The following is a 72,089-nucleotide window of genomic DNA, read 5'->3' on the forward strand; positions in this document are numbered from 1 at the left end:
CAAATTTGAAATACAAATCAGATGCTCTTTGTGAAGCATGTCAGAAGGGCAAGTTCTCCAAACCTGCATTCAAATCTAAGAATGTTGTCTCTTCCTCAAGGCCGTTAGAACTTCTGCACATTGATCTGTTTGGACCAGTCAAAATAGCATCTGTCAGAGGGAAGAAATATGGATTAGTCATCGTAGATGATTATAGCCGCTGGACATGGGTAAAGTTCTTAAAACACAAGGATGAGTCTCATTCAGTGTTCTTTGAATTCTGCACTCAGATTCAATCTGAGAAGGAGTGCAAAATCATAAAGGTCAGAAGTGATCATGGTGGTGAATTTGAGAACAGATTATTTGAGGAGTTCTTCAAAGAAAATGGTATTGCCCATGATTTCTCTTGCCCTAGAACTCCACAGCAAAATGGAGTTATAGAGCAAAAGAATAGGACGCTACAAGAAATGGTCAGAACCATGATCAATGAGACCAATATGGCTAAGCACTTCTGGGCAGAAGCAATAAACACTGCATGTTATATTCAGAATAGAATCTCTATAAGACCTATTCTAAATAAGACTCCTTATGAATTGTGGAAGAACAGAATGCCCAACATTTCATATTTTCATCCTTTTGGATGTGTTTGCTTTATTCTGAATACTAAAGATCATCTTGGTAAGTTTGATTCTAAGGCACAAAAATGTTTCCTTCTTGGATATTCTGAACGCTCTAAAGGCTACAGAGTATACAATACTGAAACATTGGTTGTAGAAGAATCAATCAATATCAGATTTGATGATAAGCTTGGTCTTGAAAAGCCAAAGCAGTTTGAGAATTTTGCAGATATAGATATTGATATATCAGAAGCTGTAGAATCAAGAAGCAAAGTTTCAGAAGCTGAAAATCTCGAAGCAAAGAATCAGAAGATCAAGTTGCTGCATCTTTAGAGAATCTCAGAATTTCTGAAGAGCCAACCGTCAGAAGATCTTCTAGACTCACCTCAGCTCATTCAGAAGATGTGATCCTTGGAAAGAAAGATGATCCTATCAGAACCAGAGCATTCCTTAAGAACAATGCAGAATGTCAATTAGGTCTTGTTTCTTTGATCGAGCCAACTTCTGTTGATCAAGCTCTAGAAGATCCAGACTGGATAATTGCCATGCAAGAAGAACTAAATCAGTTTACAAGGAATGATGTATGGGATTTGGTTCCTAGACCAAAAGGATTCAACATCATTGGTACAAAGTGGGTTTTCAGAAACAAGCTTAGTGAGAAGGGAGAAGTGGTAAGGAACAAAGCCAGACTGGTGGCTCAGGGATATAGTCAGCAAGAAGGTATTGACTATACAGAAACCTTTGCACCAGTGGCCAGGTTAGAATCTATTCGCTTATTAATTTCCTTTGCCACTCAGCATAAAATCACTCTGTATCAGATGGATGTTAAGAGTGCCTTCTTAAATGGTTATATAGATGAGGAAGTCTATGTCTACCAATCTCCTGGTTTTGAAGACTCTAAGTCTCCAGAACATGTTTTCAAACTTAAGAAATCATTGTATGGATTGAAGCAAGCTCCTAGAGCTTGGTATGAAAGATTAAGTTCTTTCCTTCTAGACAATGGTTTCACTAGAGGACAAGTGGATATGACTCTCTTCTGTAAAACATCTAAGAAGGACATTTTAATTTGTCAAATTTATGTTGATGATATTATTTTTGGAAAATCTAATGCTTCACTTGGAAAGGAGTTTGCTAAGTCTATGCAGGCTGAATTTGAAATGAGTATGATGGGTGAACTCAAGTATTTTCTTGGGATTCAAATCAATCAAACTTCTGATGGAACTTATGTTCATCAAACGAAGTATGTGAAAGAACTTCTGAAGAAGTTTAATCTTTCTGAAAGCAAAGAAGCCAAAACTCATATGCATCCAACGTGTGTTCTAGGTAAGGATGAGGTAAGTAAGAAGATAGATCAGAAGTTGTACAGAGGTATGGTTGGATCTCTTCTATATTTAACTGCTTCTAGACCTGACATTCTATTCAGTGTTTGTTTGTGCGCGAGATTCCAATCAGATCCTAGAGAATCTCACTTAACTGCTATTAAGAGAATTCTGAGGTATCTGAAAGGTACTACTAATGTTGGTTTAGTCTACAGAAAATCCAAAGAATACAACTTAGTAGGATTTTGTGATGCTGACTATGCTGGAGATAGAATTGAAAGGAAAAGTACTTTTGGAAGTTGCCAATTTCTAGGAAGTCATCTGATCTCCTGGTACAGCAAGAAGCAAGCTACCATTGCCCTCTCAACAACAGAAGCAGAATATGTTGCTGCTGCTGGTTGTAACACACAAATGCTCTGGATGAAGAGTTAGTTAGAAGACTATCAAATATATGAGAGTAACATTCCTATCTTCTGTGATAATACTTCTGCCATATGTTTATCTAAGAATCCTATCTTACATTTCAAAGCTAAATATATTGAGATTAAACATCATTTCATTAGGGATTATGTTCAGAAGGGTGTTCTCTCTTTAAACTTTGTGGATACAGACCATCAATGGGCTGATATCTTTACAAAACCCCTTGCTGAAGATAGGTTTAAGTTCATTCTGAAGAATATCAGTATGGATTTATGCCCAGAATGAGAAGATGAGAAGATCTTATGTATGGTTAAGTTCTGAAATGTGTTGGGATTTGGTGTATATAAGAAGTTCTGTTAATGATCAATTAGAAGTTCTGATTCTGTTATTACTAACGTTTCATTATCTAAGTTGATTCAGAATCTCTTTTAAAGTAAAACAGCTGTCATCAGTTTTCCAAAAAACGAACACGTGTTTACTATTTTTGGACAAGCATGCGTGCAGTTGAGGAGACGCCGCCCTAGGTAACTGTGCAAATCATTTCATTTTGTCACTTTATCTCTCCTAACGTCATATCTCATTAAATGCAAAATTGATGTCATGTTTTTCTGTAATCATTTCACTTAAACCATATTGCATTCATTATTTTCTTTTTTTCATTCTTTTAAATATCTCTCTTCATCTTCATTTCATTCTTTTCACTCTCTTTCTTCATTCGTCTCTCTCTCTCTCTCTCTCTCTCTCTCTCTCTGCATTCATCGCATAAACCCTAGTTGTGTCTGAAACTTAGCATTTCATCATGAATCCTTCAAGTTCCTCAAACCAAGCAGAAGAAATGTCTTCCACTCAACTGGTTTTCAGCAAGCATAGGTATGCTCCATTGAAGACCTGTTCCATTCCTCCATCAGAAATGGAAGTTCTTTGTGAGTCCTCGGTGGATTTTGAGAATCTGAAAGCATATGGTTTCAAACCTGATGCAAAGATTATGGCACAAGGATGGTCAAACTATCTTGATAGATTGGTTGGACCAATTTATCCGGCTCTTGTGAAAGATTTCTGGGCTCATGCAACTGTTACTCCAACTGCTATCATTTCCTTGGTGTTAGGGCATGAAGTTGTGATAACTGAGAAGCTGATCAGGAAACTGTACAACTTGGATGATGAAGAAGGATGCACTGGTCCTCTTCATGGCAGAGTTAGTTAGCTACAGGTTGAAAAACAAATATCGTTTGCTACCGGTATTGAATCTCATAAAACTGGTACATTGAGGGCGTTCTACCAAGTCTGGGCTGAGATTATTCTGGGTTCTCTCCATCACAGAAGAAGATCATTCTCCTCCTCTTACATCAGTCCTGATCACAAATATACTCTCTTCTGCATTGGAAGAAGAATTGAAATGAACATCTCCAACATTCTGTTTCAGAATCTGAAGATGGCTATTGAAGAGTCAAGAGATGAAGAACGTGAGAAGTATCCTCATCTTCAAAGAAATACTATTCCTTTCGCCAGAATGATTTCAGACATTCTGATAGAAAGTGATTTGATGGACTCTCTAAAGACTATTGGGACGTCTAAATTCTTTGGAGTCACTCAGGGTCATATCTTCAATGGTTTTGATCTGCTAAGAATGGAACTTATCAAGGAGATAACTTCTGTTCCTTTTGTCTTCTCAGATATTCTGACCAGAAGAATTCCAGTTGAAGGCTTTGCTACCTTGTTCCAAGCAGAACTTCACAAGGCTGTTAAGCATTATTTGGAAGCTTCTATAAGAACTCAATCTTCTGTTGATCCTGCGTGGATCCGTGGAAGAGTGCTTCCTTCTCAAGCTGACCTTCAGAAGAAGGATCAGAAGAAGCAAGAAGCAAGGCTGAAGAGAAAGACTGCAGAAGAATCTGCCAAGGAAGCTAAGAGGCAGAAGGTTACTTATGACCCTCTTAAAGTAGATTCTTTCCAAGCAATGAGAACGGGTAATTTCTCCAGGCAAGTATATCAACCACCTCCTTCTGAACCTCAATCTTCTATCCAACCTCCTCCTTCTGAAACTCACAACACCTTCACCATTCCAAATCCTCCTCCACCATCTCTTTCTATACCTATCTTGAACCCCACTCCTCTAAATGTCTATCCTCCCACACCCACTGATATACCATCCTCATCAACCATCTCCACAGATATTCCATCCTCTTCAACCACAGCACCTCCACCTTCTATATCCCATCCCTTTCCTACCAGAAAATCCAACCCATACTGCCTTCTCTACCCTGACTACAAATTCACCTTCAATCCTCCTGAACCTGAACCTCATATTTACCTGGAGTTGTTCAGAAATGAAGTTATCAGTAGGCTGGATCTCTTGAAGGATGCCTTCTTCAATAATCTTGATGATGTTTCAACTAGAAACCTTTGGAGAAGCTTTCGCCAAGATTTTCAGGTGGGAGCTATGGCTGTTCAGAAGAGACTTGTGGCTGCTGCTCCTAGTTATGCTGGATATCTTCTTGAAGTTGATAATGGTGTATATTATCATCCTATCAGAAACAGGAGAGTTCTTGAGGAGAAGATGTTTGTTGATGAGTTGCTGGACAATCCTTGCAGGGATATTGTGGTCTGGAGACCTAAGTATCCAGTTCTGACTGGAGACTTCAAGTCCTTGTTCGACTTTCTGAGGGAAAATCCTTCTGAGAAAGACCCCAATTTGGTCATTCCAGAAGTTGTTGACCCACCAGAAGTTGAAGGTCCTTCTGCACCAAGGAATCTTGCTGCCATTCTTCAGGCTCTTGAGAATGGAGATTCTGATCTTCCTGCTGCAGAATATGATGGAGATGCTTCTATGGAAGAAGCTGATGCTGAAGATCATCCTGCTGGGACTATTCCTGTTGAGGAAAATCAAGATGATAATCTTACAATGGAAGCTGCAGTTCATAATGCTGTCCCTCTGAACAGAAGTTGTGAAGCTTCTTCTGGTGAACCCTCTCTTCTGGCGAAGACTCTAGAGGCCATTCAGAAGAACCAAGCTGAGCTAGCTTCTCGTATGGACAAGCAAGAAGACACCAATGCTGAGTTCCGCACTTTCATGGAGAGGCAGACTGAGAGCAATGCTGGGATTCATGACATGCTGGCCAAGATTCTGTCTAAGCTAGGGTCGTCTTAGTCTTTGTGTCTTAGTTGTTTTTCTTTGTTTCTTACATCTGTCTTCTATGCATCTTCCTTGTACTTCTGACAATTTCTCCTTTTGCAATCAATGAAAGTTATCTTCTTTTCTCTCATTTTGTTTTGTTTTTCATCTGAATCTTTTGTGTTTTTGATGTTATGACAAAAAGGGGGAGAAAATGTGATAAATGATACGATTTATATTATCAGTTTCTGGGAGAAAGTCTCCACATTTCTAACAAGAAATTGCAAGTTCTGTGTCTTTGAGTGTTTTGCAGGAAGTGAAGATCTACTTAAAAGCTCAACATGAGAAGCAAAGACATGGGGAAAAGCAATTCTGTATGGAATCAAGCTCATGGAAATTGAAGCAAGCTGAGTGCTGTGAAGCTTCAAGATCAGAAGCAAGAAGGAAGAATGTTATGATATTCTGATGATAGAATATGCTCTAACACATTCTTATTCCTTATATGTTCTGATGCATGTTTTAGTTCTAAATATGTCTGAAACATTATTGTTTTTGCTCTGATACATATTTTTTGTTCTAATTCATTCATGCTCTGACTTTTGTCGTTTAGTTTGTTCTGTAACATTTTAGGATGTAGAGATGCTCTGATGATGCTCTGGTACATTCAACAATGTTCTGATACAATCTAGCATGCAATGATTCAAGAAGAAATTCAAGTTCTGAAGCTGTCCTATGGAAGCAAGAATCAGAAGCTATGAATGTTCTGAAGATCTAAGCATATGTGATCGTCTCAACTGAAATGGAAAATACTCAGGGAAGTCCTTTATTTATAAATTTCTTCCAGTATTTATTTCAGGGGGAGATTATTTATCTCAGGGGGAGATTGTTAATATCAGGGGGAGACATATTCACACACTATGTTTATATGCTTATGCTATAGCTGTGTAATTGTCTTTAGTCGTCTGATATTCTGATCGCAAATTCATATCATTTATATATGTTTTTGTCATCATCAAAAAGGGGGAGATTGTTAGAACAAGATTTGTTGTGATCAATATTCTTAGTTTTGATGATAACAATGTATATGAATTTTGTATGAGATAATGTGGTACTCTAATACTATGCAATTTCCATTTCAGGAATTATATAAAGAGTATGCACAAAATCAGCGCAAGAAGCACTGACTCAGAAGGTTCAGCATGCAACATCAGAACATGGTCTGGCAAGACATCAGAAGATGGTCAAGAAGAATCAGAACATGGTCTATGAAAGCATCAGAAGGACTTGAGATCAGAAGCAGAAGCACTGAAGTTCTCATGGTATCACGCTCAGAAGCACTTCAAGGTCAGAAGACAAGAAGATGCTCTGCACCAAGCTGTTTGACTCTGATGATATTCAAACGTTGTTTACACAAACATCAGATCAGAAGCAAGGACTGTAACGCCCGGAAAATAAGTACATGCTTGATTTGGACGTTTGTGACGTTAATGGAATTTTACCGTTTTTGGAGTCGTTTCAGTCGGTATTAGTTCGGGATGGCGGGCTAATATTTAATTGAAGGTTTTCATATTTTTGGTACTAGAAATATCATTAAGGTAATATTCCGCGTTTTGGGGCGTTTGAACGATATTTGAGCATAGGGGCATTTTGGTCTTTTCTGCGGGATAGATATTTTCTTTATAAGAAAGAAATATTGTGAGAAAGGAGAAAGGGATGGAAAGAAAAAGAAGAGAAAGAAGAGAAGAGAGGAAGAAGAAGAGCAAAGAGGAAAAACAAGAGAAAGTGGAGGATTCTCAACCGAATCGATTGCCGATCGTCGCTATAGCAAGGTAAGGGGGTGAATCTAATTTATCTTGGATGTATGATTCTTATAGTTTTGTTCTTGTTCTTGTTCTTCTTGTTCCAATTTCCACAATTTTCTTGTGTGGTCTTTGTTTGATCTAAGTTTGTTTGAGAATGATTGTATGATGATTAAATGATATCCTTGTTGTGTTATGGTGATTGATCATGTTTGTTTTCCTTTTCCATGGCTTGATTGAGTTTGAATAAAAAGTTAGGTTTTGAGATAGATTGATGAATCAACCATGAAAAGTTTGATGTTAGATTGTTTCTATGGTTTGTATGTGTTGTATTGGTGTTATAATGATGTTTGGGAGTGGTTTTGGTGGGTATAAGGGGCTTGGAACAGTTCTGATTCGTTCTGTTTTTTTCTAGGTTTACGCAGGTCCGCTGAGCGGAGGTGGGTCCGCTGAGCGGAGGTTATGTTGCAGAAAATTCTCTGCGAAGGTCCGCTGAGCGGAGCTGAAGCGGACAACAGCTTTTTCTGTTTTTCCAAAACTTTGAAACTTCGTAACTCCTGAACCGTAACTCCGATTTTGTCGCCGTTTGAAGCGTTGGAAAGCTAACGCAATGAACTATATTATTATCTAATTAAATGATTCATAGGATGTAGTATCCCATTATTTTTATTAGGATCAAGTGATGAGTTGTGTAGTATGTTCAATTTTCCAAACTTTGAAACCTTGTAACTTTTGATCCGTAGCTCCGTTTCGTACGCCGTTCGAAGTGTTAGGAAGCTAGTTGGATGTTCTATATGATAGTATAGGCTTGGTTAGCTTGTTATTAATTGGTTATGAGGTGTTGTTGATGAAAACACCTAATTGTTTATATGCGCGGCATGATTGGTAAATATCATAGTGCTTGGTTGTAATTGTTAATGATGTAGGATGTAGTAGTGGTTGGTTGATTTTCATAAATGGTTTTGTGAACTAGTGCATGATAAATCATGATGATGTGTTGTGTGAATGTTATCGTATTGGTACGAGGTATGTGATTAGTTGTCGATAACATGAGATCATGTTCATATGTGTTATGTATTAATGAATGTTCATTCTTGATATGTGACAATGTTTGGTTGTTTGTTATTAACATGATGTGTGGCCTTATGGCAAGTCATTGTTGTTATGAGAATGATGTATTATCATTGTTGAATTGTTGTTATTACAACTTGTTGATGATGTATTGATGGAGTTGTGGGCCAATGGCCAATATTAATTTGATGTGATGCAATTATGCGATCATTTATGCCGATGTGGCTAGTATGTTTTGACGGTGAATGTGTGTTGTGTGCTTATTAATGCCTGTGTGGTAATTATGGTGTGATGTAATTGATAACGATGTTATTAATTGGTGATGTATCCTTTTAGATAGAATATAAACGGTGTAATGTGGGTATGTGACCGTGTTATATTGTTGATGATGTTGTTGTCGTGTAATAGAGTCATATATTTGCACAGCATAACATTTCATTACGTTAATGGCGGAATGCTATTAGCAGGTGGCCTGAATTGGCAATTATTACCAGTGGGGGCTTAATGCTCGGTAAAAAGGTGTATTTGCCCGAGTGGCAAGAGGTCATCAGTGGGGGCTAAATGCTCGATGACATTTAGTCGTAGCTTACTGCTCGACAAAGGTGTATTTTCCTGAGGGAAAGAAGTCCCAGCATAATGCTCGGCAAAGGTGTATTTGTCATAATGACAAGGAGGAGTTTTACTCCGGATTTGGTACCACATGCATATGCATAGTTGAGTCTCATTCATCATTGTCTGTCTTTATAATTATGTTATCATTCATGTGTCACATTACTTATATATTGATTGTGGTTGAATGAGTGGATTACCTTGTTGTATGATTCTTGATGATACTTGTTGGCATTACTATAATTGTCATGCTTTTCATTACGAATTATATTCTCACCCTTCTGCTGATTTGATGCTTGAGTGGCATCCTGCAGATTAGCCGCTTTGGGAGTCTTTTGGAAGAGGTAGTTCTCCAGTTGGTCTTGTCGGTCGCTCTGATACGTAACACCGGGGAGTCGGGAGTCTGTTGTTATTTATTTGTATATGACTCTTTGAACATGTATACGTAATGATGTGCTGATGTGTATAGTAAACGCTTTATTTTGGAAAACTCCTCTTTGAGAGTGAGAGCTATATATATATATATATATATATATATATATATATATATATATATGTTCATACCTTCTGTGTGTTATGTATCATGTTATTGGCAGGTGTGTATGCTTTTGGCATCGGTGATGTCCGTTTGTTTTCAAGGTGTTTGTTTGGTTACTTAGTGTAACATCCTAATTGTGTTGTATGAAATTTTAATACTCTGATATTTTCTTGCCTAAATGCTTTGGGTAGAATTGGGGTGTTACAAGGACTAGCTGGCAGGCTACGCTGACTGACAAAAGGAACGTTGAAAGCTATTAAAGGCAACGTCAGTAGACACAGCGAAAGCAAGGCTCGAGGTAGTTGACAAAAGAGTGAAACATTAAATGCAATGCTGTACGGAATACGCAAAGCATTAAATGCTCCCAACGGTCATCTTCTCAAACGCCTATATATATGAAGTTCTGATGAGAAGCTATGTTACGAATTACGAACTCTGAACCAACTTGCACAAACGATGTTCAAATCAAAAGCTCTCTAACTTCATTATCAAACTCACTACATTGCTGTTGTAATATCTTAGTGAGATTAAGCTTAAACTTAAGAGAAAATCACAGTTGTGATAATAGCTTTATTAGAAGCATTATAACTCTTAAAAGAATTTGTTTACATTAAGTTGTAAGAACTAGAGTGATCAGGTTGTTGATCAGAATACTCTAGAAAGTCTTAGAGGGTATTTAAGCAGATTGTTCCTAGAGTGATCAGGTTGTGATCAGTATACTCTAGAAGACTTAGAAGTTGTCTAAGTGGAAAACCATTGTAATCTCGTGTGATTAGTGGATTAAATCCTCAGGTGAGGTAAATCACTCCAAGGGGGTGGACTGGAGTAGTTTAGTTAACAACGGACCAGGATAAAAATCATTGTGCAAATTGTTTTTATCTTACAAGTTTTAAAGCTACACTTATTCAAACCCCCCCTTTCTAAGTGTTTTTCTATCCTTCAGGTACATCTATAGAGTTTCCTAGACTTTTGAAGAGATGTACCTCCAAATCAATGATAATTTTTGGCCTTCCAAATTTGCAATGGTTTCCCATAGATAATTTGCCTATCAGTTTATAGGAAATGTCGGTTGGCAATGTTGGAGGGATTTTGTGGAATAGAACTTGGGAACATCTCACCTCACTTTCAAATCTATATATTTCGAGTGATGGCATTGTGAAACCGCTGATGGAAATGAAAGTTTCGTTTCTTCCTACTAATCTGGTTAGCTTACTGATCTTTAAGCTTAAAGATATAGAATGTTTGGATGGGAAGTGGCTTCAATATCTCACCTCCCTCTATACACTAACAATTGTTGACTCACCCAAGCTCAAGTCGTGGCCAGAAGAGATGGAGTTTCCTTCCTCTCTTAAATAATTGTCTATCATAAGTGTTCTTTATTGGAAGCAAAATTGTGTAAGAAGCATGGGAAAGAATGGCGTAATATTTCTCGCATTCTCTTCATATTTATAAACAGAAAAATCATTGAGTGATTACTACATCAAGGTGAGTCACCAAAATACTTCTTTCTTGGTATAATGGTGGTTGTGATAAAAACATATGTATGATGTTTGGATATGTAGCTTCATGAAATCAAGTTAAGCATCCATTAGAATGCGAGAACTCAAGTCTAATCTCAAAACCACACAGGAACTAAGTCTAAGTGAAATATTATTCTTTCAAGACATTTATAATTACAATGCATTTCAGGTATGACCCTCATAGGCCACTAGTTAAGTATGTGTATAAGAGGAAGGGTAAGAAAGGTAAGTAGGTGAGCAGGAGGCAAGAATAACAGAATGTACAGATGGCAAGTCAGGATTGGAGGATCATGATTGGTATGCAAAGGAGAATCCAATAAATAAGGGGCAAGAGAAGAAAGTGGCAGGCAATACATAAGTAGAGATTAAGGACTCAATGTGAGTTGTTTTCACATCAATAGGGTGCTCTCTAGTGGGAGTCACATTTTATCCGTTCAATACTGTTTTCCATTTCCTTGAAAAGATTATTCCTCATCCATTGTATTGCTTATATGCTATAATCAATATACTACTATTTTCTCCATATTCATCTTGTTTTCTGTTTGAGTGATTAAGCACATCAGACCCATTATCATATGTAGAAAAGATGAAGCTATCTACCATAAAATTATATAGCTTTTGACCTCAATTCTAATCATGTGAACTATGTAGTTCATAGATTTAAGATGCTGAAAACCAAAAAGAACCAATGATTGTTTGTTCTCTATAAATTGATTAATTAGTAAGTATCATGTTTTACAGAATGTAGGTTCTAAGATTATGGAGATTCTAAGAGAGCAAATTGCAAATCTAGAGACAAACTAATTGTATATGTTTTTTCAATCTGTTTTGCATTATCTCTTTCTTTTTCTGTTGTCTACCATTTACAAATAATCTCCTGTTATGAACTTGGACTAATATGACCTCACAAACAAACAGGATTGCAAGAAAGTGTTTGTATCCCCTATGAGGCATTTAACTAAATGAAGTACTCTGCAAGGCTACATAGCAGTGAATATTTTTAAGAAGATATACCTTGGTTTTCTACATACCATGTGTCTTTTAAATTCATGTGCATTGATTTATTAGTTAAAATCTGTTAGATTAATGTTGTTAATGCCAAGATCTTTTTCTGGTTAATTTTATGAATGCAAAAACAGTGTGTAGTTTCTTAGTATAAAAGACATGTTTTCAGTCGAATTTCTGAATGCCAAGATCTTTTTCTGGTTAGTTGTTGAATAGGTTGCTTGAGTTCTCGGACGATCTGTTAAATTGTAACTTGTAAAACATAAGTTTGATTAATACAACGGAGCTGCAGCTGCTCTGCAGTCGAAGACGTTGGCAAAATCTGTCAAACTTCATTATCAAACATCGTGCGTTCTCTGTATGTTTTTTTCGTATATGCTTTGTTTTGACTTGGAATTGTTATTCTAACAACTTTAAATTCATTAAATTTTGAACCCCTTTCTTGACCAGGAAAGATTCACTGGTTTAGAAAAAGTATGTCATAACTAAGTGATTATTATGTGGCTGAAAATATGGATGAAGAAATGGCAAAGGTGTGTTTATCACTGCATTTCTCTTGTGAATACCGATAAGATTAATCCGTCCATGGTCATATGGTATGCCTTCCAAGAACTTATAAATTCTCAGAAAAAGGGACCTTTTTCATAATATAAGGTTAATTGGTAAAAAAAATTAGAAATTGGAAACCTTTCTTCTTAAGGTGAAATGGAAACTTTGTCTACTTAGTGCTTACTACATTCCTTTTATAAAGCCTTAAATTTTTTTTGTGAAACAAGTTTGGGTTTTTAAATGTAAAATTAGTTAAATAAGAGTTTTTTTTACTCAAAATAAAAGATATTCACTCATCTAAATTGATAGAGTACATCGTTACAATACAAATTCAAAATCTTGTCAAAAATAAAAAGGATAAATTTGCGAACAAACTCACAGCATTCATGTTAATAGTATTAAACGACAAATTGCATAAGTCTACGAATATGATATGTATTGAAATGTCTGAAATATTCATGTCTCCGGATCTGTAGCGTTAATGTCGCTAAAGTCATAGATTGTATCTACACTAGATTGAAACCAATCTTTAAACGTGAAACAAATGGGTACCAAACAAAGATGGAAAAAAAATACACTGCATAAACATGAGAAATCAAAATACACCGCACAAAGACAAAAAAATCAAAATAAACAACGACTCACTAAAATAACGAAATCACAAAAAAAAAAACACTAAATATATGTAAAAAGTATTTATTTAACTAATAGAGAAAAAAAAACTATTTGGAGGGATGATTTTAAATCAAAATCGATCCTAAATCACCTCTCTCTAAGAAATAAAGAAGAAGGAGAAAAGTGAAAATGACTTGTAAATAAGAGACTTGTATTTAATATTCTCTCCATTTTAAAATGAGTGTCGTTTTAGACTAGTACAATGGTTTAGTTATTTAACATCCTACTTTTTCACTTTTTATGTTCCACATCATCTTCTCTCTCTTCCACCTCATCATTCAACACACATTCAAATTTTACTCACTACAATCGTTTTGTTTAATAAAATTCAACACCCTACCCCACTACTTTTATTTCTTATTCTTATTTTCTTTTATATATTTGTTTTTATGATTATATATTTCTACATCTCAATTATCAATTGAAACTAAATTAAAATAATTAAGATTTAAATATTTTATTTTAATTTTTTTCTAATTTAGTAATTAATTTATTTTTTTTTTCCAATTTTATATTTTTAATTTTTTTCTTGCAAGTAATAAATAAGAGATGTAGAATAATTAGTAGAATTTTGAGTGTTAAAACGATTATTGTTGGGATTCATTTCACTACAAAGATGTCTAGAGCTACAAACAAGAATTTTTTGAAGGCTAAATAAAAAAATTGAGAGAAAAAAATAAATTTTTTTTATGTGTCCAAATCAAATGAAATAAGTCTCTATTTATAGACAAAAAAAATGATGAATTTTGGTGAAAATAAAAATAAATAAAAAATTAATTTACTAAAAAATAATTTACATTAAATAATTATTATGAAATAAAAATCTAAACATACACAACAACCAATAATATTTTGTCACATACTTTAGGTGGCCCCCACTCTTTTCTTATTCAACATGTTGAAAGTATTCAACACCAATTAATCCACATCACATTAAACACATGATTCAACACACCATTGTAGCTATTCAACTATTGAATAAATTATTCAACACCCCATTATAAATGGTATTAGAGGAAAAATTTTGTTTCAAAATGATTGTTATTTTCACTTTTCAATGTAAAAGTGATTGTTAATTTTACAATTGTGTGCTTTAATTATTACTATGTACACAACTTCCAATACACTAATAAGGTTAATTTGGTAAAAGTATAATATTTTATGCCAATATCTTTACATTTCTTAATTTATATGCAAAAATTTTAAACGACACTCATTTTGAAACGGATGAAATATTATAGACAAATGAACAAAATGACTTGACACATCAAGTAGGAAAACTTTTAAGTGGATACAGACATAAAAAATTGTTTTAGACACAACTAATCACAAAATTTTAATTAATTAAAACATAAATTAAAATTTTTTTTCTCCTTCATAATCTCAACTACTCCATCAATCCAATTAAAAGCAAAATTAAAATTAAAATAAATTAAAAAATTACTCTTTTCATATTAGTTATTTTTAGGATCGTTTCACGTATTTTACACACGGAATCTTTTAAAACAACTCCAAAGTAGTTGACGAGCACACGTTGTTAAGAGCCCCCTCCCGATCCAAAGTAGTTGACGAGCACACGTTGTTAAGAGCCCCCTCCCGATCGCAGTTGCGGGGGATCGAACCGTAGTTCTCCCTACCAAGTCCAGCGCCAATCACCACTGGACCAACTAACGATTGGTGCCTCTTCTTCCAAACTTTGAAATACACAAAACGAGCGTTCTATTCTATGAAGCAAAGCAACTAACAACCAATAAACAATATAAATATTGAATTCATGTCAACCATTTTGAATCACATAATCAATATAAATCACCAATATCAAACAAAAAAAACCATTCTCTCGTGACCAAAAATGTCTCTACTAGATCTGGAAAAGCACTTTGCCTTCTACGGTGCTTATCACAGCAACCCAATTAACATTGCAATCCACATCCTCTTTGTTTGGCCTCTCCTCTTCACTGCACTTATTTTACTTTACTTCACCCCTCCTATTTTCTCTCCTTCCCAAACAATACCTAATGCTATCCACCCTGTCTTTGTTTTCAACCTTGGTTTTTTCTTCACTGTTTTCTATGCTCTCTTCTACGTTGCTTAGGATGTTAAAGCTGGTTCATTCGTAGCTGTCATCACTTTGCTTTGTTGGGTTTCTTCTAGTTTCGTTGCTAATTCCCTCGGCTTCGAACTCGCTTGGAAGGTAGTACTTTATTAATATATTTCAATTTAAATCATATAGTTAGGAGAAAAAACATGAGTATTATCAGATTGCTTTCTGATAGAAAGAATAACAATATTAAGACAGAATAGTTTACTTGTAGATAAAATTAGTTTATACGTTTTAATTTTTTCTGTTTGTTTTCATTTCTATAATACCGATACTATATAATAGTTGTATTAGTTTTAGAGAAAAGAGGTTATGCACTGACAGTGTAAAATATTTTTACACTGTCAACCAATCACCATCATGCATCCAATTAAAAAATTATTTTATTTAAAAAAAACTTTAATGACATGGCACATTCATGACTCCCTATTGGATGACAGTATAAAATAGTTTTACACTGTCAGTGCACTACCTTTTAACTCAATCACCCAAAGAAAAGCCTTCTAACCACACACATCTCATAAGAAAGAATAAGATAAAGGGAGATAAATACAACCACTGAAAACATAAAAAGAATAGTTTGTCGAGAAATACTCGCATGAAAGAATACCTAAATTTATAATTTTAGAAATAAAACTAATAAGAAGAGAGAAAATTATAAATTTATTTAAAATTTTGAAATCATGAAGTAGTTATGATAATGGAGAAGAGAGGAAATTTTATTTTTATTTTTTAATTAATAAAAAAATTATAATTGATTGTGTATAAGAGTACGTGTTATGTTTGTGTCTATTAAAGAATTTTTCGTAGTTTGTCACCGAATTCAATCCTAAATGCGAGGGCACTAGAGCGGATCTTGTTCCTAGTAAAACAAAGAAAAGTAAAAAAAGGAGAGCATGACCATCAATCCACTTTCATGTGAAACTAATAATTGAATTCGTTATTGATTAAAAATCTATAATAAAAATTAGGTTAAACTACAGTTTTAGCCTCCCAATTTTGTCGAATTTACAAAATTAGTCCGCCTATTTTAAATTCAAATAATTTTGCTCTTCTTATTTTAAATTCAAACAGTTTTAGTTTCTTACGTTTTTTCATAAAAAATCAGTGAGATTTTTTATTGTTTTACTTATTTTTTATCTACAAAGTTAATAATAAATTTATGTACGATGATTTGCAATGTTTTACAAGCGATTTAAAAATTAAAAACAACACTAATTTAAAGTGCAAAAGTATGATAGAGAATAAAAATTGTTAAAATTCAAAATATGAAATCAAATGTGTTTAATTTAAAATATGAGGACTAATTTCGTTAATCAAGCAAAATAGGACCAAAATGTAACTTAGGCTAAAAATTTATTTAATTTTTAAATTAATTATTAAATTTAATTAGTTAAATTAATTCACTACAAATCTTTACTACATGTTTTTATCCATTCCACTTCTTTGATTTAAAAAAATATATTCTACCTCCATATGCATTGTTGAGTAAAAGAAACACTATATATATTGTTTAAAAAAATTCATTCTTCTGCAGAGAACTGTCAATCCTAACAAGTCAATTATTTTGTAATAGAAATATACCTATATCACTTGATGAAAAAATCAAAGACATAAATGAAAGAAAAGAAAAGAATAAGGCTTTCTATCCACTATCTTTGCAGATTTGGAAAGAACAAAAAAGGTGTGGGATCCATGCTATTAAAATCTCTTTATGCTATTTCAATTATGTTCCAAAAAGCATAGGTTAGTTAGTTACTCTCTGCTCTTTCTCTCTCAAAAGAAACAGATTCTATATGAATTTGGTTTCTCATTATAGAGTGTAGGTCCTCTCTCCCTAATGGTGGATGGTGAAATGTAGCCGTATAACTGCAACATTGAACTTAAGGGTGACAATTCAATAAATGTATACCATACACATGGAAGAATAAATAAATAAATGAATAGACAACATTAATGAAAAATGGGAAGTGAGAACTAAAAGCTGTCTAACCACTTAATCAATTGGAATGAGCAATCAATGTGACACACGTGTGCTTAATATTTTGTTCTATTTGTTTTTCTAATAATAAAGTATCATCTACCCGCGTGATTGCATATATAAGTCTCTCGAGTTAAGAAACGATGTGATTGAAAAAAGGGTCATGCTAACATGTGCCCTTAGGGCACATGTTAAGGATACTATAATTAGAAAATGTTAAATGTAATTAAATGTAATAAAGTCATATTTAATATTTCGATACATTGAATGCACGCGTTTCAAGAAAATATTACTATAAATAATTCATTAACTTGTGCCCTTGGGGCATATGTTAGCTTTTCCCTTGAAAAAAAATGTTTTGAGTTTGTGTCTGACACTGACACATATCTATGAAAAAAGATGTGTTTGTGTCTGTGTCTGACACTGACACATATACTAACATTTGTGATAAAATTTAATTTATTATTTTTTGAGTAATTATTAATATCATTGTGTCATTGTCAGAGTCGTATTCAGAATGCCCGTGTTTTATAACTTTTTATAAAAAAACTTAACATTTATGCGTTACTGATATTGAGTTCGAATTTAAAACTTTTGATATAGGAAGAGAAAAAGGAGGAGGTGATGTATTTTTTTCTATTTTATAAAGAATTGTTGTGCTTTATTTATGAGTATAGTTTTCACTTTTCAGGTTGTGTTGGTTGTTCAGTTGATTGGGTGGATAGGACAGTTTTTGGGTCATGGTTTGTTTGAGGTAAACCATTATTTCATAACCCAAAAGCATGATTCATAAATTTCAGTTTCACAGTTTATTTAAGATTTATCATTTTTCTGTCAGAAACGTGCACCAGCTTTATTGGATAACCTTGCTCAAGCTCTTATTATGGGTCCTTTCTTCGTCATTCTTGAGGTAATTGTTTGTTATTAGTGTTCTGAACTTGTTTATTTGAAAATGAAAACAAAGTTGACTATGTTAATTGGTTTTGTAGATTCTCCAAACAACAATTGGATATGAACCATATCCTGGATTTGAGAAAAAGGTGAAGGCAAGGATAGAAGCTAATATCAAAGAATGGAAGGACAAGCAGCAAAAGAAACTTTCTTAGCTTCAAAATATTGTTTGCAAATGTTGTCATTTATAGACCTCAGCTTTGAAAACAGGAAATTAAAATTTTCTAAAGATAATGAATATGTTGTGTTGTCATTTACCACTGAAAACTTATACCTCACTGTTTTTTATCTTTTTGGAAATTGGACATAAATAAATGTGTTGGACATAAAATAAAAAGAATATATACGACTTTAACAAACGCGAACATTATGCAAGATCCATACATATTAATCTCACTTTATTAATCTTACATATTAAAGGAAGAATCACCCAAGTCAATGGATGATTGAGGTGCGGAAGTATTTAGAGTTGGCCAAAGTATTTTTTGTCCAATGGCAACGAACAAGAGGATCATCGCCAGAAAGTCACACTCTAATTCAAGTTTTTGGACTGTCATTCACTGTTAGATCCGATCAGACGGTCTTCCGCAGCCCACGACAAATCAAGCAAGAATAGTTTTAACTATTCACCATATACAAAACGTGTCATGCGCCATAACAAAGATATTCATTATTCTTTTTACTCTGACAGGTTACATCTATCTAACCTTATTAGATTGGACGTTAGAGTGCTAATGTTGCAGAATCATTCTGTTCCACCATATCGGAGGCTCATATCACAATGCAGAATGAGATCTTCATTACAACATAATTGATCTCTCGTTCCGTAATAGAGCAATTGTGTTGTTTATGAGAATCGAATTCTAGTTCTGACAAACTTCTACACCAAATATGCTTTTGTTATTGTGGAAAATTGCACAATACCAGGAACCATGATTGTCGGCGGCAGCTCATGCAATGTGATGTACGCCAACCTTTTCATTGAGTTGGGATTATGCAAAGAGAACTTATCATCCTATGAATGTATGGATCACCCAAAGTTCAATGATTCCTTAACCCATCATCGTGGTACTATGGAGTTACCAATTTCTTTTAGAGAAATTAGGGACGACAAAAGGACGGTAAATGTGTGCTTCATGTTGATCTCTTGCAAAAGCATTTACAGTTGCATCCTAGGAAGAATTTTCTTCGTGACACTTGACATGATAACTTCAATTGTCCACTTGAAGATGAAATACCAAATGTCATCAGCGAATTGGTTACCATCTTAGTCAAACTACTTGGAGCCTTATTGATACAAAAGACACTGCTAAAAGACCTGAGGATAACCACCCATCTTATTAGAAAAGAGAGTGAGGAAGACCTCCATCCCCCACATCAAAATCGATGATTTTGATACATATACGGATGAGACCATACCAAATGATGAACTCGGTTTCCCATATGAGGCAAAGATAAAGACCTTAAGACCAATTCCAATTAGAGAATTTGAAGTTGTACAACTCAAAGAAAATCTAACCAGAACAATTAATATTGGTGCAGCCTTTCAAAACCAGTAAAAAGAGATTTCATCGGATACATGAAATTCAATTATGACCTCTTTAGGATTTCACCAAACGAGATGTTTGGTATTAACCCTTGTGTGGCGTCTCATCAATTGAATATCGATCCATCCATAAAATTCATATTCTAAAGAAGGAGATGATAATCCTTTGAAAAAGCATAAACCATAAGGAGTACACTTCATTGTTTACTATGTGCCAATTTTATCTCTAAGTTTAATACATTTAAAGGATATCTAGGACTATCTTCATTAAAAAGGCATCAAGTTAATGGATTAGGTGAGTTTATTACACTAACCATAATCGAGCTCGCCCCAATGATTTGTACCCCTTCCTAATATCGATATTTGGTAGATAATTTAGTTGAGTACTCAGAATACGATCAAATTCCTATGCATGGGGCATATAGGGACAAAATTGCTTTCATGATGGAGCACACTAATTATCGATACAATGTTATGCCCAATTGTTTGAAGAATGTCAGTGCTACATATCAAATATGATGAAGATGGTTTTTGAAGAAGAAATTGGAAAGATATTAGAAATGTACATGGACGATATGATTGAAATCCAACAAAGAAGAATTGCGAGAAAAGCATATCATAAACGTGTTCAATCGAGTTTGGCAAAATAATATACAACTTAATTAAGAGAAATGCACCTTGAGGATCATGGTTGGCACATTATTAGGGGTATTCTTAACATAAATAGGGTTATATAAGTAACCCCGGTAAATGCAAAGACTCACTACAAGAAAAAGCGTGTTTAGTCAGGGGTTAAGCACCTCACTAAGCAAAAAAACCCCTCATTAAGCAGAATTTTAGAGGGGACATGTCCCCTAGCTAAATAGGTCATCGCAAATTGTTTGTGAGTGGCCTGTCACCTCGCTAATTACCTTAGGGCTAACCCATGCAAATTGTAATCCCCTTGCAACCTGCATGCGTAGGCCCAAAATAGTGATGCAGTGTGGCATCGTACTGTGTCAAAAATTAGCTTGGGGTTTATATCCCTTACAGATTGGCATATTAGCTTGGGGTTTGGCCCTTGGTAAATCGCAAGATTAATTTTATTTTGACACATTACCCCTAGCTATTATTTACAATATGATATTAAAAAATATTATAAATATAATAATATAATTATAATAATTTGGCATTAATATAATAAATAAATAAATATTTTAAAAATTTGTAAAAATTAATTAAAATAAAATAATTATAAAATTATAATATATATATATATATATATATATATATATATATATATATATATATATATAATTATAAAATTAAATCAAACATGATTAAAATTGAAATAAACTGCTCCGTTCAAACACTTATAAACATATCTTTTTTTTTTAATTCTAACAAACATATATTTTTCTAAATAAATGTACACTTATAAATATACTATAAACACTTACAAAAAAAAGGTGACGTCTAAGGTGGGGGCTCAATTAAGTCTCACACTAGTGGAGTAGAAAAAATACATCGTCGAATTTATTTAACGGTTTAGATTTATTAGAATAAAATAAAACTACATACATATGTCCATACTTGATTTTGTCCATACTTCTTCTCCATTTGTGCAACGGTCTATTTTTCAATGGTGATTTTTTTTTAAGTTTCTCTTAAATTAAAAACTAATCTTAAAAACAGTAAAGGTCCGTTTGGTTGGGAGTAGATGGAGGGGAGGGGAGGGGAGGGGATATTTTTAAATATTTGTGTTTAGTTCATTTTTTATAACGGGAGGAGAGGAGAGGCAAGGGGAGCAAAATCCCTAGTAAGGATAAAATAGGGAAAATAATAAATTTATGATTAATGAATCTTCCCTCCCCTCAAATCCCCCCAATTTGGAGGGGAGGGAAGATTCATTAATAAAAAATTTATTATTTTCCCTATTTTATCCTCAATTATTTTTTTTTTAAATCAAAAATTGTCCTTATTGAATTATTAAAGACTAAGTTTTTTCTCTGTGTTATTTTACGTTTTATTTTTCTTCTATTGCACGGTTGTTATTTGTGCGTTGTTTCCTTTTTATTTTGTTGAGTTTACCTTTTTGATATGATGTTGTTTTTTTTTATAATAATAATATACTTATATCAGTTCTTATTTATAATATATTATAGTAATAAGGTTTTTTTATTATACTAATAATAATAATATGCAAATACAGTATATTTATGTTATAAATAAAGATTTTAAGTCTACTATAATTTGTCCAATTTTTTTAACATTCTAATATTATTTGATCTATTTTTAATTATAAAAATTATTTTATTGGGTTAGATGAATCATCAAGATCAGATAATAGTTCGATTTAAGTTGAAGATCTATAGTTCAACTAATGTGTGCCGTTGTTTACGGTTATAATATGATTTATGAATGAACAAGTTTTTATTTGGTGAAATTTATTCAATATTATTATTATTATTTAGAATTATTTAGAATAAATAACAATATTTATAAGGATAAAAAGGTAATTTGATTTTAAAATCTCTCTCCTCCCCTTGTGAACCAAATATACATGCTGTTAAAAATCCTTTCCCTCCCCTCCTCTCCCCTTCTTTGAACCAAACATATATTTAGTTAAATTCCCTCCCCTCCCTTCCCCTCTATTAAATTCCCTCCCATCCGTTGAACCAAACGGTTCCTAAACAAATTAAAAAACCATTTTTATTAGTTTGTTGTTTTACAAATGAGAACTCACTCCTATGACTATGACATTTCTATTTATACCAATCGTGTAGAAATTTTAAACTATTTTATTCCAGATATAGAAGACACACAGGCTTGTGTGTGTGAGAGATATTGTATTGTATCAAAACACAATAATCTTGATACGAACTATTACCTACAAAAACATAACTGCACATTTCAATTATGGAACCCCATTTATGTTATTTGTGACTTAATTAAGGATGATAAATATGGGGAACACAATTATCTATTTTCAATTGTTTGGGTAAAGATTCATTAAATTGCCATGCATTGTTAAGAAAATTCAATAGTAAAAGAGTTTTTTTAATCTAAAGTGGATGAACATTATCTCGTAGAAATAAATCAGGATTTTAATACCAAGAATGAAGAATCATCATATGAACAATTGATTATCTTTGACAGTATTTTGTCAAAATACACTATAAACTGTAAGTTATAGGAAATCATAAATCCCTTTGTGAAGAATCATGTAAATTGATTTATGGAGAATCATAAATCCCTTTAAACCAATTCTTCAAGTTATGCTTTACATACTATGAAAAATAAGTTATGGATAATTATTTGTAGAGAAGGAGAGACACAAATTGGTGAGGAAAAAGAGAAAAGTGCAGACGCAGAGAGAGCGAGAGTGAGACCTATGAAGAGAAAGATAAGAGAATAGACTAAGTGTGGTATGGACTATTTAGATTGTGTAGATATTTTTAATCTAATAGTCAAATTAAATGGTACATGAGTGAGGGATATAATTGATACCTCATTCTATAATTTATCATATATATATATATATATATATATATATATATATATATATATATATATATATATATATATATATATATATATATATATATATATATATAAAATTCACACTTATCTTATAAAACAACAACCACAAAAAAAATGTAATACTCCGGCCTAAAAAGAGAATCTTTGCTTATAAATAAGGCCGGAGGGAGTATATTATTATCTCTGCATTATCTAACACAACAACCACAAAAAAAAAACAATAGCAATCATATCAATAATATCAAGAACAACAACCACCAAAATAAAAAATGGAAAAAAAGTATATGATCATTGTCGCAGCGAAACTGGTCGGATTGTCTCCGATTTTGACCCAGCAGCTGCGTGTCGTCCTTTTGCTACATATCCAGAACACCCTTCAATCACTATTTTTTCATGTTCTTCCTTTATTTCTTTTGTTTTCATATTGTTGCGTTTTAGAATGAGAAAGAGTGAGAAACAAAAAGTGAGAGAAAGGGAATATGTGAAAAAGAGAAAGTGAGAAAGAGAAAGTATAACACCCTTCTAAACCCCGCGACAATTTATAAAATAATCAGAGTAAAAACATATAATCAAGGGTGCCACAATTAATTTAAACCAAACATGTGTCAATTGTCATGCTTTATTAGAAACGATTCATCAATTAAACCACATCATGTTTAATACAGCGGAAAGTATACATCACCACATTAAAGTAATGGAATAACACAAATACCACCAAAACAGAGTATACAACTCAAACTCTAACTAAATTGTTCTCCAGTGTTACACTATCAGAGCATGAATGACACGACATCGAACTACTGGATGAGCTCTATAAGCTATCCTCACTGATCAATAGGCCGTTACTCATCAATCTAAAAATATCAACATGTAAGGGTGAGTCTCATTCAAAATTAATGAGTATTATACATTCATCAGTAGTAAAACATCATACAATTAGTATTCACCCAATTATAACATGTATTTCAGATACACAACAGTTAATCAAATAATCATGCCAACCAAACATGTCACTGAATATAATACGCAATACATCTAGTCATACTATATCATTATGCACATGAATGAACTGACTCTATGCATGTGGTACCATACATGGGCTAAACCCATCCAACTGATCTATTCATCATCAAGATATAGTCCACCGGTCACAAATTCCGCACAATGGAAATTATACCCACCATTTGATCCACAAGATCACCGGGATCCATCACCAAAATGCATATGAATAAACGCACACATATGACATACTTATAACATCACCGATTCGATGCTTCGCATCGTCTCATTAAAACTCACCATTTCATCACCAATAAGAATGTACATATATTAGAAATCATTCAGTTATATCAGATATATTCATGTCAAAACACCACCCAGTCACAATGAATTCAAAGTGGTTACATCGCCATAACAATATATTGTTACATTCACACATATATGTACACAATGTTACAATCCATCAATTAAATTAAATCAACATTTCAAATAAAATAGGGCCACTGTCCATTTCATAAATTCATCATATAAAGCTTTAAATCAGCTTTGCAACGCTCAAAACGACGCTCAAAACGAATGTACGGTTTGAAAGTTATGACCTTCGGAAAAATTTGTCAAAATTTGGATGCTGTGAGCCGACGCACAACTTCTTCAGGTCGACGCACAGGGTTCCTGTCCCCCCTCGGGTTTGCTCAGGTCGACCCATGAGTCGACTCATGCTGGTCTTTTGGGAATCTATAGGTCGACGCATGAATTTCATAGGTCGACGCATGTTGCGTTTATGCAGAATTTTTTTGCGATTTTGGCATCCTTCCTCTCTCAATTTCAGTCCAATCGCACCACAATAATTCCCACACCAAAATATCATCAAGTAACATAACATACTACAATTATAACACATTTTAGAGGTCATCTAACACCAAACCATTCATCAATTCATCAATTGCATCAAATCAACATAAACAACATAAATCCCCCAAAACCCCAAAACCTAAACATGCAATCGAATCAAATAACATGTTAGAACAAAATTGAGAATCTATGTTCAGAATATGGTTTTGATGATAACGAACATATATTTTGTGAGTAACAATTTTATTACTAATGGTTTCATTTAGTGTGCAGATGTTATGTCATAAATCTTATACAAGATTCATCAGAAAAAGAGTACAACAAATACATCCAGAAGATTAACAAAGCAAAATACCATTATCAGATGTTCTGATTAACAATAGGTCAAACAAGAAAGGATCACAGATAAGAAGCAAGAGAATCAACAATCAGAGACAAGACTACTCAGAAGAACAAGCAATATCAAAGTCTACATACAACAGTCTCAATCAGAAAGTACATTAGTAGCTGCAAGGAAATAAACAAGAAAGATCAACCGCAAGAAGCTTTGCAAACATCAGAAGATCACACAAGCAAAAAGAAATATCATAAGATCTTAAGTTAGAAGTTCTGAAGCTACAAGTTCTGAAAGCTACGATACAATGACATATAACATACAAACATCAGCAGAAGTCACATGCGAATCAGAAGATCATCTACAGCTCAGCATACAAATTAAATAAAACATAAAGAGCCTAGAATCCTAGGGAAGAACCGTTAGAAACATCATCATAAGCAAAACAGTTGCAACATTAAATGGATCAACTCCCAAGGCCAAAAGAAGAAGAAAGCCACATGCAGCGCATTAGAAAGACAAGTTTAACCAAAGAAGCACGCCATCAACATGCTGAAGATAAGGTTCTAACGGTTAGATTCTAACGGTAACACTCACCAAGCTATAAATAGAACAAATCTTCGAACTTGAAGAGTATGGAGTGACCACAATATATGGAATCCATCCATCTTACTCAGAGCAAATAAATCAGTTTATCTAGAATGAAGAGTAGGTGATCATTCATCTCTTGAATGGATCCGAAAATAAAAAGAAAATATCCAGTGAGGATCGTTCATGGAGATAAGAAGAAAGTGTGCAACCAAAGATATATTCTGCACGAAAGAAGAAGAGAAGAAACTGCAGAATGCATCTGTGCATTTGTAGATGAAGAAGCTGAGCATGAACACTTGATTGATGAAATAAAAATTCATGCATCAGAAGTTACACAAGAGGCAGCTTACACGAAGTGTATGAGGAATCAAATGTTGAAATACTCACCACATGCCTACAAGAGGAATTTCAGAAGATAAAGAAGAAGAAAACCTGCTATTAAGCAGTAGCCTCAAATGAAGAGGAATTTCAGAAGATAAAGAAGAAGAAAACCTGCTATTAAGCAGTAGCCTCAAATGAAGCTAAGAGATATTCAAGAATACTTGATCAAGTGGTAAATTGATCATATTGAAAGACCTAGGAAACTGAAGACACTGAGTTGTTGCTCGTAAGAAGTGTTTCATGTTTACTTATGTTGATCAATTTGCCATCAAGCTGTAACAAGCTTTATGATCAAAATTGAAGAAGGAGGAGCTGAAGACCAACATGAAGAAGCACACAAAACGGAACTGCTGTTCTGAATCTCCTTAAGGAAATAGAAGCTCAAGAAGCAATCTAAATAAGAGTTATTTCTCTTTATCTACTTACAGAAGAAGAAGAAGATGATCATTCTGAAGAAGCATTCTCAATAAGGACTGCGTACCTTAATCAGCTTTCAGAAGATACAAGAGTTCAAGCAAGAAGCATTCAATATAAGAGCCGAGTCTCTTAATTTGCTTATGAGAAGAAGGAGAAGATCTCAATCAGAAGATAAAAGAAGAAGACTACAAGTTGTATCATTCTTGTAATTAATTGTAAAACACATAGAGTTGTTGCTCGAAGTGTGTTATATCTTAGAAACTCCTGATAGATTGTTTAGGCTCTAGAAGTGACTTCTAGTCAGAGAGTCGTAAACACATGTGCTTAAGATAGGAGAGAATCAGTGTAACGCCCGGAAAAATAAGTATATGCTTAATTTGGACGTTTGTGACGTTTATTGGAATTTTACCGTTTTTGGAGTCGTTTCAGTCGGTATTAGTTCGGGATGGTGGACTAATATTTAATTGAAGGTTTTCATATTTTTGGTACTAGAAATATTATTAAGGTAATATTCGGCGTTTTGGGGTTTTTTTGAGCAATTGAGTTTAGACCGTAAAATAGATATTTTCTTTATAAGAAAAGAGATAAGAGATAAGGAAAAGAAAGAAAAACAGAAAAGGAAAGAAGAGAGAAAGAAAGGGAAGAGAGAAAGAAGAAGAGGAAAAGAAGAAAAAGTGGAGATTCGGCGTTTTGTTGTGTTTTTGTTCTTGTTCTTGTTCATATCTATGCTTGACCAACAATGGTGGATTGTGAGTTTTGAAGTTATAAACATGATTTTGTGGTGTGTATGTGTAGTATGATGATAGATATCTTCATTGATCATGTTTGTTTTCCATTTCCATGGCTTGTTTGAGTTTGGAGATAATGTTAGGGTTTGAGAAAGATTGATGAATCAACCATGAAAAGTTTGATGTTAGGTTGTTTCTATGGTATGTATGTGTTGTCAGGGACGGATCTAAGTAGAGTAAATTGGGGTCAAGTGACCCCACTTGATTTTCTTCTTTAAAGCTAATAATAATAATTATTGATATATTGACCCCACATAAAATATCTTAATGTCCCCACACCACTCATTTACTTTAAATTTTATCCTCTAGGAAACATAAATCTGACACTTAATTTTACTTTATAGTTTTTATTTTCAAAAGTAAATGTAAATTAAAAAGGCATGAGGAAGTTGTATAGTTTTTTTAACTAAATTTGCATAATACATAGAAAGTGATATATTTGATGGTGTTGAAAATGAAATTTTTTTACAGCACTTTCAAAATATGAAGACACGTAGAGAGAAATTATAATTCTTTATATACATTAGTATTTTGTTTCGTAATATTTAACTTTTTAGATATACATTATCATTATTTTACACATAAGTATTTATATGTTTTTTTATGAATAATTATATTACTTGATTCTAATTTTTGTATAAAAAAATTGACCTTGACCCCACTTATTAAAATTCCTGGATCCGTCCCTGTGTGTTGTATTGATGTTATAATGATGTTTTGGAGTGGTTTTGGTGGGTATGAGGGGCTTGAGACAGTTTTGTTCGTGCTGGGATTTTTTTGGTTTTTCTCAGGTCTGCTAAGCGGCCTCAGGTTTGCTGAGCGGAGTTTTCATTGGTCCGTTTCTGGAATTTCCGCTTAGCGGCCCGCTGAGCGGCCAACAGTGTTTTCTGTTTTTCCAAAACTTTGAAACTTCGTAACTCTTGAACCGTAACTCCGATTTTGTCGTCGTTCGAAGCGTTGGAAAGCTAACGCAATGAACTATACTATGATCTAATTAAATGATTCATAGGATGTATTCTCCTATTATTTTTATTAGGATCAAGTGATGAACTGTGTAGTATGTTCAATTATCCAAACTTTGAAACCTTGTAACTTTTGATCCGTAACTCCGTTTTATACGTCGTTCGAAGCGTTAGGAAGCTAGTTGGATGTTCTATATGATGGTATAGTCTTGGTTAGCTTGTGATTAATTGGTTTTAATTGTTGTTGATGAAAACACATAAATGTTTATATGCGCGATATGATTGGTAGATAATCATAGTGCTTGGTTGCAATTGCTGTTGATGTGTGGATTAACATGAAATCATGTTCGTATAGGTTATGTATTAATGAATGTTCATTCTTGATATGTGATGATTTTTGGTTGTTTGTTGTTAACATGATGTGTGGCCTTATGGCAAGTAATTGTTGTTATGAGAATGATGTATTATCATTGTTGAATTGTTGTTATTACAACTTGTTGATGATGTATTGATGAAGTTGTGGGCCGATGGCCAATATTAATTTGATGTGATGTAATTATGCGTTCATCTATGCCGATGTGGCCAGTATGTTTTGACGGTGAATGTGTGTTGTGTGCTTATTAATGCATGTGTGGTAATTATGGTGTGATGTAATTGATAACGATGTTATTAATTGTTGATGTATCCTTTTGGATAGAATATAAACGATGTAACGTGAGTGTATGATCGTGTTATATTGTTGATGATATTGTTGTCATGTAATAGAGTCATATATTTGCGCATCATAACATTTCAATACGTTAATGGCGGAATGCTGTTAACAGATGGCCTGCGGGCATTGGTTATCAGTAGGAGCTTAATGCTCGGTAACGGTATATTAGACTGAGTGGCAAGAGGTCATCAGTGGGAGCTACATGCTCGATGACGAAAGCCTGCGGGCTTCCTGAGTGGAATAAAGTCCCAGCATAATGCTCGGCCAGGTGTATTTGTCATAATGACAAAGAGGAGTTTACTCCGGATTTGGTACCACATGCATATGCATAGTCGAGTCTCATTCATCATTGTCGGTCTTTATAATTTATGTTATCATTCATGTGTCGCATTACTTATATATTGATTGTGGTTGACTTAGTGGATTAATTTGTTGTATGATTCTTGATGATACTTGTTGGCATTACTATATTTATCATGCTTCTTCATTATAAATTATATTCTCACCCTTCTGCTGATTTGATGCTTGAGTGGCATCCTGCAGATTAGCCGCTTTGGGAGTCTTTTGGAAGAGGTAGTTCTCCAGTTGGTCTTGTCGGTCGCTCTGATACGTAACACCGGATAGTCGGGAGTCTGTTGTTATTTATTTGTATATGACTCTTTGAACATGTATATGTGATAACGTGCCGTTGTGTATTGTAAACACTTTATTTTGGAAAACTCCTCTTTGAGAGTGAGAGCTATACGTACATTTTTATGTTCATATCTTCCGTGTGTTATGTATCATTGTATTGGCAGGTGTTGTATGCTTTTGGCATCGCTGATGTCCGTTTGTTTTCTAGGTGTTTGTTTGGTTACTTAGTGTAACATCCTAATTGTGTTGTATGAAATTTTAATACTCTGATATTTTCTTGTCTAAATGCTTGGGTAGAATTGGGGTGTTACAATCAGCTTGAGTAAGAAGCAATCTTGTAATATCTAAATAGACTGGTGAACGTTATATCCTGCTGGGATCCCTGAACGGTTCATCATCTAAGGTTAGTCACAGTAGTTTGTTGTGCGGGGTTACTCACAACAGGTTGGTTGTGCGGGAAGTCAAGGGATGTTATATCTCGTGGAGATCACTGAACAGTCATTTGTAGTTAGTCACGAGCAGTTGGCTTGTGCAGGGTTCTTGAGTAAATGCACGTTATATCTCGCGGAGATCACTGAACGGGTCATTGTCTAGATGGTTAGTTACAACAGTTGGCTGTGCAGGTTGTTAGTCACGACGGAGGTTCGTGAAGTTGTAATCATGGTTTGATTATAATGGATTAAGACCTCTGCTGAGAGGCAAATCACCTGAAGAATGTGGACTGGAGGTAGCCTTAGTTAGAAGGTGAACCAGGATAATAATGAATGTGTGTTTTACTTTCTGCACATGTCATTTTAACTTAGAACTTCCAAGCTTTAATCTGCATAACTATACTGAACAAGTCAGAAGTTCTGATATCCTTTAGAAGTTAAAATGAACATCTTATTGGTTATGTTCATGCTTCCGCAACATCAAAACATAATCCAATCGATAAGTAAACAAGAAAAAGAAAAGACGTTAAAGAAAAGAAAGGGATTTTAATTTGATAAAGAACACAATTCAATCCCCCCTTTCTTGTGTTTTTCTCCACCTTCATAACAATCCTAATCAGTTCTACTACCCTTGATTGTATAATAATCACTAACCCGAAGAGTCCCCCCTTACCTTTGATCAGAGCTTTTGAAGGTTCTCTTCTTCCTCTTCTTCTCCTCTTTCACGTATCTTTCTCTTCTCTTCTCTGGCACTTTTGCTCTACTACTTCAATTTCCTCTATTTTCCTCCTTTTATGAAAAATAGATTAATTTTAGTAAAGGCTTACCATCTACACCCCCGTTTTACTAATTCCAACTCTGGCCCAATCACATTATTTCCAATTTCCTTCTTTAATCTAATTTAAAATACCGAATTTCTAATTAATTAATTTAAAATTCTAATTAAATTAATAAATAGAAAATATGGAGTGTTACAGAAAGAGTGAGAGTTAGAAAGTGAGAATGTGAGAAAGTAAAACAGAAAGTGAGAGAAAGAGTCCGAGCACGTTCTGTACTTTCAGATTTAGAAAATAATTTGTTTGGGGCTTCCCCTCGCAAATGAAAAAGAAATAATGATAAAAAAAATATTTTCTAGGGACTGCCCCACACAAATAAAAAAGCAATAATGACAAAAATAATTTCCTAGGAGTTGCCCCTCGCAAATGAAAAAGTAATAATGACAAAAATAATTTGCTAGGGGCTTCCTACTGAAATGCTTTTCATACGCTTTCCTACGAAAAGATAGGGAAAAAGAAAAAAGAATAATTCATGGAAGCGGTTAACCTACAACAAAGCAAAAATGAAAGTTAGGGTTGCTTCTTAATTGTTATAGTGGGCTTGGGTTTTTCTATTGCACCCAATACTGTCAAAAAAATTCAATACTTAATCAATGAGAAATACTTGCCACCCTCCTAATGATGGTTCTATTATTGCTATGAAGCACATACACAATACGAGTATCGAATACGGTACGTATCTGATACGGCGATACGTCACTAATTGAAAAATACATGATACGATACGTTTAAGATACGTATATAAAAATTATAATTAAATATTTAGTTAAATTGTAATTTAACAAAACCTAATTCATAATACAATTTTTAACATTACTAAATTGTTGAAAAATATTAAATTTAAGATATTGAATTAGTATCAATGTCATCACTTTCTTCACCATCATAGGTAAATCTTCTTCTTCATTCTCATAGGTAAATAAGTAGAGCACCTTCCATATTGTAGAAAGGAAGTGTTAGTTCGCTAGTTTTAGAGTTGGCTTAATTTTTGTAAAACAAATAAAAGAACTTGTATGTATAAATATATAAGAACAACAGGTACAACAAAGAGTCCCACTGGAATGATAGAACATGTTATGTTGGAGAAATTCAACATCTGGAATAACATGCCACATGGGATGTTACGACATCATGCCGAGCTGAAGTGAAGAATTAAATCCCTGTGATTTAATTATAACAGAAGATTGCAGAATATTGAGGGATGTTGTGCAAATCAAATAAAGGCGTGATATATAACAGGTCTGAAAAATCAATATGAAGATTTGAATAATTATTCAGGCGAATCAAATCAGAATATTGAAGATTTTATAGTTTCTAATTATAGAGATATTCTTGAAAAGAAACAAATTTAAGACCTTGATTGTAGCAGAAGTTACTACAATATTGTAATAGAAAATCTGCGGTGAGTGAAGGCCCAAGTCCAGTTGGGAATAGGTTATAAATAGAAGCATTGTAACCTAGGAAAAAGAAGACAACCACCGAGCATAAAGATGTAGTCATTAGGGTTTGTCAAGGTAAACCTCCCAGTCTGTGGGAAGGTTAATTATATGATCCTCGAAACGTGTAGGCAAGAGGAGTATTGTTCTTGGAGGAAGCTTTGAAGTAACTCCAGGTTTGTGGTCATAGTCAAGGTTCTTGGCTAGGGATTTTCATGGAAGTGTGTCTTCCAAACTTTTAGATATTTGAGACTAGAAGGAGATGGATATTAGGCCGTTACTACAGCTCTTGGGACTAGAGAACTATACAACATCATTGCGATGATTGGAAGTGAGATGGGGATATCTCATATCTAGAGAGGACCTAGGTAGAAGGGTCATTGGGTAGGGATTAAGTGAGGGGTTGCTTGGGACTAGTTAACTCTGAATTAATACTACTGATAGTGGACTTCATTCTTGGCCTGGTATGTCCCCAGAGTAAGTGTGATTTCACCAAATTGGGTTAAAAATTTCTGGTGTCTTTTATCTTTCTATTTGGCATAATTTTATGTATATTCTTTGCTGATGATTTTTGACATATCACATGTCGTGACATCTTTCTCGACATCTGGATCTGTTATGCCAGAATTTCAGGAAGAAAATAAAGAAACGTTGCAAGGAGTAATAATTAATAAATAAAATTGGCTTAAATGCAATTTTGGTACCTGTAAGTTAGCAAGTTTTTTATTTCCGTCCATGTAAATTTTTTTTGGTATGAGTCCCTATATTTCACTTTCGCGTTCGTTTTAGTCCCTAAAATCAAAATTCGCAAGAAAATTCGCAGGAAGCCTGCAGATTTTCTTGCGAATTTTTGCTTTGGGGACTAATCCGCAAGCAAAAAGTAAGATATAGGGGCTCAAAAGAAAAATAAAACTTACAGGACAAAAATCAAAAACTCGCTAATTTATAGGGACCAAAAGTGTATTTAAGCCAAATAAAATTTTAAATGTGTGTTGACGAGGAATTATGGGAAATCAAACCAATATTTTGAAAAAGGATAGCTATCTCAAAGAAATTAATTAGCATATTAAAGAGAATGACTAGAAATGAAAGGTTATTAAAAAGGAAAATAAAAGGTCATTAAAAAGAAGAATCTGATGAAAAACTAAAGAGTCACGTATCCGTGGAGTATCGGAGCGTATCGGGGCGTATCGCCGCCGTATCGGAATTATTTAAGTAAATAAATTCGGATATTTCTTCGATACGTATTGGTGGCGTATCGGATACAATTCGACTGAGTTTTTGAAATATCCGTGCATCATTGTATTATTGTTATGCCCCTAAAAGTATTTTTTATTAAATTTCTTTTTGCATTACTGAAAATTTCCAGAATTTTTTTAAATTTATCGGATTTTTGAAAAATTCAATAGTGCATTTTCACGAAAAAATATTTTTACACTATCGAAAATTTGAAATTTTTGGTAAAATACAGGAAATTTTAGTATATTTCAAAATTTTTGATAGAATACATTTTTTATTTTTTTAAAGAAATTATATCGGAAATTTATAAATGAATTACCAAAATTTTAGATTGTCACCGGAAATTTCGTTCTTAATTACCCCCAAATTTATTCGTGGGCATTTTTAGAATAATAGAAAATAGGGAGTTTGAGGTAAAATTTCAAAGGCGAGGGGTAAAATTCTCTTATTCATTCATACCTATAATTTAAAATAAAATCCTATCATAAAAAAAATAGGTTTAATTGCAATTTTGGTCTATTTTGTTATTTTTTTCAGGTATTAACTTCTTTTTTTTTTATGAAAAATGTTAATATTTTGAATTTGATATTAGTCAAATTGTGTGTTTTTTTTGGAAGAGTGAAATTGTGTATTTTTATCATTGTTAAAAATTAAATCTTTGATACTTAATATTCTTAAAATTTTATTTGTGTAGTTTTTAGCAGTGATATATTGATTAAACATATAAAACCATTATATTTTATGTGACTCTAACGAATTTTAATAATATTTTAGTTGATATTCACCGCATTCTTTTATATTTTGGATATCCGCCACTGCAAAAATTTACCAATCAGATGGGCTTTAGCTAATATGTATAAGGATTTACTTATGCACCATGCATAAGCCTACATAAGTTATTGGATCATGTTTTTGGAATATTGAATTTGAGTATTGAGTGATGAATATTGAGTAATAACAATTGATGTCTAAAATTTGATCCCAAGGTCCATAATAATCTATGCATAGTGCATAGATTTTTATCTATGCATAGTGCATAGATTTTTATCTGGATGGTAACTGCACCCAACCAGATGATAGAAAAATTGCATTGGCCTTGATTACAACCTCCAGAAAGCTATAACATTACTTTTTGCAACACGCCATTGTTGTTGGAAGTGACCAACCTCTTAAACGGTTCTACGTAAGTTAGTTCCGACTGTCCACTACAAAAATCTGAAATAAAATAAACGGTCCTACGTAAGTTATTATAAAAAAATCTGAAATAAAATAAAAACAAAAACAAAAAGTTGAAGTAAAATGGACACAAAACAGAATAAAAATAAATACTATATGATATATTTAAACAACTAAAAGATGGTAAAAATAACTTTTTATTTAATTTGTGAAAGGGAAATGATAGTGGAATAGATAAAGATTTTGAACTAGTTACTGTAGGATAGTGGACGCCACCTATAGATAGAGGCAAAACTTTGTATTTATTTCTTTTTTTTTTGGTAGTAAAACTTTGTATTTATTTCATTTAAAAGTTTACTTATATTATTAGTTAGTTATAACTATTTTCCAAATCTATAGTTGATGTAAAATTAATAATTATTATATTTTGTAGTTGCATTATAAAGTATTTATTACTATTAAACGATGATAAATATCTTTTAAGAAATTTGTTGAACGTACAATAAATTCTCTCTTTTCAACCAAATTTTTTCTATACGTAAGGAGTAAGAAATTTCTTATTATTTGAATCAATTATATATTATATATTATATATTAATATTTTTTTCTAAATATTGAAGATTAATTTTATATAAATATACTTTATTTCTATTAATTAGTTATAACCATTTCCAAATATAAAGTCAACAAAAATGATAACATCATTAAAATCAATTAAAAAGCTGTTAAGAAATCTGTCAAAATTAATTCCTTTCAAACTTGTGTGCAAAAGCGATTATGTGCCCAAATCAGCACAAACGTTTTATCCTAAGAAAACAAAGCTTCTATATGTATCCCAATCAAGCAATATATAACTCATTTTGAATCAATCAAAATAATCATATTTTTCTTAACAAAAAAAATGGGGTTATTAGATCTGGAAAAGCACTTTGCATTCTATGGTTCTTATCATAGCAACCCAATTAACATTGTTGTTCACATATTCTTTGTTTGGCCAATCCTCTTCACCGCTCTTCTTTTCTTCTACTTCACCCCTCCTATTTTCTCTCCTCCCCAAACACTCCTTAATGTTATTCCTCCTGTCTTGATTTTCAACTTCGGTTTCTTCTTCGCCGTTTTCTACGCTCTCTTCTACGTTGCTTTGGATACTAAAGCCGGTTCCTTCGTTGGTGTTCTTACTTTACTTTGTTGGGCTTCTTCCAGTTTCGTCGCTAATTCCATCGGCTTTGATCTCGCCTGGAAGGTATGTCTGTTTGCGAGTTGGTTTTTAAGACGGTTTTGAAATCACGAGATTTTATGAAAAAAAAATCAATTGTTGTAATGTAATTTAATTATATATGACTATGATGTTTCAGGTTGTGTTGGGTACTCAGTTGTTTTGTTGGACAGCGCAGATTATTAGCCATTTTGTCTTTGAGGTAAATCATTGTTTCACACGTGAAAATAAAATCATGATGCATGGATTTTTCACAATTTATATATGTTGTATTGTTTTTCATCCAGAAACGTGCACCAGCTCTATTGGACAACTTGGCTCAAGCTTTTCTAATGGCTCCTTTCTTTGTAGTTCTTGAGGTAGTTTTTTTTGTTTGTCATAGTGCTCCTTGATGGGTGTGTCTCATAGTTAAGTTGATTGTGTTAATTTGTTTTTGTAGATTCTGCAAAAGACGATTGGATATGAACCATATTCTGGATTTGAGAAAAATGTGAAGGCAAGGATAGCTACTAATATCAAAGAATGGAAGGGCAGGCAACGAAAGAAACATACTTAGCTTAAAAAAATGTTTACAAATGTTGTTTTAGAACACTCCTTGGAAATAAAGAAAATTAATAATTTGAGAGACTACTAGTCAGACTAGATAAGATGAATGTTGTTGATCGATATTTGGGGATAAGGTTGGAAAATGTTGAAATGTATTTGTGGATTAGATTTTCAATTTAATTTCTTTTTGTTATTATTTAAATTATGATTATTTTTAGAGATAGCCATTGTCAATAATTTAGTTACACTTTAAAATGATTGAATCAAAATTTTAAAATCACTTTTTTTTATAAATTTATTTCGGGTGTTCTCTTTCTTTTCTTGACTTCTCACCTCATCTCTATGGGTGATACAATAGGTCGGATCCGACGGATCAATCCGTTTGAATCACTGTATTTTATGAACATAGTTGAGATTTTTTTACTAGATGTCTTAATTTTGTTAACTGTTTTTTACTAATAAAATTTTTGAATAATGCATTGAGGAAATCAATCCTTTAATTTTTTTTATTTCTTTAGTGATAAAAAACAGTAATTTGAATAGTTACGTATAAACGTCACAATAAATTAAAAAACTAGTTTTCATGTTATTTTGCTTATAATTATGATGAATGTAAGTTCCAAATGAAAACAAATAATATATGAGATAAGAATTAAAAATTTAAAAGTAATGGAATAGTAAATTTTTTTAATTATTGTTTAATAAAATGATACTAAAAGTTTATATATATATATATATATATATATATATATATATATATATATATATATATATATATATATATATATATATATATATATATATATATATATATATATATATATATATATATATATATATATATATATATATTGTTATAAACATTCATACTAGTGGATATCCACCCCTTTTCTTATTCTTCATCTTCCTATTCCACATTAATGTACATAATTTTCTACCTCCCTTGGGTCCTATAAATAATACTCATATTACAATGTAAAGTTCACCCTTGAGAATAATTTTCTACCTCTCAGGTATGATTTGGAGGAGATCATTGTTTTTATTTATTTATGATATTCAGTAAATATAACCATATTAGGACATTTAAAATGTTGTAATTTTATTGTAATTTTATTTGTCATAGAATTGATGTATGTTTAAGAATATTATATAAAAAAATCTCAGGTAGCAACTCAACTTTAAGTAAGATGGGTTGATGTTGTTGAGGTTGTGGATAATGGATAACGCACAAATAAATTTAATTGTGTCAAGGATTAAAAGGTGGATTTGGCTTAAAGCATGAAAGAATTATTTTTGTTTATTCGGTGGAATTGAATTAGAGAAAGAAGAAATAACTTTTTGCATCCCAGAAGGATGGTTTTAATTTTAACGCATCCCAGAAGGATGATTATAATTTTTAGATCATTGTTTGTAACAAAAGCAAAGGATCCCTGAAGGATAGCGAAATAACATTGTATAGTTCATGAAGAACTCATAATGCTTTATTTATTTTATTTTATTTTATTGTATATGTAAGATGTATTTTGTCACTAAATTGATATTTTTTTATAAAAAAAAAAACAGATAATTTTAAGACTAATGTGACAATCTAGTTTACTATTGTGTTATTTCTAAATATTTGAATTTACAAAAATATTATTTTAAATATTAATATTTAATATTTCCTTTATGATAATTATCTCGTTATAATATTTTTATTTCTTTTATTTTTATAATAGAACTACTAAGTATGTCAAATCTTACAAAATAGGATTTTGGGGCTCTTGATATTTCGGGAAAGAACTATTTGACATGGGCCCTATACGCCCAAATTCATTTAAGGGCAGAAGGTCACGGTGACACTATTAAAGAAGGAAATAAATCATCTGATCAACAAAAGGCAAAAGCCATAAAAAATGAGTATCTTACCGTAACTGACCCACATGTCTTGTGGAAAAATTTGAAAGATAGATATGATCATCAAAAAACGGTTATCCTACCAAAAGCTCGATATGAATGGATGCATTTACGTTTGCAGGATTTTAAAAGTGTAAGTGATTATAATTCTGCAATGTTTAGAATAACCTTTAAGTTATTATTATGTGGAGAAAACGTAACTGATGAAGATATGCTAGAAAAAACATTTTCCACTTTTCATGCATCCAATGTGCTCATGCAGCAGCAGTATCGAGAAAAGGGGTTTATTAAATATTCTGACCTAATATCTTGTTTTCTTGTGGGTGAGCAAAATAATGAACAATTGATGAAAAATCACGAGACCCGTCCCACTGGTACAACTCCATTCCCAGAAGTGAATGTGGAAAGGCATGACCACTATAGGAAAAATCGTGGTCGCGATTGTGCATACGCATGTGGTCGTGGTCGTAATTATGCTCATGGTCTTGGTTTTGATCGTGGTCGCAATGGGAATCATAAAAACACATATTATACCCGAAGTGGAAAAATGTTGAAAAGAATGAAAAAGAGGGTCAGAGTAGTAAAACAAATGAAAATATTTGCTATCGTTGTGGAGGAAAAGGTCATTGGAGTCGAACTTGTCGTACTCCAAAACACCTTGTTGATCTTTATCAAAAATCACTGAAAAATAAAAAGGAAAGGATCAAGACTCACTTTGCTAATGAAGATGATGATCCAGATTACGGTAATATGGATGTTACCCATTTAGATATTAGTGACTTCTTTGCTGATCCAGATGGAAAAATTGATCACCTTATTGGAGATGGAAGCGTCAAGAAATAAAATTTGTGGAAATTTTCTTTTTATATTTTATGGATGTTTTGAATTTTATTTTCTAATAATAATAAAGTGTGTTTTCTACTTGTTTGTTTACATAATTTACTATTTAAATAATTTGTGTTTTTAATGTGCACTTATAACTTATTGTTAAAAAAAAATTATTATTGTTCTTAGAATGAATATGGACGCTAGCTCCAGTAATGAAGATATGTGCCTTGCTGACAGTGCAACAACCCACACAATTCTCAAGCATAAAAGATATTTTTCTAATTTAGTGAATCGAAAAACTGATGTCAGTACTATTTCTAGCACCTCAAAAATAATTGAAGGCTTCGGAAGAGCCCATATGTTATTACGTGGTGGAACAATATTGCACATTGATAATGCATTATATTCCCCCAAGTCCCATAGAAATTTATTAAGTTTCAAAGTTATCCGCCTAAATGAATACCATATTGAAACAGGAGATGATAGAGGGATTGAACATATGTGTATTACAAAACACAATTCAGACACAAAATGTGTAATGGAAAAGCTATCGGCTTTATCCTGTGGTCTGTACTACACTTATATTAGTACAACTGAAGCACATGCAACTGTAAACCAGAAGTTTACAAATAATGATAAATTTCTAATTTGGCATGACCGGTGGGGCCATCCCGGTTATATAATGATGCGAAAAATAATTGAAAATTCATGCGGTCATCAATTAATGAGTAGGGAAATTATTCAATCGAATAAGTTCTCATGCAGCTCTTGCTCATAGGGGAAGTTGATAATTCGGCCATCACCAACAAAAATTGGAAATGAATCTATCATTTTTTTAGAGCGTATACATGGTGATATTTGTGGGCCAATACACCCATCATATGGACCATTTAGATATTTTATGGTTTTAATTGATGCATCAACTTGATGGTCACATGTTTGTTTGTTGTCAACTCGTAACCAGACGTTTGCGAGATTGCTAGCTCAACTGATTCGAAGAAGAGTTCATTTCCCCGATTATCCTGTCAAGAAAATTCGTCTTGATAATGCTGCAAAATTTTCATCTCAAGCATTTAATGAGTATTGTATGTCTATTAGGATTGACATTGAACACCCAGTAGCACATGTTCATACACAAAATAGACTTGCAAAATCATTTATTAAACGAATAAAATTAATTGCAAGACCACTAATTATGAGATGCAAGCTCCCAGTTTCTGCTTGGGGACATGCAATTTTGCATGCTGCAACATTAATTCGCATCAGGCCAACGAGTTACCACACCTCTTCCCCTTTACAATTAGTTTTTGGTAAAGAACCTAATATTTCTCATCTAAGAATTTTTGGATGTGCAGTGTATGTTCCAATTTCTCTACCACATCGCAATAAGATGGGTCCTCAAAGGAGGATGGGAATATATGTTGGATATGAATCCCCGTCTATTATAAAGTACCTTGAACCAACATCAGGAGATTTATTCACTGCTCGTTTTGCTAATTGTCATTTTGATGAATCAAATTTTCCAGCATTAGGGGGAGAGAATAAGAAGCTGGAAAAAGATATCAGTTGGAATGAATTATCATTATCTCATCTTGATCCTCGAACAAAACAATGTGAACTAGAAGTTCAAAAGATAATTCACCTGCAAAACTTAGCAAATCAATTGCCAAATAGGTTCACTGATCCAAAAGGTGTGACTAAATCATATATACCAGTTGCAAATGCTCCAATAAAAATTGATATCCTTGTTGGACAATCTAATGAGTCTCAACCACCCTGAAGCGTGGTAGACCAATCGGTTCCAAAGATAAAAATCCTCGAACAAAAAAGGGAGCTCAGAATAAAGATGGCCCAAAATCGTCAGACATAATAGACATTTCATCTCTAGAAGAGATTGATCAGGTACCTTAAACTCATGAAAATAAAGAGATCTCGATAAATTATGTCCAAAATGGAATACAATGGTACTGAAACGAAGTCGACATTGATGATATTTTTGCATACAATATAGCGCTAAATGAGATAAATGGCAAAGAGGATGAGGAACCAACGTCTATCAAAATTTGTAGACAAAGTGAGGACTGGCCAAAATGGAAGGATGCAATTGAAGCAGAATTAAACTCACTCTACAAAAGACAAGTTTTTGAACCTGTAGTCCAAACACCTGAAGGTGTTAAGCCAGTTGGATACATATGGGTTTTCGTACGAAAACGAAATGAAAAAGGTGAAATTGTGAGATACAAAGCTCGACTTGTCGCTCAAGGATTTTCCCAAAGACCTGGAATTGATTTTGATGAGACATATTCACCTGTAATGGATGCAAGCACTTTTCGATATCTAATAAGCCTAATAGCACATGAAGGGCTTAATTTGCACATGATGGATGTTGTAACAGCTTATCTGTATGGTTCACTTGATAGTGAAATTTACATGAAACTCCCTGAAGGGTTCAATGTACCAGATGCACACAACTCCGAATCTCGAGAACGCTACTCCATAAGATTGAAAAAGTCTCTTTATGGGCTGAAACAGTCTGGACGAATGTGGTATAATCGCCTTAGTGAATATTTGCTTAGAGAAGGATATACAAATAACTCCGTTTGTCCTTGTATTTTTATAAAAAGATCAGGAAAAGAATTCGCAATAATAGCAGTCTATGTGGATGACATAAATATTATTGGAACTCCTGAAGAGCTCCCAAAAGTTATGAGTTGTTTAAAGAAAGAGTTTGAGATGAAGGACCTAGGAAAGACAAAATTATGTCCAGGTTTGCAAATTGAACATTTAGACAAAGGAATATTTGTACATCAAGAAGGCTATATAGAAAAAGTGTTAAAACGCTTCTATATGGACAAAAGTCATCCGTTGTCTACTCCAATGGTTGTTAGATCATTAGATGTGGAGAAAGATCCTTTCAGACCTCGAGAAAAGGATGAAGAATTGCTTGGTCCTGAAGTACCATATCTCAGTGCAATTGGAGCACTAATGTACCTTGCTAATTATTCACGTCCTGATATATCATTTGTTGTAAATCTATTAGCAAGATACAGTTCTTCACCTACACGAAGACATTGGAACGGAGTCAAACATATACTTCGTTACCTTAGAGGTACAATAGACATGGGTTTGTTTTATACAAAAGTATCCCAATTCAAATTAACAGGTTATGCAGATGCAGGTTACTTGTTAGATCCTCATAATGGTAGATCACAAACTGGTTATTTGTTTACATGTGGAGGTACAACTATTTCATGGAGATCGGTGAAACAAACCATAGCAGCAACATCATATAATCATGCAGAACTTTTAGCATTACATGAGGCAAGTCGAGAATGCGTTTGGTTAAGATCCTTAATTCATCACATCCAATATACTTGGGGTTTATCTTTTGAAAAATTAAATACAACGATCATATATGAAGATAATACCGCATGCATCACTCAATTGAAAGATGGTTACATTAAAGGAGACCGGACAAAACAAATTTCCCCAAAGATCTTCTTTACACATGATCTCCAAAAGAATGGTGATATAAGCATCCAACAAATATGTTCATGTGATAACCTTGCAGACCTTTTCACAAAGTCACTCCCAAGCAGAATTTTTAATCAACTAGTACACAAGAATGATCTTCATCGAAGAAATGACTGTTCAACTGAGGGGGAGAAATGAAAGGATATTGTACTCTTTTTCCTTCACTAGATTTTTTTCCCACTGCGTTTTTTCTAGTAAGATTTTAACGAGGCATATCCTCAATGGACATCCAAGGGGGAATGTTATAAACATTTATACATGTTAGACGTCTCAAGTGAGAACACTTGGTCATAATATAAATATATATATATATATATATATATATATATATATATATATATATATATATGAGGGATATATTTACTCCAAGAGTAAGCGTTGAATACTTACTCCAATCTTAACCATTGATTATTATTAATCTAACGACTTTAATTAATTTTTTATATAGAAAAATATTTCTGAAAATAATTAAATTAAATAATCAATTAAAATCGTTAGATTAATGAAATCAATGGTCAAGATTTGAAGTAAGTGTTCAACACTTACTCTTGAAATAAATATATATATATATATATATATATATATATATATATATATATATATATATATATATATATGAGGAGGGTTATATTTACTCTAGGAGTAAGTTATTATAACTTACTCCAAATCTAGACCATTGATTCTTCTCAATCTAATGGTTAAAAATAATAAGTAATAGTTTTCTCTCTCCACATTTAATTACTTATTATTTTTAACCACTAGATTGAAAAAAATCAATGGTCTACATTTGGAGTAAGTTATAATAACTTACTCCTCGAGTAAATATAACCCTCCTCTCTATATATATATATATATATATATATATATATATATATATATATATATATATATATATATATATATATATATGAGGAGGGTTATATTGACTCCAAGAGTAAGTTATAATAACTTACTCCATATCTTGACCATTAATTCTTTTCAATCTAATGGTTAAAAATAATAAGGAATAGTTTTCTCTTTCCACATTTAATGACTTATTATTTTTAACCATTAGATCAAAAAGAATTGAAAGATGTGGAGTAAGTTATTATAACTTACTCTTGGAGTCAATATAACCCTCTTCATATATTTATTTCAAGAGTAAGTTTAAATATATGTATATATGCATAAATAATGCTCGCATGAATAATTAAATAATGAATAATAAGCATATAAAAATGTAAAAGTGTATATATATATATATATATATGTTAAGAAGTGTGGTTAGGCCTAACTCAACCCTACAAAACCGACTTATAGGGTGAGGATTGCCCCTACTTATAAGGACATGTTCAGGCCATATATTGTCCGATGTGGGACTCTTAACACACCCCCTCACGCCCAGGATTAGACAACTGGAGCGTGGAAATAAATGGCGGGTGGCCCGATAGCGGAAACCATAGAAGGTGGCCCACCGGATCTTAAACGAGGCTCTGATACCATGCTAAATATGCTTGGATCTCAACCTCAAAAGCTAGCTCAAGAGGTGAGGTTGTCCTCACATATTTATACACCCAACAGTCCGGGAACTTAAGCAATGTGGGACTTCTAACAAACTCACAAATACCAACTTCAACACCCACCCTCACGCCTAGCGTGGGCATGGGCCAAACGCCCACATTGCAGTCCTTAACCCGGCTCTGATACCATGTTAAGAAGTGTGGTTAGGCCTAACTCAACCCTACAAAATCGGCTTATAGGGTGAGGATTGCCCCTACTTATAAGGACATGTTCAGGCCATATATTGTCCGATGTGGGACTCTTAACAATATATATATATATATATATATATATATATATATATATATATATATATATATATATATATATATATATATATATATATAAGATTTTTGGGTTAATCATTAATCCTTACTTGTTTATATATTTGTTGTTTAACGCGCTATTTAAAAATTAAAAAAATTTTATAGTGTATAGAAAGTGTATATAATATAAGTTTATTTAAATAAAAAAACAAATTTTGTTTGAAGGTCAGAAAAACATTTTTTATTTAAATATAACGTTTATTATTTATAAATATTAAAAAAATTAAAATTTGAAAATAAAAATAAAAATAAGTTAATAGAATATAATTTTTCTTTATTATCACAATTTTCATTTGTTTACAATTGAGATAAACTATTATTTAATAAAAAATAACATTTCGTACAAATAAATATTAAAAATCACGTATTTTTAAGAAAAATTAATATAAATTTATGTGATTTTTATTAATGTTTACAACAATACATTATTATTATTATTATTATTATTATTATTATTATTATTATTATTATTATTATTATTATTATTTATTAAGAAAAAATGTAATTTTTTAATCAAAAGAACGTGTATTCATTATTTGAAACAAATTTCACAATTATTTAAAATATGATTATATTTTTTTCACAATAAAATTATTATGCTAATTATTAATTATTTATTTTGGGTATATTTTTTATACACTTTGTGAATTATTTTATATTATATTTAAAAATGAAACAACTTTATTATTTATATTAAGTGAATTAAATATGATTTAATTTAAATAAAATTAATAAAAGTGAAATTTTTTAAAAATATTTTTCAAACTTTGAATCATGATTTTTTTTAAAAATATTTAGCATTATGATTGTCTTTAAATGAAGTATAATTTGATAGTTATAAAAAATGTGAAAAATATATTTTATTTATGAGAATAGGGAATTATGATTTATTAGAGTGGAAACTATTTATTTCCAAAAATAGGATAAAACTATTTTAAGTAAGAATCATGAGTCACACACTAGTTGTTTTTAACCATTAGATCAAAATAGTATCAAATGTTATAAACGAGTGTAATTTATTGGTATAATTTGACCTCTCCTCTCTCTCTCTCTCTCTCTCTATATATATATATATATATATATATATATATATATATATATATATATATATATATATATATATATATATATATAGGGGACGACTCAAGTGAGAACATTTGGTTATTATGAGAAATGAGAACAATGAATCACGACCATTAAGTTTAATTTTAATGGACTGGATTGATTTCTCTTTCTAAGATCCAGTCCATTAAATATTAAGGCTCTTAGAAAGAGAAACCAATCCAGTCCATTAAAATCAAATTTAATGGTCGTGATTCATTGTTCTCATTTCTCATAATAACCAAGTGTTCTCACTTGAGTCGTCCCCTATATATATATATATATATATATATATATATATATATATATATATATATATATATATATATATATATATATATATATGTGTGTGTGTGTGTGTGTGTGTGTGTGTGTGGAAATGCTAACCAATGCCCTCAAGGCATTCTTTAAGGGTGTGTTTGGTTGGAGGTAGAGCGAGGGGGGGAGGGGAGGGAATATTTAAAATGAAATGTGTTTGGTTCAATTTTTAGGAGGGGAGTGGAGGGGAGGGGAGGGGAGCAAAATCCCTCCAAATGACACTTTTTGCGTTCCCCCATATCGGGGGGATTCGGAGGGGAGGGGAGGGGATCTGAGTTTTAATATTAATTTAATTAATATATTTACTAAAATATCCTCAATTTTATTTTATTATTTTAAAAATATTATTTTCTTTCATGTTCATACTTTTCTTTTTGTGATTTTTTCTCTATTACTTCCATCAATTTATTATGATTATTTTTCACCTTCAAATTATTATTTTTTATTTAATAAAAATTATTATTACTATAATTTTTTTTGTTTTTTATTATAATTTATTTTATATATTCAAAAGTTGTTATCAACGCATAGTTTATTTTATGTCGAGAGTTATAATACGAATCAAGTGTACTCAATTTTTTTTAATATTATGCGATAAGTTATGACTTTTTAATCACTCAGTTATACAAATATTATTTCCAAGAAAATATTTATGAAATTTTTACAATTGAATATCATATCACTTATATAAAATTACAAGGATAAAATTGTAAATTATTATTAAAATCTCTCCCCTCCCCTCGTGAACCAAACATATTTTTAAACGAAATCCCTTCCCTCCCCTCCCCTCCCCTCCCCTCGTTTGAACCAAACATATATATAATTACAAAAAATCCCTCCCTTCCCCTCCCCTTCCCTTCCCTCCATTAAAATCCCTCCCCTCCCCTCCCCCTCATTTGAACCAAACAGACCCTAAGAGATTAAAGTGGTAACTTTTTTTAAAATGCGTGTATTTAATGTATTAAAGATGCATTGAAAATTGAAATATTGACTTTTATACCGAATATATTTTATTGTTTAGTTACTCTTAAAGATATGTATCATTGTTTGAATGATAATGACATATGGTCTAAAAATTTACAAAGTATTAAGTCAAACTATAAATAAGGAGTAAATTATTTAAAATAATAATAATAAAGTAGTAAATCAAACTGAAAAAATAAAAAATAAAATTTGACGGGGCAGTCCGCCAACTCGTTAGTAAACGGGATAGACTTGACTTTTAAGATCAGACGTTTGAGTTGGTCTGCCTCATTTTCGAACCTGCTTAAACAAGACGGGGCGGACTACCCACTTTACCACCCCCTACCCACCTCCTCTACATTTCAAAATCAAATTCTTTTTGATTGAAAACTTGTCAAGGAAGACAATAAAGTTTAAATGCTTTATCTACACTAGAATTCAAATACTTAAAACTTGTCAAGAAAGACAATAAAGTTTAAATGCTTTATCTACACTAGAATTCAAATACTTTACAGTTTTTAAGAGAGATAAAGATAGGACCAGATCATTAGTGAAGGAATAAATTTAATTGTAACCGTTAAAAAATTAATTCACGGTTTCAAAAATAATTGATTGAAGAATTACTTTTTTAATTGTATATTATATATATATATATATATATATATATATAAATATATATATATATATATATATATAAATATAAAAAAGGTAATCAAAATTAGATCGAATATTGAACTATATTTAAGAATTTGTATTAGTATATTTGTAAGGGACTTACAAGGGGTGACATGGAAGGGAATGATGTAACATGTCTCCACACTAGCTTCTTCGTCACTAGTTTATTAGATCGAGCGCCAATTATTTGTATGTGATGCACATTTCTCATATTGACTGCCTTACCATGAAAATATGAAGGTGACGTGTCCCAGTTTGTTACAGTATGGTAAAGGGAGTTAAAAGGACAAAGTCACGTTCCCCAAAGAAACGGGGAGATAACTACCTGTTTCCCACGCTCCTAATAATGGGAAGTATGTGACCTATCTTCTTGGGATCTGAGACTCAGGGCTATAAGATTCTTATAAATACATTCACCGTGAGGTTGAAAGTGATCATATTTACTTTGTTAATTATCACATACAGAGCTTATCACCATCCCTGCATGAGTTTACTCTAACGCAACAACAACCTTAAAAACCTCAATTACTTACTTAACATGGGGTTGTCATATATTGTATTTTTAGCAAATACAATTGGTGCCTATCGTGGGGTCCCGGTAAAAATGACCTAGGTCGCCATTAAAACATACGGTTAGGTTTTTATCCTCGTAGTCGATCCCTCCGCCCATCACGGTGAACAACTCTAATCAATAGTAATTATGACGGTGAGGAGAATGACATGGGAGAGATGCGTGCTGCCATGGAAGACTTATGTCACTACATCCAACAACGCTAGCATGACACTAACCCTCTAGAATAGATGAAATCCTAGACCTACAATCCCTCTTAGACGAAATATAGGGGCGCATGTGCCATAGAATTTCAAACCTCCCTCGTTTGCTAAGTTTAATAGGCATATTGACGCATATGAGCATGTTGCCTCCATTAACATGCAAATGGCTCAACTCATGTGAAAGTTATCGTTAGGTATAGAATCAAGGGTCAGTTCAAGCTCAGTGCTATGTTAAAATCTCAGTTTGGTTAGAGATCAACCCAGTGTGAAATCTCCTCCTAGGTTTGTTAGTTCAGTCTACATTAAAAGCTCTCATAGGTTCAAGATTAAAGGTGGGAAAAATACACAACAGAGGGGGTTGAATTGTGTATGGACAACTATTTCAACTTTTTAAAACTAACTTCATAATCTGAACAAGTTCAGAATCAAATCTTATAGATGTTAACACGGAATATTAAGGTTCAAAAGCAAGGCAAACATAAAAAATGACACATAGAGTTATTCTGGTTTCTCACCTAAATTGGGATTAATTTAACCCCCTTATACTACTAGAGTTAGCGTTGGAAAAAAGGACGCTAAAAATTATTTCTGGATTTTAATTATTATTGTTCATCTTCTTCCCCAAATTTTTAAATGCACACCCATTGACTAAAACTTAGAACTTTTAGTGGCCTTTCCATTGATTAATGAGTACATGTGCTTTTTCTCTTAAGTGGCCCAGTTTTATTTCGATTTGAATCATCTTTTTTATTATGTTTACCATGTTTAATTCTGAAACACAACAACACCTGCATTATCAGCAAAACTGATTCGAGTAGAACAACAATGACCACAGAGCAACACACACCAAATCCTTCAATAACACCAATTTCTCCATTAAACCTGAAACTAAAAAACACAAGAGCTTCAACTCATCAACATAACTCACGAACCTTCACCAACAAAAATGCAGTCGAGCAAAACCACAATTTTCGGTCCACAATTTCAAAAAAAAAAAACAAAGAAGAAATGGAGAAGAGGAAACATGTTGAATAGAAGGAGAAGCAGAGTAAAACATAGAGGATTTACCTGAGTCTATTTTCACATCTAAGAATATTTAGAGTTGGTATTCTTTGAACCTTTCATTTTTGCTTGCCCTAATTTTTTTTCCTTTTATCATTTGAGACCTAATATAGAAATTTGTGTTTAATTTTCACTTTAGAGTTTTACAACATATTGTTGAAAGAGAGATGAGAGACAAAGAGAATTTTTGTTGTCTCTTTTTCTCATTCATTTTTTTAATGCCTCTGTATTTTCATTTAAGAGGCATCTGATTGAAGGATAATGTTTTAAGGATAATAGGTATGAACAATAATAATTATAAAAAAAGGATATTGAAGGATAATTTTGGAAGGTTAATGTTTGAACAATAATGGGTATGCATTTAAAAAATTGGGAAAGATGAACAATAATAATTAAAATCCAGAAATAATTTTTAGTGTCGGTTTTTCCAATGTTAACTCCGTCGAAAGAGTTAGTCAAATCCAGTTGTCACTGCCACGTAGATATTTCACTGACTTTGACTAACGGAGTAGACGGAAAGGACTCATATGCATCTATTAAAAAGTTAAAGGACCAATTTGGCCCGAAAAAAAAGTTAAGGGACCAAACCGAATCTAGGGATATAGTTAAGGCGCCAAAATGAGTATTTTGCCTATATATATATATATATATATATATATATATATATATATATATATATATATATATATATATTCACATCTACATCACATATGTTTCAATCACATATATCACATCCATATCACATCAACCATTCATATCAAATGATTCACCAAATCCACATATATGCATATCCACCAAAATCATTCCACACAATTCATATCACATAAATCACACCAACAACAACATTTCACACCGACACATGCGACTCAAGTGTGACTCAATGCGATATGCATGTGGATCTCTCCGTTATCATTTCCGGCAAGCCGATTGTCCATCTCTCAGACTAGATAACCACCTCAAATCCCCATACTCGTTAAGCTTTCAAACCTCATACTCGTTAGGTTTGGGACAAGCAAATAATCTCCACGAGATTACCCGACATTGCCTCTTTCAAAGACTCATGCTAGTGTAAGTATGCAACAAACAAGACTTGTACAAATAAGATGATTCTCAACCTCTAAAACTACATAATCACATCTCTTCCAACATTATACAACATGACTTCAAACCAATCAACAAAGCATCAATTAGCACATAACAATTCAATCACATGTATTCAAGCATCTCATAACATGTATTGCATCATTATTCATCAATTCACACCATAAACACATACATATTCAAGTATTATGTTTTCTCCCGAAATTCCATCCAAAAGCTATACAGTTCATGCCAAAATATTAATCCAAACTCATATTAATCATTCATAAATCAATAGCATACAAGTTCCTAAGACAATTCAAGCAAATAAAATAATTCACAAAATTGCCTTCAGTTCGCGGCTCGAACTTGGCTCGCAGATCGAACTGAACGAAAACATGGTGTTCGCGGCTCAAACTGAACGAAAACAGAAAACTCCAATTCTGTTGACAACATACAAGAATTGTCCCAAAATCTACAAAACTTCACCAAAACAGAATTCCAACACATATATGAGAGTCCTAACATGTTTCTATGCATGGGTTAACATCATAAAATCATTAAACATGCTTTGATTCATGAAATCTCATAAAATTCACTAAACCCTAACAATGAAATTGAGAGAATGAAGATTATACACCTAGCATATCATTACCCACAATATTACCCAATTATATCTACCTATAATCACTTGGATTCACACCCTTACCTTGAATATTTAGTCCTTCTTCTTCAAGAACTCCTCTCTTTTTCCTCTTCTCTTCTCTCCTTTCTTGCCTATTTTCTTTCTATCTCTCTAATTCTAGGTTTCTCACATAACACTTACTATCTTTAGTTTGTCATTTGGGCTTAACCCACCCAATTCCTCATTCCAATTAATTAGACCCATTAACTAATTACTAGTCTTAACACATCTATTCACTTATTCAAATATCACAAAACACACCAAATAATCAATTACCACATAAATAATAATTAAATAAATAAAACATCTAATAATTAAATATGGGAAATAAAATCGGGTTGTTACAATGTTCTCAAAGATATAGTCTAGAGAATTTTCATAAAGATACAAGACAACTGTCTTTGCTTTAAAACCATGCATAGACAACCTTTTTGAAAACCAAAACAATTATAAAGGACAAAACAAACATAAAAAAGTTTTTCAAAGAAAATAAATCATAAAGAAAATTAACCTCAATTTGGATAGAAACTAAACAGTAATTTCATAAGTAATAACAAAGGAGATTATACACCGAAATCAAAGAGGTTTCACATCATTATCCAACAGACTCTACCATTAGACACGTGGAATTTTAAGTGGGATATATATCGTAAAAAGAAAAAAAAAATCCACTTAAAATGATATTAGAAGCAAATAATCTTCTTTTGAGTCTTAGAGGCTGAAGTCTTTCAGAAGCCACTTTTCATCAGAGGCAGTTTTCCATACTCTAGCTGAAGCTACTTCTAATCAACATCAGAATCTGATACTTCATTCAGAAGCAAGCATTATTCTTATATAAAAACCATACTCAGATTCTTTTTTAAGAAATCAAATCTTTCAATTGCTAAGGGTTTAGTAAACATGTCAACCCATTGATGATTAGTATCAATGAATTGAATATCTATTATACCCTTATGAACATAATCTCTAATAAAGTGGTGTTTTATTTCAATGTGCTTGGTTCTAAAATGTTGAATTGGATTCCTTATTAAAAAAATAGCATCAATATTACCATAAAATATAGGAATATTGTTTCCACAAATCTAATAAGCATGTACCTGATATTTCATTCAGAATAGTTGTGTACAGCATTTTGCAGCTAAGATGTATTCTACTTCTGTTGTAGATAGAGCAATATTGGATTTCCTTTCAATTCTATCTCCAGCATAGTCAGCATCACAAAATCTAACTAGCTTATAATCTAGGGATTTTTTGTTAAGAATCCTGAATTGGATGTTCCTTTCAGATACCTAAAGAATCTCTTAACAACGGTTAAATGAGCCTTTCTAGGATTTGATTGAAATCTTGCACATAAACATGCATTGAGTAATATATTAGGCCTAGAATATGTGAGGTAAAGAAAGGAACCAATCATACCTCTATACAACTTCTGGTCCACCTTGGTGCTACTTTCCTCCTTGTTCAGATTGTAGGTCGGATGCATAGGGGTTGGCATAGTCTTACAGCCTTCAAGATTAAATTTCTTCAGAAGCTCCTTTGTGTATTTAGATTGATAAACATATATTCCATTTTTAATTTGGTTGATTTGAATTCCCAGGAAGAACTTGAGTTCTCCCATCATGCTCATCTCAAATTCAGTCTGCATAGTCTTAGAAAATTCCTTACAAAGAGATGCATTAGTGGAACCAAAAATTATGTCATCTACATAAACTTGGACAACTAAGATATCCTTATTCATAGTCTTTCTGAATAGTATAGTGACAACCAAACCCTTTTGAAAACCATTATCTAATAAGAAATTACTCAATCTCTCATACCAAGCTCTTGGAGATTGTTTGAGTCCATAGAGTGATTTCTTAAATTTAAAAACAAAATCTGGGTGGACTGAGTCCTTAAACCTAGATTACAAAGTTAAAGTCCTTTTTCAAAATATTTTTCTTGACACACACTAAACTCCCTCAAACAAATCAAACAATTCAAAAGTGAGCTAAGCAATTAAGAGCCCATGGATAACCATGGATACAAAGGGTGCTTACACCTTCCCTCTGTATAACCTACCCCCCGAACTCAAAATCTTTTAAAGGTATTTCCTGTTCTTTTTGCCTTTCCTAATTGAATAAAATAAAAGTCGGTGGTGACTCTTGCTATCCGCACATTTAAAAAGTCAATTCTCCCACCGTATTACATGGTGATACAAGCCTAGAAAATGAAGAATCATCAACTTCATCAGTCTCTTATCATAAAACTCCAATGGTCTCCTTCAGAAAAAAAACATATTCTTTAGTTGAACGATCTTCAGAATATTCAACATCAAATGAAGGAACTTCATACATAAGAAGTTGTGCAGAAAATGCATCTTCAAGTAGAATATTTGAAATAAGAAATGGAAGAAAAATATCAACCTTAGGGAGAACCATCAAAGAATCTTCCAACAAAGAAAATGAATTATGCTTAAGGGCGTCCTACAAGGAAGATAATGTTGGGGTAACTAAACCCTCTCATAAGCAACTATTTATAATTAGTTCTGAGTTGGTTAAAGAAAATGATAAACTGAGAAAACATAACTCAGAACTTAAGGAATATTCAGGGTTTATTGAAGAAAGCAATAAATCAGTTAAGTTTGAAATAACTAAAACCAAAAAGTCAAATAAATCTTGTGAGACTCGTGTCTCCTTAAAAAAAGTATATGAATTACATGAAACCTTAGGGAATTTTACCCTAGGGAATTTTACCCAAGGGAAAGACAAGCTTGACTTGATCATATCAAGTCAAAATTCTTCCTTAAATAAGAATGGGCTAGGATACAAAAAGGATACAAAACCTGGTATAGGGATAGATCAAAAGAAAAAGAATCGCCCGGTTTATAATTGCACACACTACAAAAGAATTGGCAATGTTGAGCCATTATGTTTTGACAAATTGAAAAGGTATAATTGTAATAACCCTAGACATTATGGAAAAACTAACGCACCTAGACCCAATAAAATTTGGGTACCAAAGGTGAAACCTTAGTGTTTTGCCGGTATGCTTTGCAGCTCTAAGATTTAAAATATTATCAATGGAGTTAAGTAAAACAAAGAGTATACTTCCAAGTATACAATATGTATGAAGTATCTGATCCATAAATGTACGATGAGGGTGAATATAAATTACAAAAGACCTTTCATATTTGCGACCCATAAGTGGATATGTGTTAGAAATATTAGTTGAAAAACCTTGCCACTTATACTATCAAAGGCAACTAATCAGATTTTGAGCCTCAAGGGCTAAGATGCTTCATAAGCTACTATTCATTATAAGCTAGTTCAGGACTTCTGATGACAATAGCTTATAATCATCATCATAATATGATCCTCTATTCAGAAGCTAGCGTCATTCTTTTACAAAGTGCATGTTCATATTCTTTTTAATAAAGTCAAATCTTTTTATAGCCAAGAACTTGGTAAATATATCATCCCATTGATGATTAATATTAATGAATTGTATATCTATCACACCTTTTAAAACATAATATCAAATAAAGTTATGTTTTATTTCTATGTGCTTGGTTCTAGAATGTCGAATAGGATTCTTTGTCAAACAAATGGTAGCAGTATTATCATTGAAAATTGGAATACTGCTTCCACATATTTGATAGTCTTCCAACTGATATTTCATCCAGAGTATTTGTGTGCAGCATCTTGCTATTGAGATTTATTTTGTTTCGGTTGTAGACAAAGCAATAGTTTCTCGTCTCTTACTAGCCCATGATATAATATTTTCACCTATGAATTGACAGTTTCCACTAGTGGATTTTCTATCAAATCTATCCCTATCATAGTCAGCATCACAAAATCCAACTAACTCTTAATCTAGGGATTTTTTATAAAGCATCATATTAGTTGTTCCTTTAAGATACCTAAATATTCTCTTAAAAGAAGTTAAGCGAGTCTCTCTAGGATCTGATTGCAATCTTGCACACAAATAAATATTGTATAGAATATCAAGACTAGAAGTTGTTAAGTAAATTAAAGATCTAATCATACCTCTATAAAACTTTTGATAGACTTTGGTGTTGCTTTCCTCTTTGCTCATATTGCAGGTAGGATGCATATGATTAGCCATGATTTTGCATTCTTCTAGCTTGAATTTCTTTAGAAGCTCCTTTGAGTACTTTGTTTGATGAAAATAAACACAATCCTTACATTGGTTGATTTGAATCCTTAGAAAGAACTTTAACTTTCCTATCATGCTCATTGCAAACCGAACCTTCTTGTTGATTGTAGCCTTGTGCTACAAGTCTAGCTTTATTCCTTATCACTTCACCTTGTTCATTGAGTTTGTTTGAAAAACCCCATTTTTTCCAGTAATATTCTTTTTATGTGGTTTGGATACCAGATCCCAGAATTCAGTCCTTTGAAATTGGTTTTGCTCTTCTTACATAGCCACAATCCATCCATCATCTGATAGAGCTTCATCAACAGAAGTAGGTTCAATCATAGAGATGAGTCCCAATATTGAATGTTCTTTTCTAAATACAAATATTTTCTTCAGAGGACTATGTTTATTCCCATTGATTAGTTTTTCTGGATGTGAAGACTTCTATTTGAAGTTCTTTTTAGATGGTTTTGCATCATGTGATCCACCGTGAGATTTTTTGAAAGCTTCTTCATGTGAATGGATTTCAGAAGTTGGATAAATTTCTGTACCAACTTCCTATGAATATCTGATAGCTTCTGAACCACCTACTTCTAAAGTGATGATAACTTTTAAACCACTAGCTTTTGATGATCTGGTAGCTGCTAAACCATTAGCTTCTAAAGTGTCTTCTAATACATGAATTTCTACGAAAATTTCAACTAGCTATGACATTTTATTGTCAAGATATTTATCATCAATACTGATGTGCATTAACTCTTCAACCATTTTAGTTTCAGAGTTGTACACCTTGTATCCCTTTGAGCATTCAGAGTATCATAAGAATATACCCTTTTGAATTTTGCCCTCAAATTTATTTAGATAGATTTATTGTTTAAGATGTAACATGTACATCCAGATTGGTGAAATTAAGATATACTTGGTTTTCTTCCTTTGAACATTTCATATGAAGTTTTGTTCAGAATCAGCCTAATGTAGATTATATTATGAACCTTACATGATGTGTTTACAACTTCTTCCTACAAGTAGTTAGGTAAATTATTTTTATGGATCATGGTTCTAACCATTTCTTGTAAAGATATTTTCTTTCTCTCTACAACTAGATTTTGTTGTGGAGTTATAGGAGAAGAGAACTCATGGAGAATTCCATGTTTTTCACAAAATTTTTCAAATGGCACACTTTCAAATTCTCCTCCATGATCACTTATGACTTTTAAATTTTTTTTATTCTTTTTCATTTTGTACTTGTATTTAGAAGATGTTAATCACATCATATGATTAATTTTTAATTTAGTTATTAAGAATTGAACCTTAGTCCATCTGCTATAGTCATCATCAATGACTAATCCATATTTCTTCCAATTGATTGAAGTAATATCAACCAGACCAAATAAATTACTGTGAAGTAGCTCTAAGGGTGTGGAGGTAGAGACAATGTTCTTAGTTTTAAAAGAAGTTTTGTTAATTTTCCCTAATTGGCATGCTTCACAAAGAGCATTTGAGTGATAATTAAGTTCTGGCAAACCCTTTAACAAATTTTATCTTGCTAAGTTTTGAGATTAATCTCCCGTTAGCATGAATTAACCTTGTGTGCCAAATCCACTTTTCATCACTCACCGATAGAAGGAAAAGTACCTTTTGATCAACCATTTCAGAGAAATTAATTTTATAAACATTGTCTTTTCTCCTACCTTTGAACAATATGAACTTGTCAGAATCATTCGTGACTATATAGTTATTCTTATTAAACACTTCTTCATAACCATTATCACAAAGTTGACTAATGCTCAGTAGGTTATATTTTAGTCTATCTACTAACCAAACATTATTAATAGAAATAGAGGAATTATCAATAGTACATGTACCAATTATTCTTCCGTTCAGGTTTCCTCCAAACCCCAAAGTTCCTCCCTATTTCTGAGTTAGGGTTTGGAACATATGCTTTTCTGATGTCATATGTTGTGATCGTCCACTATCCAGGTACCATGACTGCTACTTTACTTTTCCCTTGAAACATATCTTTTGTAAAGATAGTTTCATATTTAGGTACCCATAATCTTATGGGTCCTTTAGGGTTAATTTTAAAAGACTTCTTTTGACTTTGTACTTTAGCTTTTGTGAAGTAAGGCTTGGGATCATTCAAGATTTTTGGTTCAAAAGTTTTGGGCCTTGAATTGATTTTAGCCTTAGTTTGTGAACCTTTGACTTTTGAGTCCTTGGTTCTGGTCTGTTTAGAACCTTTGACTTCTGAGTCCTTGGTTCTGAGTTGTTCAAAACCTTGGACTCTTCAGTTTTTGGTTCTGACTAGTTCAAAACCTTTGCCTTACCAGCAACTGTAGCAACCTGCCCTAAAAATTAGCTTTTAGAGTCGCCACCTATTCTGAAGGGCAAATAGGAAACCCTACGCAGTTAAGAGATTCGGGGTAAGATTATTATAGTCAGGTCGAGGGAAGGTGTTAGGCACCCTCAACCCTTTCCTAAGGTTTGATCTAAGATGAAGGTTTATGGCAAAATTATAGAGGTTAATAGCTAATGAAATGAGAAGGGCGAAAAGTGAGATTTGAAAGAATTGAGGTTTTAGGGAAGGGGACTCGCCTTGGTTATCCAAGTGCCTACGTATCTCCTTAGGGAGAATCAGAATTAACGTAGTTCGGGCACAAGGTTGTACGCCTTAGAATTGATTATGGAGGTGTTTGAAGGCTTTTTGAATGGCCTATCGTAGTTTTGAATTTGATTTGAAAGGCATTTTGAGTTGCCTGATTGGAAAGGATGAAAATTCGTAGTTTTGCAGGAGTGTCTTGAATGTTTTAGGTTTTGGGCGCACAACCCTGATTTAATATGTCACCGTTAGTTGCGATGATCAATAGGTTTGATCATTATAGTTAACGGATTAATGGGGTATTGTTGGTTACTCTGACCGATAGATTCGATCGTCGCGGGCAACAAATAAAATGTATTTTAATTTATTTAAAATTTTTATCTCTCGTCTAATGCGACTAATAGATTTAGTCGGGTCGAGAAGAGAATTGATTGGGGATTAATGTCTTGCCAAAAGTGCAATGGGATTGGGTAAGCCCTAATGCAGTGGTAGGGTTTTTGGTGATTTATAATATTAATTAAAATTAATTAAAATAGTTAAGTCGATATAATCGAAATAATCTGAAAATAGTTGGGACAATCCTAATGTTAATTATAGTCCTAAACCTAATTATATTATTAATCCTAATTATATTAATTTATTTAAACTAAACATAATCTATCAATATTTAATCTAGACAAATAAACAATAAAAATAATAAAATTATATAAAAACCTGGAACCAATCCTGTGCGGATGGCCTTGAGGGTGCATGATAAACCTTTAGCTTGGTGTACGTTAGATATGGACTATTGGAGATCCAGTGGCGAGAGAGCGAGGGTGCATGGTATGCGCAGCGCCGGATCCGGAGGTAGTGCCTTGATAAAAATAATAGTGAGAAAGCACGCAGAGGTTGGGAATCGAACCCCCTCCCCTTGGGCTTCTTTCACTTTCCATTTGCCATTCATGCTGTACACGTTAACTGACATATAGATGCACTCACATAATTAAATATAATAGTGCACGGTAAACAGAAAAAATCAAACAATGAAGTCAGACCGGGCCCACTGCTTTACAAACAGACCAATGGGAGTTGGAGAGCATGCGCTGACTTGTTGACTGGTCGTCCCAATTTCGCCACGTATCCGGAGAGAGAGGGAAGAGTCTGAATCATGCTGACCCTCCAATAATGATGATGCACGCATGGAGGAGAGAAGAACGGACAGATTGATTCACCAATCCTGACGCACCAACACACCTTGTCGGCTGCGACCTTCCCCTGCAATTGTCCACCTACCCCCGGCAGGGACTCAATCGTCTTCTCCGGCGAGCCATATTCTCACAACCTGCGAAAACTGCACAAAACAAAAAGCAAAAAGATCCAGGTCCACTAATTGGGACCCTGCGAGTCCAACGGCGCTATTGGTTTGTCCTGAAACTACCTGTGGAGTGTGTTTCGACGGACATAAACCGAACTGCCCTAACAATGGCAGCGGCTGGCTCCGGCGATAAAACCTCCATGTAAAATGTCCAGCATGTTCTAAACACGCACCTGGGATGATCTGGGCAAGAGAAATCGGTCAACACTGCATGGAAAAGAAAAAACAAAATCGAAATCCTTACCTTCAATGGTGCACCTCGAAGGGCAACCTTCATGTATGTTGCAGGCTTCGAGATGGACTCTAAACTGTTCCTGGAAGTCTCAGGATGATCGTAAACCTCTTGGGATCCCTTGAAACCTCTTGTACTGATCTTGTGATGATGCCCTAGTTTGTTGCACTTTTTGTAAATCAAACCCTAACCCTTACTCCCCTCTCTTCGTCCTCCCCCTTTCTGAATTCTCTTGAGAATATATATGAGTCTATTTAGGGTTATAGGATTGGAAAGAATCTATTGTCTTGATGAAACATATTTGATTCAAATTTTTATCCAATCTTTCTAAAATTGCTACTTTTCTTGTACTCCTAGCTTGTGCACAAATTTTTCATCTTTTATGGACTATCTTGGGCCTCAAGACAAGTGAAAGCAAAGCCCATATGCACTTGTCCCTTGTTTCTACATTTTATTTAATTTCATTTGTATTTTAATGGAAATAATTTCGAAATAAATAAAATGAATAGCAAGGGGGCGTGCTCTTAAGTGTAGAGGTCGTGGATGGGCTTATGAATAAGTTTAGAACAAAATAACTTAGGCCCATTTGGAAGAAAATTGATTTTGACTAACATTTCTCTTCATGTACTTCTTAAAAAATGTTCAACTTCTGCGCCTTGTATCTTGCTCAATTTTTATCACTTTAAGGTGTTCTTGGACTTTTTAGAGAGCTCAAAGAGTCCTCTAAATGACCTCTTTGGTTTCATCTCGATTGAGGCTTCCATGCTCAAGTTATGAGCTTTGACCCAAAAGGTATTTTCGTTGACTTTTCTGGGGGACCTATAATCTTTTGCACCATATCTCTCAAATGAAGCATTTCTAGCCTTGGCTTGTGATCGGCCGCCAATTTCACCTTGTTTCTATGTTCTGATCAATGAAAAAACACTTCATCCTGTGGTAGTTTAAGTTATTTTAGTCTGGTTATTGCTAGCTTTGCTTAGTTTTATGTTTAAGTTGGTTTTGTTATTTCTTCTAGTTTTTGTTGTTTCCCTTTTGCTTTTGATCTTGTTCTGGTAGTGTTTAAGTGTTGCAGGAACATGACATGATTCGAGTCAAGAAAAGGCAGTTTTTGGCAAGCCAGAGGTCTGACACGGCCACCCGTGTCCCATGACACGGCCGTGTCAGGTATGCTGAAGGAAGATATCACAAGTTCTTGGATGCTCTAAGTCAGGGGTCTGACACGGCCACCCGTGTCCCATGACACGGCCGTGTCAGGCATGCTGAAGGAGATTGATTTTGAAAGCTTGGATTTAAGAAGACAGGGGTCTGACACGGCCACCCGTGTCCCATGACACGGCCGTGTCAGACAGGTGCGCAGAAAAATTCTGATTTTTAAATCATGAAAGTTGCCACTTAAGTGAGGGTATTATAGACCTTTCGTATGAGAATATTTGCTGTGAGGTATTTAGTGACTGTTTGGAAAGAAGAAAATCAGTTTTTAGACCGTCGGCAAACGTGAAAAGGGAGATTGAGAGCACTAGGGCTGGAAGCGAAGAACTCTTCAAGAGCATCCGCGATTGAAGATCACTTCCAAATTAACCAATTGTAATGTCTTCATCTTTTATCATTGTTATGTTAACAATTGCCATGAGTAACTAAACTTTTACTTGTTAGGATTGATGTCCCTGAATCATGTGATGTAATGACTATAATTTACCGTTAATTTGCGGATTATCTTTATGCAATTCAGTTTATGATTAAAAGTGCTTATTGCTTCTTTATATTGGAAAATATATGTGATGATATACGGTTAAGGATTTGTTGGAAAACTACCTCAACGCTTTTTTAATCATAACGTTATAACTATGAATCACTTAGGAATAAGGATTAATGTGTAGCGACCTAATTATCCGGGCTATGTTCTTTTTAGAATCTTGAGGTAAAACTATCTTGTTAAGGAATTGAAAGAGGGTTTTAATCTCAAGAAGTTTTCACTAAGGAATTAGGGAAAATCAATGTTTGGTGTCGGTATTGAGAATTTCTAAAGTTAATCTGTTAATTGGTGATTATTTCATTGCAGAGCGATTCATACATCAGTCCTGACTTGTGTCCCCATATTTTCATTGAATCAAAATATTTTAACTCTTTCGTTTTGCATAAGTTGTTATTTAAATTAAACATAAAAACCAAATACCCCGATGACTTTTTATTCCATTGCACTGTTCTGCAACATATAATTCCTACGCAGTCCGCGAGTTCGATACTTGGGAATTTACTCTCTTATTACTACATCGGTAAACAAATAGTACACTTGCTATTTTACCGGTCAAGTTTTTGGCGCCGTTGCCGGGGACTGCCAAATTATAAGTTTAAGAATAGTTCAATTGAATTTTTGTTGCTTTGCAACTAAAATTATTTTTCTGTTATTTCATTTGCTTATAACTAACAATCATCTAATCTTTGTATGCGAGGTAAGGCCTCAGCAGAATTTATTTTTGACGCAGAGCCAGAACGATCATTGCGAGCGAGACTTCGAAAAGCAAAGCAAGAACGACTGGAAGCGTTGGAAGAAAATCTGGAAGATTCTGAATCTGATAACGAGGAAATCCTCTCCATTCATTCCGAGCATTCAGATTCGGAGGCAGAAACGATGGCTGACCCTGTAGAAAGGTTGTTGGGTGATTATGGTGGAGCAAATGCACCAGCTGGCCGAATGACGATTGTGAATCAACCGGTGGATGTGGCTCACTTTCAGCTGCATCCAGCAACGATTCGACAGCTGGAGAAGAAACCTTTTTCGGGAAGAATAAATGAAGATGCTAACAAGCATTTACAAAGGTTTCTTACCATGACAACTTCTCTGAAGATAGAAGGACACTCTGAAGAAGCAAAGAAGTTGGTTATGTTTCCGTTCACATTAGCGGATGACGCTGAAGAATGGTTCTACTCATTACCTGCTGGGAGTATTACCACATGGCAACAAATGGAGTCAACCTTCCTGAATGAGTATTTTCCGGCTGCTGTTTATATTCGTAAGAGATACGATATTGTTAACTTTAAACAGAAGGAAGGAGAATCACTCGGAGATGCGTATAAGAGGTTTAAGAGGTTATTGGTGGCATGTCCAACTCACAACATGGATGTCACTGAACAAATGCAGAATTTTCTGAATGGTCTTAAAATGAAGACTAAGCAGTTGATTGACACGGCAGCTGGTGGCTCATCCAACTTTGCAACAGCCACTGGTGTTAAAAAAATCATAGAAGCTATTGCGGCCAATGAACACTTGGAGTTATATGACCGTAGTGTTAGTCAACCTGAAGGATTTGTGGATATGAAACTTTCAACACAAGTTGTGAAAATAGAAGATCAGGTAGCTGCTGAAGTTGAGCGGAGATTGAAACAGATGGGGCTTGAAAAACAAACAGTAGCACAAGTTCAACCGGCTCAAGCAAGTCAACCGGTAGGGTGTGACATCTGTGGAGGACCTCATTTTACTGTTCAGTGTGTTGCTACAGCTCAACAAGTGGAGGAAATAAACTTCTTGAAACAAAACAACCCCTACTCTAATACCTACAATCCAGGGTGGAAAAATCATCCGAATTTTTCATGGAAGGATCAATCAGGGAGTGCTCCTAAACAAGGGATTCCTCCATATCAAGGTCAACAGTCGCAACAACAATATAGACCTCCTCACCAACATTATCAACAACCTCAGCAACAAGCTCCCAGGAAAGCAGATTGGGAGATTGCCATCGAAAAAATGGCAGCTCAAAGCTCTCAGTTTCAGGAAGAAACGAGGAGTAATTTCCGGAATACGGGTTCTTCCATTAAAAATCTGGAAATTCAGATGAGTCAAATAGCACAGCAACTAGCAAACACTCAACAGCCGGGCGCTTTGCCAAGTGCCACAGTTACCAATCCTAAAGATCATAATAATATAAGTGCTATTGTTACTAGGAGCGGTAAAGGGAAAGGTGTAGTTGAAAATAATGAAGAGGAAGAGAACCCATTGTTGGAGGTGGACTTAGAGATAAGAGAAAATGAGCCAGAAGCTGAGGAAGTGGTGGTGATGGAACCGACTCCGAAAGAGAAGGTGGTTGAACAAAAACAGAAGCCGGCAGTAAAACTCCCTTTTCCAGTAAGGAACAAGAAAAAAGGACAACATGAGAAGAATTTTGAAAAATTCTTGGAGATGTTCAAGAAGCTGGAGATTAATATCCCATTCTTGGAGGCATTAGAACAAATGCCTACTTATGCAAAATTTATGAAAGACATCATCTCCAAGAAAAGAACCATCGATCATGACCCGATTATTCTAACCGAAACGTGTAGTGCTATTTTGCAGGGTATGAAGATTCCGATGAAGAAGAAAGATCGAGGTTCCGTAACTATACCTTGTACAATTGGGGATAGGTCATTCAAGAAAGCTCTAATTGATTTGGGAGCAAGTGTGAGCCTTATGCCTTTGTCTATCTACAAGAGATTGGGGATAGGTAATGTACAAGATACAAGAATGACACTCCAGTTTGCTGACCATTCTGTTAAAAGACCTTATGGAATAGTAGAAGACGTGCTGGTGAAGATTGATAAATTTGTGTTCCCAGTGGATTTTGTAATTTTAGAGATGCCAGAAGATGAGGAGATCCCCATTATTCTAGGAAGGCCATTTTTAGAGACAGGGCGATGTTTGATAGACATTGAAGAAGGCACAATGACTCTGAAAGTTTATGATGAAGAGCTAAAAATTGATGTACGCAACACCATGAAATACAAGGATGATATAGCAACTAGTCAACACATTGAGGTGATTGATCAAATCTGTACTAATGAGAATTCTTTGCAGCTACAACAATTACCTTTGGAAAGAGTGTTGAGCTCGTCTGTGTGCAATAAAGAGGAAGCCGTTGATGAAGAAGAAGTGGGAGTTGTGGCTATGATGGAGACAAGTCCCATAGTAAAAAGTTCTAGACAAAACCGGTGGGAGGATCTCAGACAACCTTTGGTTGAAGAAAAAAAAGAGGAACCTAAGAAGGGTGCTGAATTGAAACAACTCCCGGAGAATTTAAAATATGTTTTCCTTGATGCTGAAAGTAGGTGTCCTGCCATCATAAACTCACACCTTGAACGGGTGCAGGAACATAAGCTGGTAGAAGTGTTAAAGAAACATAAAAGTGCCATGGGGTGGTCTATTGAAGATTTAAAAGGGATCAGTCCTACAATGTGCATGCACAAAATCCTCATGGAAGATGATCACAAACCAGTGGTCCAACCTCAGAGGCGTCTGAATCCAGCCATGAAAGAGGTTGTGAGAAAAGAAGTTGTTAAACTCTTAGATGCTGGGATGATTTACCCAATATCTGATAGTGCTTGGGTGAGTCCGGTTCATGTTGTGCCTAAGAAGGGAGGGACAACCGTAATAAAAAATGAGAAGAATGAGTTGATTCCTACAAGGACTGTTACAGGGTGGAGAGTATGCATTGACTACAGGAGACTGAATCTAGCAACCCGAAAAGATCACTTCCCGCTACCTTTTATTGATCAAATGTTGGAAAGGTTGGCGGGACATGATTACTATTGCTTCTTAGACGGATACTCTGGATACAACCAGATTGCAGTTGCACCAGAAGACCAAGAAAAGACTGCGTTTACATGTCCCTTTGGTGTTTTTGCCTACAGAAGGATGCCATTCGGGTTATGTAACGCTCCGGCCACTTTTCAAAGATGCATGCAAGCGATCTTTGATGATATGCTTGAAAAACACATGGAGGTTTTCATGGATGACTTCTCAGTCTTTGGTAAGTCATTTGATAATTGTTTGACTAACCTTGCTCTTGTTCTAGAAAGATGTCAACAGACCAATTTGATTTTGAATTGGGAGAAGTGCCATTTTATGGTCCGTGAAGGCATAGTCCTTGGACACAAGATTTCCTACAAAGGAATCGAAGTGGACCAAGCAAAAGTTGAAGTCATCTCAAAATTGCCACCTCCGATGAATGAAAAAGGTATCAGAAGTTTCTTAGGACATGCGGGATTTTACCGTAGGTTCATAAGAGATTTTTCAAAAATTGCAAAACCCTTAACCACTCTTTTGGTTAAGGATAAAAATTTCACTTTTGATGCTGAATGTGCGGTGGCTTTTGAGACAATTAAGAAGAAATTAGTCTCGGCACCCATTGTTGTAGCCCCTGATTGGTCTCTACCTTTTGAGATCATGTGTGACGCAAGTGATATTGCTGTAGGGGCGGTTCTAGGACAGCGAAGAGAGAAACTGCTTCATGTTATATATTATGCTAGTCATGTTTTGAACCCTGCACAGATAAATTATGCAACTACCGAGAAGGAGTTGTTAGCTGTTGTTTATGCCTTCGATAAATTCAGGCAATATCTGTTGGGGTCTAGAGTCATTGTTTATACTGACCACTCTGCTTTGAAGTATCTTTTTGCCAAACAGGACTCTAAGCCAAGACTTTTGAGGTGGATTTTACTCCTTCAAGAGTTTGATGTTGAAATTCGAGATAAGAAGGGGTGTGAGAACACTGTAGCTGACCACTTATCTCGAATGACACCAATAGACGAGACAGAAGAAAAACGCCCGATCAAGGATGAGTTCGCTGACGAACACATCCTGGCAGTGACGGGTGTACCTTGGTTTGCAGATTATGCTAATTATATTGTCGGTGGTATCATCCCTGACGATTTTGACTCTAACCAAAGGAAAAAGTTTGTTCATGATTGCAGGTTTTATCTATGGGACGACCCGTTCCTATACAAAAGAGGAGTCGATGGTTTGATCAGAAGATGTGTCCCTGAAAATGAGCAGGAAGAAGTGTTGAAGGCATGTCATGCTTCTGATTATGGGGGACATTTTAGTGGTGATCGAACCGCAGCTAAGATTTTGCAATCAGGGCTATACTGGCCAACAATTTTCAAGGATGCTCAAGAATTTGTGAGACATTGTGATAAGTGCCAGAGGACAGGAAACATATCAAAAAGAAACCAGATGCCTCAAAATTCGATGCTAGAAGTGGAGTTGTTCGATGTGTGGGGTATAGACTTCATGGGACCATTTCCACCTTCATTTGGAAAAAATTATATTCTGGTAGCTGTGGATTATGTGTCCAAATGGGTTGAGGCGGTTGCTTTACCGTCAAACGATGCCAAGGTTGTGGTGAAGTTTTTGAAAGAAAACATCTTTGCTAGATTTGGAGTACCGAGAGCTCTCATAAGTGATGAAGGAACACACTTCTTGAATCATCTCATGGAACGGTTACTCCAAAAATACAATGTGAAACACAAGATAGCAACAGCTTATCATCCTCAAACAAGTGGACAGGTTGAAGTTTCCAACAGGCAACTCAAGCAAATTTTGGAAAAAACAGTGAGTGCCTCTCGGAAGGATTGGGCTATCAAGCTGGATGATGCACTGTGGGCATACAGGACCGCTTTCAAAACACCAATTGGTATGTCACCATATCAACTTGTGTATGGGAAAGCATGTCATTTGCCTTTGGAGTTAGAGCATAAGGCTTTCTGGGCATCAAAGTTTCTCAATATGGATCTATCTAAAGCTGCAAGTTCTCGGCTTTTGCAACTCCATGAGTTAGAAGAATTCCGCAACCAAGCTTATGAAAACGCGAAGATCTACAAAGAGAAAACGAAAAGGTGGCATGATGGGAAGATCCAGCATAAGGAGTTCTGGGAAGGACAACTAGTTCTCTTATACAATTCAAGGCTAAGACTCTTCCCAGGGAAGTTGAAATCAAAGTGGTCGGGACCGTTTATGGTTCACAAAGTTTTTCCTCATGGAGCTATAGAGATAAAAAATCAAGCTAATGGGGATATTTTCAAGGTGAATGGGCACAGGCTCAAACCATACTACCAAGGTCAACCGGGCGGAAGGATCGAAGTTGTTCGTTTTGAAGGATAAAATGAACAACCGTCGAGCCATGCGACGTTAAACGAAGCGCTTCGTGGGAGGCAACCCACGGGATTTATTTTTAACATTTTTCTGTGTTTTTCTTTATTTTATTACTTAGGTAAAAACAAGGTATTTCACGGAGCAAGAAGAGAGTTTGAAAAAGTGAAATTTGGAAAAACAGAGTTGTGACACGGGCACCCGTGTCATGGGACACGGCCGTGTCACAAGTCCTGGGAAAGGAAGATTGAAAAATGGAAATTTGGAAAACCAGAGTTGTGACACGGGCACCCGTGTCATGTGACACGGCCGTGTCACATGTCCTGAAGCAAAAAAATTGAATTTTGAGGAACCAGGGACCTGACACGGGCACCCGTGTCATGTGACACGGCCGTGTCAGGCTACAGCGCAGATTTTTTCTCCAATTTTCGTTTTGCACTTGGTGGGCCCCACTTATTTTAAAATTTCATCTTTTAAACCACCCAATCACACATTATATTTTAATCTCTTTCTCTACTTTTATTCACTTTCTCTCTCACTCTTCCACCATCTTCTTCCTCTAAAACCCTAGCCTCCATTAAAACCCACATACAAAACCTCCAAGTTCTCCCTCAAATCTTCACCTTTTTGCAATCCGTCTTCACAAAAGTTCATCCTCTCATCATCCAAATCACTAATCTCTAATTTATTTTTGCTTTCACCGTAGGTTTTCGTTTTTGAATTTTTTTTTGTAGTTTGCAAGGATGCCTCCAAAGAAAGCTGTACCAAGAAGGGATACTGCTGGGACATCAAGACCCGCACAAAGAGCGCGAAGAGAGGGGAACAACCATGGAATCACTTTCCAATTGGACACTCAAAGAGAGAAGTATAATGCTCTTCTTCGTAGGAAGATTTTGCCGACAAGGTACGTTTGCGACGTAACTACTGAATGTTTAGGCATAAGAACTGAGATTCATCGTATGTTCCATGCTTTAGGTTTATTAAGATTGATTCAGTTTGAGGCTCCTACGTTTGAACGACTAACATATGAATTTCTGAGCACTCTTAAATTTGAGATGAAATTGAGAACGAACAGGTTAGAGCCCGAACATTACGGGACGCTCACATTTCGTATGTTTGACATTGATCACGAGTTGAGCTTGGATGATTTTGGGCAGGCATTAAAAATACCAAGTTCAGGTGCGGGGCGAGCACCGAACTCTTTTAACCCCGAAACATTCTGGATAGCTATAACAGGTAGAGAGTCGTATTGTCCTAAAGGGGCAAAAGCGACGAGCATCCAAAACCCATGCTTCCGCTATGCCCAGAAGGCTCTGGCATACACGCTCTTTGGTAGAGGAGATAGCCCGGGTGTAGCTTCCATTCGGGAGTTATATTTCTTATACTGTATGGTTGAACAAACTCCGCCAAATGCGGCCGCCTTCATAGCAGATCATTTGAAGAAGGTGAGTAGGGCTAAAACAGGTGCTATTTCTGTTGGTGGCATTATTACCGCTTTAGCGGACGGTTTGGGTTATGGTGCTGAGCTGCGGAACCTTCCAGAGGTAAATCCACGTACTTTAAAAATTGATATGGCGGCTTTAATTAAGCAAGGTATGATCTCTGTGCAGCCCCAGACTTACTCTTTAATGATTCATGGGGCTCACATTTTAGAATTGCCAAATCCTAGCCGTGTATCTGTTTATGATCGAACTAACTGGTTGTATACTAGCACCACCCCTATGGGGGACGGTGACATGGAATTGGAATTTTTGGATGCAGGTGATGAAGAGGATGATGAGCAGTACCATGAGGAACCTGAACAAACAGGTCCACCCCCTAGCGGATCTAATGAGGGAACATCCCAAATGCCACATGACAATTGGGGATGGATGCATACTGAGATTGAGTACCTGAGGGCGGAACAAACCCGCCAAGGCGAGGAGCTGTTAAGGCAAGGCCTAGAGCAAACCCGCCAAGGGGAGGAGCAGACCCGACAAGGGACTGCTATTTATAACATCCAGGAGATGATGCAACGCATGATGTTGCAATTTCCATACCCTCAACCGCCGCCCCAGTAAGCTCTGTAAGTGTCCCTCATGCTTGCGTATCCATTGAGGACAATGTCAAATCCAAGTGTGGGGGAAGTTCTCTTTCATTTTATTTCTGTTTTGTTATTTCTGTGCTATTTTCTTGTTTTTGTGTGTTTTGAGTTGTTGTTAACCAGGATGAGTGTAATTCCAAAGAAAAGAATTGTGAGAATATAGGTGATAAAGGAGGAAGACGCACCTTATATTAGCTTTCAGGGCACCTATGGAAGTTGGCACAACTGAAAAAAATGCGAGACACAACTTGATGGTGCCGAGTGAAGGAGTCTAGAGCAACCTGAACCGGACAAGAAGCTGTACAAGATGGAGACCATTTTTGAACCTGTATGCAATGCCAAACCTGTGAGGATATATAAAGCCAAACACTTCAATTCATCATGAGAGAGCATCGGGTATGACATCATCGCTCTAATTTTGCATATGTTCTTCATATAGTACACACATCGATCACACACACTGAGGCATTTATTTTTTCTTTAACCCTGAGCCTTTCGCACCCAACCTTGTTGTTTATCATCCTTTGTAACCATCTTAAACCATCATCCATGTTTTTCTTTTTCTTATTCATAATCCCTTTTTGTTTCCTTTATCTTCGGTGTTAACTATAAGTCCGTGTCCGATAGTAAAAGTTAAGTTTGGGGTAACCAAGTCCAGTGACAAAAGAATGAGGCAAGTGTGAAAAAGAAAAGAAAAAAAAAAAGAGAAAGAAAAGAACACATGAAAAGAGATGTGTTGAAGAAAAAAAGAAAAAAAAAGAGAAAGAAAAAAAAAATGATTTCAATACACACTTGCCATCATGTAAAGAAATTAAGAGTCCGGAAAGCGGAAAAATCGCTAAACACCCCAAACATAATGTGCAAAACGATATCGGACTAATTAGTTATTACCGATCCATAAACCATAGTACCCTCTTTCGTTGTTTATCCTTCCTTCCCTAAGCCCCGTTACAGCCCTTAAGCCCTCTAAACGTGTGTGTTGTTGATATTGTGGAATTATGTTAGAATGTTTACAAAACAAAGAGTTGATATGTATGCCTTGATGAGCGAGTGAAACACTTAACCCTGAGAGAAGTTGTGAGAGTGTGATTGAGCTTGCAGGTAAAAGAATGTGTCAGCATTGAAGTACAACGGAAAAGTTCGGGGAGGGGGATCGAACACTTTGACACGAAGTAATTATCAAGTGTGGAAGCATCAGTTGTGTTGTGGAGAATGAGAAAGATTCATAGGTGCCCGCTTGTTTTTCTCGTCCATCACTTGAGGACAAGTAATGAGCTAAGTTTGGGGTTGTGATCGGCCGCCAATTTCACCTTGTTTCTATGTTCTGATCAATGAAAAAACACTTCATCCTGTGGTAGTTTAAGTTATTTTAGTCTGGTTATTGCTAGCTTTGCTTAGTTTTATGTTTAAGTTGGTTTTGTTATTTCTTCTAGTTTTTGTTGTTTCCCTTTTGCTTTTGATCTTGTTCTGGTAGTGTTTAAGTGTTGCAGGAACATGACATGATTCGAGTCAAGAAAAGGCAGTTTTTGGCAAGCCAGAGGTCTGACACGGCCACCCGTGTCCCATGACACGGCCGTGTCAGGTATGCTGAAGGAAGATATCACAAGTTCTTGGATGCTCTAAGTCAGGGGTCTGACACGGCCACCCGTGTCCCATGACACGGCCGTGTCAGGCATGCTGAAGGAGATTGATTTTGAAAGCTTGGATTTAAGAAGACAGGGGTCTGACACGGCCACCCGTGTCCCATGACACGGCCGTGTCAGACAGGTGCGCAGAAAAATTCTGATTTTTAAATCATGAAAGTTGCCACTTAAGTGAGGGTATTATAGACCTTTCGTATGAGAATATTTGCTGTGAGGTATTTAGTGACTGTTTGGAAAGAAGAAAATCAGTTTTTAGACCGTCGGCAAACGTGAAAAGGGAGATTGAGAGCACTAGGGCTGGAAGCGAAGAACTCTTCAAGAGCATCCGCGATTGAAGATCACTTCCAAATTAACCAATTGTAATGTCTTCATCTTTTATCATTGTTATGTTAACAATTGCCATGAGTAACTAAACTTTTACTTGTTAGGATTGATGTCCCTGAATCATGTGATGTAATGACTATAATTTACCGTTAATTTGCGGATTATCTTTATGC

At 34.1% G+C, this 72,089-nt stretch overlaps 1 protein-coding gene and 1 pseudogene across 1 annotated transcript; both read left to right on the top strand.

The window, feature by feature from the left end:
• The first annotated feature begins 14,942 nt into the window (after positions 1–14,942).
• Positions 14,943–18,517, top strand: LOC131639557 (2-hydroxy-palmitic acid dioxygenase MPO1-like; annotated as a pseudogene).
• Positions 18,518–35,868: 17,351 nt separating this feature from the next.
• Positions 35,869–37,139, top strand: LOC131639558 (2-hydroxy-palmitic acid dioxygenase MPO1-like). Its single transcript, XM_058910046.1, has 4 exons — positions 35,869–36,344; positions 36,457–36,519; positions 36,605–36,676; positions 36,757–37,139. Exons 1-4 carry the CDS (start codon positions 36,003–36,005, stop codon positions 36,871–36,873), a joined length of 594 nt encoding a protein of 197 aa, XP_058766029.1. The 5' UTR covers positions 35,869–36,002; the 3' UTR covers positions 36,874–37,139.
• Positions 37,140–72,089: the final 34,950 nt, after the last annotated feature.

Source organism: Vicia villosa, unplaced genomic scaffold (assembly GCF_029867415.1).
Source record: "Vicia villosa cultivar HV-30 ecotype Madison, WI unplaced genomic scaffold, Vvil1.0 ctg.002687F_1_1, whole genome shotgun sequence".
Taxonomy (NCBI): Eukaryota; Viridiplantae; Streptophyta; class Magnoliopsida; order Fabales; family Fabaceae; genus Vicia; species Vicia villosa.

Coding starts and splice junctions, on each gene's coding strand:
- LOC131639558 (XM_058910046.1), top strand. CDS start 36,003: ATGGGGTTATTAGATCTGGAAAAGCACTTTGCATTCTATGGTTCTTAT. Junction 36,345..36,456: donor GCTTTGATCTCGCCTGGAAG/GTATGTCTGTTT, acceptor ATGATGTTTCAG/GTTGTGTTGGGTACTCAGTT. Junction 36,520..36,604: donor TTAGCCATTTTGTCTTTGAG/GTAAATCATTGT, acceptor TTTTTCATCCAG/AAACGTGCACCAGCTCTATT.